At 45.3% G+C, this 50,810-nt stretch overlaps 1 protein-coding gene across 1 annotated transcript; it reads right to left on the reverse strand.

The window, feature by feature from the left end:
• Positions 1–1,050: 1,050 nt before the first annotated feature.
• LOC149353727 (nose resistant to fluoxetine protein 6-like) lies at positions 1,051–50,153 on the reverse strand. The gene is made up of 15 exons (XM_089575854.1): positions 49,850–50,153; positions 30,040–30,251; positions 28,034–28,145; positions 27,317–27,401; positions 26,303–26,388; positions 25,143–25,322; positions 21,886–21,979; positions 20,606–20,692; positions 18,668–18,833; positions 16,715–16,797; positions 15,367–15,489; positions 10,854–10,974; positions 5,413–5,602; positions 4,709–4,851; positions 1,051–1,321 (listed from the first exon to the last, which is right to left on the reverse strand). The coding sequence occupies exons 1-15, from the start codon at positions 50,151–50,153 to the stop codon at positions 1,094–1,096; spliced, it is 2,214 nt and encodes a 737-aa protein (XP_089431980.1). The 3' UTR covers positions 1,051–1,093.
• Between the last annotated feature and the right edge of the window lie 657 nt (positions 50,154–50,810).

Raw genomic sequence — 50,810 nt, forward strand, 5'->3', positions numbered from 1 at the left:
CGATGTTCACCTCCCTGCCACAGAGAGTGCTATCCAGATGCATTTCAGATAAGAGACGTGAGTGTAATATATTCGAGGTCTCAGGATCCAGGTTGCCTTAAAGGTGGGGTGCGCAGAAGGGTAGGTGTTCTGTAAGGCTGTTAGTGACTGTAAGTTTTAGTGAGGGATATTGCTAAAAGCTTGGGACTCTTTCTGCAAGCTAATGCAAAGTGGTACAGACCACAGTCTCTCGATTTAATGCGTTCTTTGTATTGTGACACTGTCTGTGGCTGCATTAATACAGGGTTGTCATTTTGCAGGTTGAGTAGAGTTTTAGTAAAAGGTATGCCGTCTGCCACCAGTGAACATGGGATTTGGCGGCTGACAGCTACTGAACTCGAAACAAACACAGGTAGTAGAGGAGGACATCCTCGAAGTTTATTTTACATACCTCTACACCGCTCGATTTAGAGCCGGTACTCTGGTGTGGGTATGAGCCGACGAGATGAATATCAACCCGCTGCACTGGTTGGACTTCACCTTCGTTTTTCAGCCGATTTCCCGGCCAAACCCTACCATAATCAAGATTTTCACATCTGTTTCTTGTACGATTTCCTGTCCGAACCATATCGTAATCAAAACGGCTGACGTCACCACATTGCATGTCGTACTGCTCACCCTAGAAACCTAGAGGCATGTCACGCGTTACATAAAAACTTAATGCTAGCCTTATGCAGAAGCGCATAGGCAGGCGGTATAGGGCCTTCGTAGTTTTTCCGTTTAACTCTGCCAGTTTTTGAGCGTCTGATCACTCCTCTTGAGAACCCCTGCGCCCCATCCATTATCACGACAAAGTTGGAGTTTCTGCAACCTCACCAGCAGTTGTTTATGGCGGACGAGCTCTCTTGAAGTTTACTATCATGTTTAAAGTTTATCTTCTGCGAAAGTCTGTTGAAGCTTCCATTAGGTAATAAAACAGGACATGTCGACGATGATCTTCGCAGTCGCCGCTTGTGAAGGGCAGTCCTAAGGCAAACCTACAATCGCACTTTGTGATGTCCACAAGCTGTGGCCGCGATCCGTGTAGCGCAACAATTATTTAGAAAGAAAGTCTTTATAGCCTGTCCGCCAAATATTGAGTAGAGCCGCTTTCGACGCTCTCTGGTATCGCTGCTCCATGTTCGCTTGGTCTGGATGGTCGGTCCAGCACTTTTGCTTTCCCTCTTCGAGTGAGCCTCTGAAAAGCAAACTTGTCCAGCGCGGCTGTGGGTGCTTCGCACATGATGAACGCCACGTATGCCAGCAAGACGCTCCATGCCAACACTCCAAAAGAGAGAGTCACCTGAGGCAAATTCAGAAGAAAAAAAGTTTCATTTTTTTCTGTGTCTATGAGCAAGGAATCAGATGTGACAATCACTTGCGCGCTACAATGTCATCAGTTACTTATGTGCCCCTGGTGCCGGACTTACTACGCCAGTCGCTGATAGGAACGAACCGTGTGCAACGCGTCCACCCTTCAAGGAACCTCTTTCCAGTGGGCACTTAGTCTATTGTGATGCGTCCTCACCCGCTAGTTGTCTTGGTATTATTTCAAAATAAGTGCAGAACGTGAACGTCATTTTAAATGAAAGCTCCTGAAACCGTTGTTGCCGCACACCAGTTTAAGCATATTCTGTGTTCAGCTAGCAAGTCAAAATGAATAAAGCCTGTCACCATGAAACTACTTAGGCTATTTTTCATTTTTGTAGATCGTTGACAGTTTTATCCTTCAAAATCTAAAGTATGCTGACCGAGACCGATGAACGAAAACCTTGGCGGCATCGAAAAGTAAAAATACCGGCATCATATCTCGGTCCTTGCGCCCCTTACTCCATCAAGAAAAAGGAGTTGGCTCCACAAACTCGCATGTGGTCCAAGCAAGTATAAGAAGAAAGCATGACGGAACCAGAGCACAAATTCACGTTATATACGGTGAAGTAACCGCAACGAACACAAGGAGGCTAAAACATGTATTCACACGCGGCTATAAACTGATGCAGTGCATCTATGCCACCCGCACAGCCTCGAAAATTTAAGCGCAATTTTATTTTGTCACCTTTCATACAAAACTATAAAGCAGGCGTAAAATATATTTCTTCGGAGTGTTTTGCGCTTCTTTTTCCCGCCGCTGACTGATTTGTCTCTTTAAATTAAAGATTACAACTTTTAGATGCAGCTTGAAAAAATTTTAGGCCCCAAAAGATGATTAAGTACAGCACGTTTTGAATCAAATAAAATTAAAGGCGTAGTTCGAGCAACAAAATGAAATGTGAGCCAACCCGAAAATCGTCATAGAGGCAGTCTGCTGTGTAACCGGGGACTTCCGCACTCTCAGTGCGGAAGTCGTGGATTCGAACCTAGTGCAGGAAATGTTTTTACAGGCTGCTACGAGTATTTCAGCTACAACAACAATAATAGCCGAAGGCGCCCTTTTTTTTTACTGAGTAAAAGAAATAAACTCCATCATATGTCGGTTAATCCCATCCACGCTCGCCTACCATCTCTCCCGTTCTTTACCTTAAGTGCGCCCAAAATAACGCTTTCAGGCATTTCAAACACAACAATTAAACCCTGCACGAAAGGCCAGTTGTCCTAACATTACCAGGAATTCTAAAGAATCACTTCTAGTTCCTTTCGATGCCACCAGGGGACGTATGCCGTAACATTAACAAATAGCGCGCTGACATAATCGAAAAAAAAAAGAAAACTGCGGGAACAGCTGAGATTCGATCTCATATCGTCGCGGTACAGAAATAACATGTTTAGACCGCTCAGCCTCAGAGTCTTTTTTTTTTAATCTTCAGCATGGTATTTATTGCAGTGATGCAAGGTGCTATGCACATAAACTATGTAAAAATCATTACAAAAACAGCGCCAAAAGACCGCAATGCATAACACGTCACACCTAAGCAACGAATACGCAACAGCGGACAGGTTTGTTTTTAATGCTACTGCGCGGGATTAGACGATCATGTCCTCAAAATGTCAGTTTTGGGCATTTTTATTGATTTTTCTGAGAACTAAATACTCAGCAGTAAAAATTTGAGTCCCTCCTCTATCTATCTCCGCTGGCAAAAGCGATCTGAGCAGTATGTTCTTGACAAATTAAGTTTTCGTCTTCCAAAACGCTTTCAAATGTTGGCCGTTCGTATATACTTCTTTTGGGCTGTGCTGTGTTGGGTTTAATGGCACATAGGCAGCTAAGGCCATCATCCGCCAAGCACTTCCATAGACTTTCATTATCAAAACATCGAAGAGCGTAGGAACAAAATCTCGATCGGACACCAGAGTGTCGCTGCCTTCAGATGTTTTGGCAGATCACCAAAAAACTAAATCATCTGGGAAAATCTAGGACAATTTCTGGGAAATTAGTGCGCAATATCTGTCACCTCCCATTGAAGCGACGCTATGCTTAGCGGCACTGCTGGATGCTGTCTCTAATTCCGGGTAATTATATTCATCTCATTAACAAAATATAAATAAGCATTTATTCACTACAATAAACAGGCATCTTTATTCTGAGGACATAAAGGAGGCGTCTTTCTCGACAACTCCATTTTGCAGTTCTCGTGGTACGCCTGTGTTCCTAGATACTTGCCTCCGAATTTTCAACTCAATTTGAGTAATTTCGCATGCAAGATGTTCACGATCGGCGTGAAAATCCTTCCTTGTATGACACAGCTGTTGTGTAAGGCCTTCAGACTGTCTATATATATATCAGAAAGTACAAGGCCACGTGTTATAAGCTTCACTCACTCTCCTATACCGTTGGCAGAAAAGACGGCATGCGAAACAGCTACGCCAGACCGCAGCGAGTTTCGCGCCGATCGTCGCCGTCGTACATGTGTAATTACACGAACTGAGTTCGAAAATTTTCAGTCGTATACCTTTGGGCATGTTCGTACTGCAAAAAATTCTTTGAATTGAACAGCCTTGCAATATGAATATCTTAAGTCTGAAGTAATTCGTGCCTGGCAGTGCAGTAGGTAGAGTTTATTAATTGATTTTATTTCATTCGGAGACCAACGATAGCAGTTATCTTGTTGTTTTATGTCGGCCTGGTTGCATGACGTGCGTCAAAAAGTGACTTCTATGATTTACTTAGCATTTTACTGCAAAAAAAATTGAAAATTCTTGCTCTGAAAACCCTGCGAGTCCAGAATTCTTGAACATCAAATTTAATTGAGCAGCTGCTGTGAAATACTGTAACGCACTGTTATGGAAATATATTTAATTTAATTTCATTTATTTTCCTTAAAGGCCCGGTGAGGGGCATTACATAAGGGGCATTACATTACATATATAAAGTAATGGTCCACTCATCCGATGCGTAGCAAAATCTTTCTTCTACAGTTTTTTCATTGCTCGCATCGAGTAGTTAAGAGTGTGATATAAAATAAATGGTGAATGTTTTTGACGACAGAAAAAAAAGTTAATAGCAAAATTGCAAGCCTGCCGACGGAGCATCTGCGGATATATTGAATGTTATAGTGGGATCATGCGGTATATGAAGGAATTTCGCTCATAAACAACTCCCCGTTGAAAAATGCGCTTTTCCAGAATTTATGAGAACTCTATATGTATATACAACTGTATAGATACCTGCCTGTTTAGACAGCGCCATTTATTACTGAGTTTTGCGATCACGTTCTTTGAAAAAAAAATAAGGAAGCCACAAAGTCATTATTACCTGAGTGAAATGGGACCAGAAAAGGCGTTCCCTGGAGGCATGTAGCATAAGCTGGATGAAAGGATAGTGAATGATGTAGATGCCGAATGAAAGCTTGCTCACGGGTACAAACCCATTCCACGACAGGAGCCTGCCGACAAGTCCTGCAAAAAGAAGAGAGAACTTCAAGTCGTGGTATTAGGAGAGATTGAAGGGGGGGGGGGGGGGGGGGGTACAGAAAAGACCACCTGGTCGATCATCAATTCAGAACATGACATGCAATTTCTCCAGGAAGCATTCAGGCGCGCAGTACTCAAGTCTACAGGGGACCGTCAATATGGTCTCCGAATGGAACCTCTACCAGCCCAACAAATGGTCTAATAGTGCAGCCAACCATTATGCACACGAAGTAAACAGCACCGGCTTCTATTGACGCATTTGCAAGCTAGCCGTAGAATAGCTACGGCTCCGAGAAAGCAGCAGGGGCACATAATCTTCTTTTAGACAAATATCAAGGTTAACGCCATTCTCTCTATTTAATTGCTTGCCGAAGATTCATCAGTTAATTCACGAGCTCAGTTTCGGAACTTAGTTTTTCATAGCCGGTAGTTTGCACAACTACAGCGGAGAGTGATGCCTGCAGCTGTGCAGACTACACTAGAAGATTACATATACGCATTCCGCTCATGAACACTAGGCAACACAACACTTCCAGTTCATCTCACCGCCTCGTCCTGTGGAGCAGGCCAATGTAATCCAAGCGAGAGATATTGACCACAAGACGCGGTCACAGAATGCTACGAGGAGTTTCGCCGCTACTGGTGCGGGATCCACACGGGTATACCAGGGTAACTTCATGAACACCACGCAGAGACCGCAGCTGGTGGACAGGCACCAGCCTGCGAATCGTACACCCTGCACAGGTTGGAAAAGGTTTTTAATGAAGCGAAAACACTTTTGTTTTACATTTTCTTTCACTATTTTTGCTGCTCTCGATGTGCTCGAGCATTTAAGAATTTAGCACCGCTGATGCGGATCCCATTAAACACGGGTCTTGAGTCCTCTGTTTAATGGTAACGCGTACACCGGTCGGAACGTCTACTGCACCGAAGTGCATGCAGCCAAAATGGCATGTGGTCGAACACCGAGTCCTTTAGCTCAGAGAACGGGTGACTATTGTATGGAGAGCGCTTTAAATTCTTGGAATGTCATTTAAATATAGCACTGCTTTTCAAATCTTGTTCTCGCTAAGCATGCATATGACTGCATTCAGTAGGGAAAGTTTCGTAGCACAGGTTCTCCAGCATGCTCATACTGTGATTTCATGAAAGCGTTATTGTGTACAGAATACTGAAGCAATAACCTTGCATATATACTGTGTCAGCATGCCTTAAGCCTGATATTCATCACCACAACTATAATTTTATGCAAACCCCTCAATGCAAAACGCAATTTGTCCGTAGGTATCTCATAAAACTGCTTTTACAAAAATATCTCCCGCCGCTGTTTTACGCACAGATCAATCACCACTCGACGGATCAAGTGTGAAAAAACTTTTCTTTTATTGTGAACTGTGCAATTATTCATTGAAGCGACTTAAGAAAAATTGTGTCCGTCAAGGCTGAAGCATGTACAAATGCTTCCAAAAACTGCCACACAACTCTATCTACTGTGAACAGACTTAAGAAAAATTGTGTCCATCAAGGCTGAAGCATGTACAAATGCTTACAAATACTGCCACACAACTCTATCTACTGTGAACCGACTTAAGAAAAATTGTGTCCGTCAAGGCTGAAGCATGTACAAATGCTTACAAATACTGCCACACAACTCTACCTACTGTGAACCGACTTAAGAAAAATTGTGTCCGTCAAGGCTGAAGCATGTACAAATGCTTACAAATACTGCCACACAACTCTATCTACTGTGAACCGACTTAAGAAAAATTGTGTCCGTCAAGGCTGAAGCATGTACAAATGCTTACAAATACTGCCACACAACTCTATCTACTGCAACTTCTGTAAAGGCGCTAAAGACAGCAGGCATTTTGGTTCCTTTGTCTTCCTGCAACCTTCCCTCTTCTCTTTTTACTTTGTACCCTTGTGCTAATTTGTGCCTAAGCTTTTATGGTCGCTTTCCTGCGCACGTAAACTAAAACTGATCAATTCGCGCTACAAGTAACATACACACGGAAACACAAACGGACGAAGCGCATGTCCGTTTGTGTTTCCGTGTGTATGTTCCTTGTAGCGCGAATTGATCAGTATGAAGCACCAACTAGCCCCCGCTCTTGCATTGTATACTAAAACTGGCCCTCATTCCTGCTTACTCCGCCTTATAGGGGCTGCATTGGTAGGGAATGATTTCTTTATTGTCACAATTGCTGCATTTTATATTGTGCTCAAACTTTTATGCGACAGTTTTTTTGTGCGCCGACTTCTGGGGGCAGCGGATGCATAGAGAACGTAGGGGGGTGTGCACGTCGAAGTAGTCGCGTCTATCGGTCTAGGTGTCTGAATAGTTGGGGCAATCAAGAACTTAGGAAGGAGTGACTAAGTTAAAGAAAGCCCTCGGAGGATTTTGGTGAGTGTTGTCGAGGTTGCTCCTTGAAACGACTGCACAGAAATTTCGTGCCCTGATGTGCACCTATCGGGCGATGGGAAGTGGGTGCCGGCCATTTGTGGGTGCTTGAAAACCTTTCCGCTGTGTGGCTCTTCCGAACGCTGCATGTAGATGCGCTGAAGCGACTTGTGGCAAACTAATGTCTTTTATCATACTTTTTGGACGTCTTTCATGTTATTTCGTCAAATCTGGTGTATTCTGCCCAATTCAAGACTTTTTATCACAATGTGTCATTATCTTTTTCAGCTGTGTGCCATGTTCCCGGGGTGCACGAATGGTTTCCATCTCGTGATTAGCGATCCTTATCGTTCCTTGACTACTGTATCTCTTTTAGCGAGGTCACCATTCACAAAAATCCACATAGGATGAGAAACGGCTTAGCGGAAGGCTTTTGAGCGCAGAGCCTGGTTTGTATGCGATCATGCCAAATCAATATAAATCTTCGTTCTGGCTAACAATTGCTACAACTTTTCTTCTACTACATACGACGGGTTTTTACTCAGACGTTGTTTAGCGCATACATAAACAAAATATTGTCACTTCTGCAAACGGAGGCTCCACCTCGCCAACCGCCCAGATGGATCTTTTAGGCTGGCCAGCCAGCATGACGAGTGGTGATCGCTGACAACGCGAAATGGTCTTCCGTAAAGGTATGGGCGGAACTTACTGATGGCCCAGACTACCGCAAGACATTCTTTCTCAGTCGTTGAATAGTTCCATTCCGAGCGCGAAAGTGTACGGCTTGCGTAAGCGATGACTCGTTCGGCGCCATCCTGCCACTGTACCAGGACCGCCCCAAGGCCTACGTTGCTAGCATCAGTGTGTATGTCGGTTGCTGCGGCGTCATTGAAATGGGCGAGTATCGGTGGACGTTGCAGGCGTTGTCGGAGCTCCACGAAAGCATCCTCTTGGTCGCTTCCCCACAAGAAGGGTGTGTCGTCTTTGGTCAGCGCTGTTAAGGGTTCAGCTATTTTGGAACAATCTTGGACGAATCGTCAATAGTAAGAGCACAGTCCCAAAAAACGTCGAAGAGTCTTTTTGTCAGTGGGACGCGGGAAACTGGAGACAGCAGCGGTCTTGTCGGGATCTGGGAGAACACCGCGCGCGCTGACAACATGGCCGAGGAAACGAAGCTCCTCAAAACCGAAATAGCATTTCACAGGCTTGATCGTAAGTTGCGCACATTGGAGCGCCCGGAGCACTGTGCGCAGCTGCTCCAAGTGTTGCTCGAAGGTGGGCGAGAAAATGACGACATCGTCCAGGTATACGAGGCACGTCTGCCACTTGAGCCCAGATAAGACAGTGTCCATCATGCGCTGGAAAGTTGCCGGCGCTGAGCACAGTCCAAACGGGAGCACCTTAAATTCGTATAGACCATCAGGCGTCACAAAAGCAGTTTTCTCGCGGTCTCGCTCGTTCACCTCTATCTGCCAGTAGCCGCTTTTGAGATCTAAAGAGGAAAAGAACCTGGCATCACGTAGTCTGTCGAGTGCATCATCAATCCTGGGGAGCGGGTAAACGTCCTTTTTGGTCACGTTGTTCAGTTTGCGGTAATCAACACAAAATCTCAAGGTGTTGTCTTTCTTTTTCACGAGGACCACCGGTGATGCCCATGGGCTTGTCGACGGTTGAATGACATCGTCGACGAGCATTTCGTCCACTTGCCTTTTAATGGCTTCGCGTTCCGTCGAAAAAACGCGGTATGGGCGCTGGCATACGGGTGGTGTAGTCTCGTCGGTGATGATGCGATGCTTTGCGACAGGCGTACGACCGACCCTGGAGCTTGTGGCAAAACAATCCGCGAAGTCGGTTATAAGCGCCGAGAGGAGAGCCTTCTGCTCAGGCGCCAAATCCGGATTGATTCTGACGGACGGAAGGACAGGACATGGTGGAGCCTGGTCTTGAGGGCTTGTCTCCAGGGCGCACACTTGAGGCACCACGGCGAAGTCATGCAGGAAGGCGACAGCCGTGCCCTTGGCGAGGTGCTGCAACTCGTTGGCAAAATTTGTAAGGAGCACACTAGCACAACCGTCTTGTAGTTGGACGAGCCCGCGAGCGACGGCTACTCCCTTCTCGAGCAGCAGAGGTACGTGGCTATCAGCGACACCTTCGTAGTCGTGGAATAAATCGTTCCTTACGAGAACTAGCACACTGGACCGGGGTGGCACCATTACGTCGTCGTCAACAAGTCGCAGAGCAGTGAAGCGTGAGTCGTCTGTGTCAGTGCGCGCCACGGCCCGTTTAGTCGAGAACGGCGTACGGAAGGCCTGCAGTTCCTCTCTGACGACAGATCGGACCAGCTCGCGTAGAAAGGCCGCGTCGATTCCGGGAGGCATGGAGATGGGATCAGGCCCGAAGGTGTTGACGTCGCGATTGTACTGGCTGGCACGCTGTTCCAGTGTCTTCTCCATAGTTGCCGCCTCGGTGAGGAACTCTGCCACAGTGCTAGGTGGGCTGCGCACGAGTCCTGCGAAGAGCTCTTGCTTGACACCCCGCATGAGGTGGCGAAGCTTCTTGTCTTCTGTCATGTTGGGATCCGCGCGCTTAAAAAGGCGAGTCATGTCCTCGCAGTACATGCGTACACTCTCGTTGTGGCGCTGGTTGCGCGAGTGTAACGCAGCTTCTGCTCGCTCTCGACGGTCTGCATTCGGAAAAGTGGCTTTAAGATTGCGGCAGAAAGCTTCCCAGGACGTAAACGAAGCTTCATGGTTTTCGAACCATGTCCGAGCCGACTCTTCAAGTGCAAAATAGACATTGTGGAGCTAACGGTTGTCACTCCAGCCGTTGTAACGGGCAACCCGTTCGAAGATCTCGAGCCAATCCTCGGCGTCCTCGAACACGTCGCCATGAAACGACGGGGGTGTTCGTGGCTGATGACAGAGGATGTGCGCCGGGAGCGTGGTCTCAGTTGCCATGGCAGCTGGTGCCTCCGAAGGCCGGGGTTGCGTCGCCCTGGTTGCAGCAGGAAGGAGTCCAAATTCAGGGGACGCTCCACGGAGGCGGCGGCCGCGGCGCTGGTGAACTGGGGTGAGATCCGTATTGGTCGGTAGCCTACGCGGGTCTGGAAGCGTACCCAGCACCTCCACCAGATTTGTCACGAATATTACACGGCACACCGTTAGATACACAAGAACTGTTCCAATATGTTATGAGAATGTACCATCTCTATAAATTTCCTTAAACCTCATAAAAATTTGGTTAATTAGCCGATGCTCTCGCCTGATCCTAAACGAAGCGGAACAACTCGAAACAGATGTGGCCAGAGGGACACCTTCTCTCCTCTGTGCTTGAGTTTGTTCGTTTCCTATGCTTGACACTGCGCTTTCAAGCAGGCTACTGAAATCAGCAAGCTGCGGTTGTGTAACCATGAAAGCGTAGTATGTCTTCTTCCGAAAAATAATTCATTGTGTCCTGTGGTACCAAACCCGGTACTGCTTGTGTTCGCTATTGCGTACCCATAGCGCACACACATAAGCATGCACAAGGAAAGTGCACGCTTGGCGTGCCGGTGCACGGAAATGCACTTTGAGAGCACAGGACTCACCTTTGAAATTTTCCGGTCCCTGAAGTCTTCCATGAGCGTGAATGTTACGCATCCACTGAAGAAGCACACGGCGTGATAGAAAGGCTTTATATAATATGAATTCAAGGTTTTCAATGTGGAGCTGCAAAATAAAGAGCGACAATATGTAAACCATCAAATTTTCTGTCTGTGTGCTACATGTGCTGGAAATATTTTGCATGATCCCCTTTTATCACTGCGTAGAACTTCCTTCGTTATGTCGCTCTTAGTGCAGCCATTGCTCGCAGACTTCTGAGTCCCTAGCGGATATCGCATACTTCCGCCATTGTTTTAGGCAAATGCGGACATCTTTTTGTGCAAGTTTTAGTTATCTTCATACCATCAGTTCAATTTACTAATGTTGATCTGTTACTTATGCTGACCTCTCAAGCGGGAGTAGATGTGTGATTAGGGAGTAATTACCCATTTGCTTCTACCCATGCGCAGCCATACGGATACAATTTAAAGCTATACACCTTTCACACACACTTCGTAGCTGAAGTCAAACTCGTCCTGGTCCGGTGTTCCGCATCTCCGGACCACCGCCTATACGGGGCAGTCGCTCAACCGACTGAGCTAATTAAATTAGTACGGCTAGCAGATCAGAAGGTAGGGCGAGAGTCAGTTGATAAAAAATTGAAGTGGAAGCTTTCTTGGCCCAATGACTTTAGAAGAATCCCTCAAAGTGAAGTAGATTTTTAACAGAGGGGTAATTAATCATTAGCTGCCATCCAAGCGAAGTCATTCCAACTTCAACAATGCTTCCACTTCGAGACGTTGATCAATTCGCTCTCGCCATACTGACCGCAGCGGTGGCCTAGTAGTTTGAGCAACCGCCACGCAAGCGGGTGTTGTGTGATTCGATACCCAGTGCCGCCGAGTACCGACCGCTTATGCGAGGTCTCTTAGAAAAGTATCCGACCTTTGGCCGTTAAAAAAAAACTTGCATAACTGGAGCGTTGCAAACCTAGTCACCTTTAAAGTAGTCTACTTGGGACTCCACACACTTCTCCCAGCGGTGCTGCCATTGTGGGAAGTATTCCGAAAAGGCCCTTTTCGGAATGGATTTAGCTCAACGTGCTGCCATTGTGGGAAGTATTCCGTAAAGGCCCTTTTCGGAATGGAGTTTAGCTCAGCTGTCGTTGCAGCCATAATTTTCTTCCTTGTCTGAAATCGCGCTCCTTTCAATGGCCTTTTGATTTTGGGAACCAGCCAGAAATCGCAGGGGCCATATCAGGACAGTAAGGAGTCTGTTGAACTACAGGAGTCTGGTTTTTCACCAAAAAATCTGATTCGAGTGCGAGGAATGTGCAGGAGCATTGGCGCGATGGGTGCGCCAATTTCCTGTTGACCTCAGCTCCGGGTTCTTGCGCCGCACAGCATCACGTAGGCAACGGAGGACATCCCTGTAGTACTCTTTGGTCATTGTTTGACCCTGTAGAGTGCGTACTCGTGGTCTGCCACACAGAGGGTGTCAAAGAAAGCAGTCAGCATCACTTTCACATTGCTGCGCAATTGGCGGGCCTTCTTAAGTCTTGGTGACGTGGAATGCTTCCACTCTGACGACTGGGATCTGGTTTCCGGGTCGTACCTGTACACCCAAGACTCGTCACTAGTGATTATGATGTTGATGAAGTCGGGGTCACTGTTTGCGAAATCCAGCATGTCCTGTGAGACTTCAACACGAAGCTGCTTTTGCTCCACCGTGAGCAGCTTCGGCACGAATTTCGCCGCAACTCTCTCCATGGCCAAATCTTCGGTGATAATGGAATGTGCGGAGAAATTGCTCATGTCCACCTCTTCCTCAATTTCTCGGATAGTCACGCGACAGTCCCGCATCACCATGGCGTTCAGTTCAGCAATGACCTGGTCATTTTGGCATGTTGATGGCCGATTGGAGCGTGGCTCGCTCTCCACCGATGTGCGGCCATCTTTAAATCAATTGTGGCACTGCTTAATCTTTGTGCTGCTCATAGCATCTTCACCGAAAGCCGTCTGAATATTTCGAATGGTTTCCACTCGGCTGTCGCCAAGTTTATGGCAAAATTTGTTGCAGTAGCGTTGCTCCTTTCACTCCGCCATTTTCCTTGCAATAAAAAATCGACAAGAGCACTGCACACTGCCTCACTCAAACGCTGCTTCCCAGCGACTGACGCTATCGGCAGGCGGGAAAAAATTCATGCATGCGCATGAAGGTTCAAGGTCGCCTGACGCAGGCGCGCTTGTCTCATATCGATCAGGTGGTCGCCAAAAAAAAAATAAAGTCGGATACTTTTCTAACAAACCTCGTACAATGGGTACAATCTTCCCCTGGCCTGGTGCTCGGCTTATTCAAGGTGAAATAATGGAAGAATGGGTCCTGAACCCACCTTGAGTAAACTCCTTGTGTCATGGCACTCTTTGGCCGCAGGCGCCCTTGCGCCATAAAAAATCATCATCCCCATCAGGAGCTCGTCCTACTGTATGATATGCTAGCCGCCGTGGTTAGGTACTGCGCCTGTCCCTGGACTGGCGGTTGTTCCGGTGAAACTCCAGACCAAGACGATTATTTTTCAACCACGAAGTTTTTGTGAAAGGTTTATAGCTTGCCTCTTTAGGCGTATCTTTGCGCTTGGGTGGATCCTGATGTAATGACTCCCTTATTTCAACTAACTAATGTCACTGTCATCAACAAGGAAGTGCCTTCCTCGAGAAAAGAAATTCGTGGATGGAGATCAGGAGAAACCACGTCAAATAACATGAAAGAAAATGGGGAGGTGTAGAACAGTTTAAAAAAAAAGGAAATTCTAATGGGTAGGACTGAGTTGCATAAAAAAAGACCGAGCATCGTTTATTACATGCCAGGCCAGTCTCTCTAATGGTACTCTTGCGGTGTGGTGAACCGGAGTGCTTCCAAAGTTATTGCTGCACTGTATTCTCGGAGTTTTAATGTTACATCTTTGTACTGTACTGCTTCTGACAAAAACATTTCTGCTTGTATTTTCGCTGCGTGGTTTAACTTTCGCGCCTCCAATTAGCTCGATTCATCACGTGGTAAAGAAAGAGAAAAGTGGAGGGTAAAGAAAGAGAAAAGTGGAGGATAAATTTGCTGTTCTCGCGCACCGATTATTCCGGGTGTTTTGTTTTTTTCCTCGCCAATCCGAGGCCTTCTCCTGACTGTATCAGCAGTTTTCTGAATGGCTATTAGGCAATATCCTATTATGGTAGCCTTCCTTCTTTATAAATGGTGTGCCTCTCGTATACCATCATCGAGTAATGAAAAATTTGCCCGGGTTTAGAGTGCTCTGTATTTCAATCAATCTTACCTCCCACTTTATGCATTTATTAAAAAGTGCTTTTTTGCGGTGGCCAGCGGTATATTCGGGCAACAGAACACATGCCAAGGAAAGGAAGGCTTAGCTACAGCAGGCAAAGAATGTCATGCAGTGATAGGAAAAGGGAATTTAATGGGACAGGTTAGCCGGGTCTGGCGCATGACAGAGATAATTAGAGACCAGTTGGACAGGACAGTGTCCCTCCATGAACACAACTTGGTTTGAAGGTACCTATAAATATCTCATGCGCAGAGCCTTGATAATCTCTCATTTATAATTAATTCTGACCCTTGGGGCTGTAACCGCTTATATTTGACTAAAGTACCTAAAAACGCCTCTTCTAAGGCCAAATTTCTTTATTTTGTGCCCTCATACTTTCCACCAAGTGCGCAATACGACAGTAATGAGCATTGTTACGCCGATGCCGACACTGCATCGAAGTTCTTGTTGGAAGCTCAGCGGAGCCAAAGATAGAGCAGTCAAACAAGTAACGAACGTAAGGAACGTAAATGTATAGGCTGCGAAAACGAAAATAAATTTAGCGTTAAAAAGTCAGTCACCAGCATTTCCTCAAGGAACCAGTATACACTGCTAGGCAAATGTGTAGGTTTCCTGTGTAGGGATCGCTACCGGGAGTATCTGGCATATTTAAGTCCCGATACACGTATTATCATTGTGAAATGTAACCAGGCAACGCGGTCTGCCACTCATCAATATGGAGGAGGCCTTAGAGCAAGCCTAAAGATGAAAAATTTCGCGAAAGATGAGGAAAAAGGTTCTGTTTACCTCACACAGATTTAGAGCATAAGTGGTTCTATTACACTACACGGCTAAGAAAGAAACCCCGTTGCTAAGTTACTTTTGTAAAAGTCGGTACGTATCATACAAACAAGACATCCGTTAGTGTGCAAAGGCTCACTGGTACAAATACCAAATTAAAAAAAAGCGAATGCTACATTTAATGCGAGTAATCGACTTTGTATAAAAAAATGGAGAAGAAAATACATCTATATTGCTGCGTTTATAAAGGCTGTTTTCTAAAAAAACCGCTGTTTCATTCTTAGGTTCATCACTGAGGAGCTGGAATGGCGTGAAATTGCGGAAGGTAAACAACTGAACAAATCTTCTGATGAACGGACAAAGTGCTATGAAAGTAAGAAACTGCCCTTCGATATACTTGCCTTTTTGTAAAGCCTGGAAATGCCATGAACGGGACAACCTCAGGACAAGTCGCAGTCCACATCGCAATGGCGCATCCCAGTAGTGACAGAATGGCGAATGTACCCAGCGAAAGCGCTTTGCGCCTGTATTGAAAACATTTTGCAAAAAAAAATATGCCATTTAATGTGAGAAACAAGAAGTGTTGCTTGCTGGATCACCATTTTAGTAATCCTTGGCGCGAAAAAGTGCGCTTCCCTTTCTCTTACACGCAGAAATGCGCAGTTGCCGTTTCGTACAACTTTAATAAATTTTCTGAATTTGTTTATGATCGGCACGTGAACATTTTATGCTTCTGTCTCTTATTCGTTTATTGCAATATCTGTTAGCGCCTACATCATCCATTTATAGTAGCGTAAATGTATAATTCAGCGTTTGTTGTAGTACATATAGGCAAGCTTCCCCCGATTAATCTGTTCTTCATGGACCTGCTATGCTTCAGTGCTGCAGATTGTGGGCTTCTCCGAATAAGGTAGTACTGGAGCGGTGGACGGCAGCATCTTCTAATGTGTCTTTTAATACGTACAGTTCGCACATGCAATCTCTGAACGTTCAAAAGTTCGCTCTTGAAGTACTTACTCTCAATGAAAAATTAACTGCCAACTGCTTTTCCTGGCAGATTCGACAAAAAAAGATTTTTTGCAGCATCCTTTGTGCTGGTGTCAGCGCACGCAGCGCTCAGAGTGTGCGGTAAACGCAAGAAATCAGTAGACTAAAAAAAAACAATTTAATTGAGAAGAATTCTACAGAACAAAAAGAAAAAGCTCAGAAAATCGCGTATGGATCTGGGATAAAGATATTCTTCGATATATTGGCTTGTCGGCTTTTATTCCGGGTGGATGTCATTTTTAAATAATTGAATCTACCTTTAGTTTTGTTCCTATCTTTATGCCAAGGGCTAGGACGCTAAAAGAGCCTTCAGGCAATGGTAGGTGTTGTACTTACAGCAGAGTGTCGTTTGCTTATTTTTGTACTCCTCAATAAGTATAAAATCTTCTGGTAAAAAATATACGTCCCAAGTCATTTAGAAATATTTATCAAAAAGGAGGAAGAAACAACGTATCAAAAAATTACTGTGAGGGTTACTGCTAAAGTATTTATATGAGTACCCTTTTCTAGGGAAGAAAAGTTATACGACAAATTAATCAATCATCAAACAACAGATTGCTAGTTGGAAGATAAAAACACTATTTGAACCTTGATTTCCGCAACATTTTTTGTTGAAAACGCCTAATATTCGCAAGTTGAATATATCTGGATATTTATGAATATATCTGGGTTAATTTTACTTAATTGAAGCCTTAGACTCACCTTTTAAGCAATAGTAGAACTATAAGGGAGACGACGAAAAGCTGGAAGTCTGCAGAAAGGTACCACAAGTGGACGAGCAGAGTCTGCCAACAGAAAGTAACACGAGCATTGAAAACTCCCGCACATTAACAGCAGACAAAACAGCAAAACAGACCAGCACCTTGGTCGTAAAGCTGCCAGCGGTTCTGCGCATATCACGCGCACACATCTCAAAATGCAATAATGCTCACTAAAATCTACACTGAGTTAAGCACCGAGAGGAACATGATCATTCTCATGTTGTGTGGGTGTGATCATGATGTCGTTTGGCTACAAAGTAATATTACTAACTTTTCATGAGCAACAAAGGTAAGGAATTAGTAAAAATAATGTGTTTAGGAGTGTATAAATGCATATATGTCATCTTGAAACAGACGCAATAAAAATGTCTTCTGCAACTACATGCATAGGCTAGTGTTCGGGGATGGAAATGCATCGCCACTTATGTCGACAGTGTGCGAATGCAATATCTTTCTTGTGAAAATCTTAAATATCTCTCAATTTCATCATTTCACATCGAAGAAGGCAAAACTTATGAGTACCTTTGTACAATGTCAACGTACTTCACCTACAGCACCGCTGCTGGAAACCGGAAGTGCACTATTGCATTCCGCAGAATTTTAAAGTGGACGACAATTAAGCTTTGAATAAGTTTAATATAACTGCGTCTCTAAGTTCATTTTCTGTTCGTAAGGCCTGAATTAAGCGGAGACTGCCAGCCAAATTTGCTGATCTTCTGAAAATCCCAGCTTTTGTCTTTTGCGCTTTTGTCTTTTGCATCGTTTTCTATTTCACATGTCTTTAGGACACATACATTCAGTTTACATGTGTAAGCAACTTAAATTGACAGAAGGATTTCATCTCCTAGTGTGCTATTTAAAATTGCACCTGAATGCTTATTCCACTCACTCTGAGTCCTCTGAATGAATGGGGGGGAGGAGGTAATTTTTTAACCGGTGTCCGTGGTCATTTAAGCTTATTGCTGCTGTTAGAAAACTTATTGTAGGTTGTTTTCTGGTTGCCGCAACCAGAGGCAGAAACTACATCCTAAGTGATGATTAAGAATTTGCAATTTTTCTCGCGAGCTTTTTGCGCCTAATAAACATCACCACAATCTGGGTTACCATCTAGCTAACTTAACTAGATGCAGCAACTATGCACTGAGCGCAGTTAGCGAGAAAACAACTTCTCATCCAATAAAGAGGCCAATTATATCAGTCGTCCAAATTTAACGTACACGCGTTTCCTTTAAGCTATGCGCACAGAATACTGCGCGTTTACGGCACGTGGCATACTGCACATGGTACACAGCACGATATACTGCGCGGTATACTGCGCTGTTTAATAAAATGATTTTCTCTCTCCAACATAGCGCCGCTAAAGTGTCAAACAACACATATAGTTTTTGCCGGATATGACTTGAGCCACAGGTTCCTCTAAAAAACAAAAACTACTTGCCGGTTGCTCGAAAGTAAATCCGTATTGTTGCCCTTTGACTAGTGCCCCCTTTGGTGTTCGCGCTTGTGCACTATGACAAAAATCTTGCACACAAGCGAACTCCTGGCACCGTGCCCGCCACCATTGCTGGGGGCCTGGGGAGTTCTATTCTCGCGAAAGTTCCCAGGCAGCCGGTTCTGGATGGCTGCGAAGCGCAAAAATGCCTGATACTGAGATTTGGGTGTGCGTGTAAAGGAACCAAAGGTGACGGAAATTAAATTATCAGTGCTTCCATCACGGTGTGCGTTATTTTCACCAGCGCTATCAAAATAAACTCGGGCTTGTTATACTCTTCCTAACTGAAAATGACGGCGCGAATCAGCGAAAACCCACGACTGTCTGGACATCGGTAGTAATTTTAGGGATTGCTATTTAAAAAAAACTTATGCAGGAGTTAAAATAGCCACAAAACCTTACCTCATCATTAAATTCTCTAAAATTTCTGATCTGAAGGAGCAGAGTCCACCAATCGGTGGCTATCTCGTCGTAAAACTTCAGGAAGAATGCCTTGACATTTGGTCCGTCGATGAAACGTGGAAGGGCGTAGAAGCACATAATGACAAAGAATAGTGGAATGCATATCCTGCAGCGAAAAGAAGAAAATAAGATTAAATGAAGCAACGTGTAATGTGCTTCAGTATGGTATAGAGCCTAAGGGATATTTTCCGCAGTGTCTGTCATTTATTCAGCCTCAAAGGTTACTTCATTTTTCACATTTCATGTATCAATTTCACCTTCCTCATATGCGGTGTTCGCAACAGTTAACGTTTTCCCTTCTTGACCCTTCTTGACTAGAAAAAGGGAAAGTGTCCTCAAACTCTTTTTTTAAATCATACTTAGGCTTTCTGTTCTCTTGACTCATCACTTCTTTTTTTTACACTCTTAACATGTCAGACATGTATGGAAGCCAAGAATGCGCCCGGCAGAAAATAGAACTGGTCCTTATCGTAACTGCCGCGTTTATTTCAGGGGTTTTGCGCTTTCAAGAACGGGCGCAAAGAATTGCAAGCCCCAGAAGCACGAGTTTTCTAAGTAGCGGTTATCAGCCTTCACGTTATTGCTCTTATGGGTTCTTGATAAGGCGGTCGCACCCTTTACTCTACACAGTGTAGTGATACGAACTTGAGAGTGATTACAGCACCAGACACATTTAAATCCACGTGAAGATTAGATTCCAAAACGGTGTTCTAATGTTAACCCGATAGCAAATATTTCTTTGCTATGGTGCTGACCGCTGGCTGCTTTTTCACATATATGTTACCTCCAGACATTGCAATGTGACCTACGCCTTTACGAAACGGCGCCTTGCCTGCATACCAGAGATCATCTCTGCAGTCAGACACATTTTGAGTTGTTTCGCTTGTAACCTGTCTGGATCCTACAGTATTCTGCTTATCTGAATTCCCACGCCCTACGCTTCTTGACAGGGAGCAAGTAGCGAAGGTGGTATCTCATGTACGCACGTGTGGCACGAAAACATTACAGCTGGGCGCTCCCCTCAGTAGCGCCCGTTCGCCTGCGCGCTAATTTCGCTCTTCTCTCTTCATAGTAAGCCCTGCACTGCCAACGCGGATAAGTGTAACGTAGAGGGCCCAAGCGAAAGAGAACATCAGTCGTAATTAATGTTAGGAGAGCCGATGATGCTATAATTTCAGCGGCGATCGACACTTGTTCTTTGTCGATTATGGCTTTAAAAATCAATGCGCGCCAGGCACAGCACATAAACCTCGATGTCTAAGTGGCGCGCAAGAAAGAACTCCTATTTCGAGCCTCCCTTTGAGTGGGTGCAGTTCTTCACGTACTCTTTCACAGAAGTTGTTAAACGTTTTCGAACAATATTGATTCCTAATAACTGTTTTGTTCTTCGCATTCACAGAGCAGGAATTCAGCCAAGGAATAACGTGTTTTTATATATGTATGAATAATCATGCTAACTCTGCTAAGCTTCAAAGGCTGCCGTATACCTTCAAGATAATGTCTACTTGTGCTTCCCTCCGCCAAGCAGAGTGAAGCGGAAAAACGGGGAGTCGCACAGACAGGCTCAAAAGACAGGCACCACCTGCGCAGCAACCATCCGGCTAACCAGCTGAGGCCCTGAGATCCAGCTCGTGTTGATGGAATGAGCGCGGTGAACATGACTCAAGGCCTCCTGGATTAAGGACGCCGTCCGCCTAATGGCTGAAGACCTTTGCCTCCTTGTTTGGGCAATAAAGTTTATTACTACTGCTAGTACAACTAATACTTGCGATTTTACACTTCTGCCTGGTGTGAATAAAGTATTTCAACTAGCCCCTCTACATGTACCGTGTTCAGCTTCTTCAACACCAAAAAAATGTTCGGCAAGCAGATTCTCACCTTATGAGCCTTCGAACCACAGCGATCAAGAACACAATGGGGCCGTTGGCCTTTTGTTTGGTGATGACCAGGCACAGGAAGAAACCGCTGAAAAGCCGGTACGAATAACAGCCTCAGACCGATTGCGAGCGAAGCGCCACACTTTTGAAATGTTAGTTAATGATTAAACACGCTATTCACTGAATAGTTGAGGAAATCCCTAAATATATATGATTACCATTTATACTTAGAAATGAAATACGCAATTCATATTACTCTACCAAAGGGCTTGATTGCCGGGTTTTTCTGCATGCGAGAATGCGAGGGTGATGTTATGTGCCCGGTGTCTTGAGGCTATTTTTAATTTTCTTCGTTGCTCTGCTTTCAAGTCATGCTTTTCAGAAAGCTTAGGCCTAGCAGACTTTACACTTTCACGGATGCACTTTCCGTTCCTTTTTTTTTAAGTACAGTAAAACTTCGTTAATTAGACCCTTGTTAGTTTGGAAAATGGGATAATATAGGAACCCCTTCTGGTCCCGTTAAACTTATGTGCTATTATATTGCGGGAAACACTCATAATTTCGGAGAAATGTGACCGCGCTGCAGTTAATTCAGACAGGCGATGGATCTTGTGTGCGCGGCGCGGCGGAATTTGGAGCATAGATGATAGTTGCGAGCGACTCAGAAGTGTGACCATTATAGCTGACGTGGCCCTGGTGTCCAACTAAAATGTAAAAGGGCCATCCTCATCCCGTTGATCGTCAGTCCGGAAGGCACGACGCTTTCTTTCTTTCTTTTCTTTTCTATAACGCCCTGCCTTTTTCCTCTTTGTTTTTGTTGTGTGCGTATGGCGGACCATGCAGTGCGCGTTCTTTGTGTCACCGTGAAGGCGGTAATCTTTTCACAATGCGGCGTGTGCCTGCACGCACGTTGTGCTTCTGTTTTTTATTTTTCATGCTGGGAGTGTAGTGGGGCGGAACGAAGGGGGGGCTGTAGATGTCCTGAGCTCCCGACAGGGCACACGTGTTACTTCATCCACAGAATGCATGCACTGCGCCATTCCGAGGAATTTCGAAAAATGGTTATTGTCATGCAAATTTCCCGCGCGAAGCAATAAATGTATCTTTTTGTGGGACACTTTGCTGTGGATTTTTCTCTCTATAATTCTCTTTCGGTTACATCAGGCACTTTCTGCGGGCCCATACAATCCGTATTAACAGGGTTTTACTGTACATGCGTTCAGCTACACTTGGTTACAACCATTTCAAACTTAGTTCTGCTGAAACAAATTGTCCACTTGCCTCAAAAAGAAGAAGGTGTCAACACTGTTAAAGGCTGCCCCTATAACCATGTTGGGCCACTTGTCGGTCGTGATGAAGATGTTTAGCCCCCGGCCTGCAAGAAATGGATGTCTCATGATGTATAGCCTAATGTGTAGGACTGAGGTGAATAGAAATCGTGGTGTGGGCTACTCTGCAAGATATCATGAAAATTTAACGGTGCGCGAAGAAACGAGGGCTATGACGAAGAAACGCAGGAGCGACAGGATAGTTCTGGTGCTGCCGTACCTGTTTCTTAGTCATGCTCGTCATTTCGCGCGACCTTTATTCTAACGCCTCAGGTAAAGCTGAGGAAGCAACTGCAGGGCTTGAGTTGAAGCCAGCGATAAGTACAAGTATGAAAAACTGCAAAAAGTTAATGCAGTTTACGCCGCATAGTTATTCGCTTATGTTAGGAAAGTGCGTCTATACATGCCTGACAATCTTCCAGTAATGATACACGCGGAGAGTACTTGAGTGGGATAGTGTTCTTCAAGTGATCCGGCCTGCTCTCGAGCCCCCCCCCCCTCCCCCCTTTGCCCCCTTTTTTTTAAATTTGATGAGGCACCATAATGTAAACTAATTGGTGGCAAAAATGAGAAACATTTCTGCGTATAAGGCTTTTCCAAGGTTCGTAGTGACAGTGAGGATTAGATTGATACGAAGTAGCCGTCGTCGTCGTGGTCTTGCGGGTGAAACCGCAATAGAGGTTGGTGGCATCATATCGTTCGAATCCAGGTCATTGAGAGAGACGCCTACTTATCATTTCCACCAGTTGTTCATAACATTTTCTTCAGATAACTGACAATGAGAACTAAGTTAGGTGTGGTCTTTGGGAATTCTGAGTCTTCTCCTTTGTAGTTATCACTATTGGCAGAACAGATATGTGCAGTCAGATGTGTGGAAGCTGCAGAATGCAACGCAGGTTGCATTTTGCAAGCTCCCCACCAGATTCTTGCTTGTGGCTTCAGAGTCCTGCTCAAGTCTTCCATCGAGAAGTGGAAGCATCAACAAGAGGCAGTGCTGGCGAAAGTTAGGCGCTTCTCATGCCATGTTCGTGCGTGACGAAGTGGCATTAGCCGTACGCGACGGCACATTTTTGAAAATTTAAGCTGATTCGAAATTTATATGGCATCGCAGGAGACAGATCCATTCGTGGAGCTCTGTCGAGTTGTGTTTTTGCCAAGGACAATGTCATGGTACCGACGAACGCTTCAGAAACACAAACAAAGAGCCCTGACTTTATATACGATACCGCCTAGTCCACTCCATACAAATTCTGAACTGATATCACGCGTAACTTCGTTGGATGAGCAGCGCGAACTGAGAGAGACACAAAAGGAAAACACACGGACGACACACGGACGAGCGCTATCCTTGTCTCAGTTTGCGCTGTTCATCTCAATGGCATACCAACTCATCAAAGCTTCTGCTGTAGCCTGTCACGTTACTTCAACGGTTTCAGGCGAAAAAGTGCAGAATTTCCAAATGAGGTTTTATGCTGTGCCACTAAATCTTTCTTGCAACACCCAAAAACTTGCGTCAAGCACTGGGCTGCGGCGGAGACGTGGTAGTGCCGTTGTCTTCTCCAGCCATCACAGACGCAAAGAAACTTAAGTAAATTCCATATCTGCAAAGTGCCTCGCTAATGGACAAGTTTTCCGTCCAGTGATGATGGAAACTGAGAAGGTTTACTATTTTTCCATTCTTCCACTAGGTGAGCAGGTCAGAAGTGCTATACGCAAGCTGGCAAACCACGTTAAAAATTGAAGACCTTTTCCTTCTATCTCTGTATGTATGTGATATTGCCAGGCATATCGGCAAGTATTGAATCTGTTGTCATCGACTGCAAGTAGCACTGACAACAAGTTAGCCCCCACCGGAGATAAATTTCACCTTCTATCTCTCGAAGACACCCGTTTTAACTTCTCAACATGGACAAGTTTCACTTCAACATGCAAACAGCTGTGACAGTAATAGACGTCAGTACTCAAGGTTGCCATAGGTAGTCAATCAACATGCTAAGTAAGATGGCTACAGTAGTCACTGTGTCGTTAAGCGTATTTTCTTTAACTATGCAAGTTCGCAATCTTCTATGACTGACGACTTAATTTCACACCTTTGCTGAGTGGCATAAGCAGCAGTTATCCCGTTATCATATGTGAGGCACAGCTTGTTAGTGTCAACTTCCAATATTTTATTGTGTTAATAAATCTAAGTCCTATCCATTTTTCCTAAAAGGGTGATGCTCTTCCGGTGATTCAGCCTTATTAAATATTAATGCTTTGCAATCCGAATGACATTCTTCATGTAGAACCCTCTCCACGGAGTGTCACTGCATAACCTTATGTCACCAGCATTTAATTTGCATTGCATGATACTGAAGAATTAAAAGTGGCGAGGGGAGAACAAAACAAGCATTGGTGCTCGTGGGCACGCTCTCACCTCATACGCTCGCTTATACACAAGCTAAAAAAATATTCCCGTCCATTTCCAACTGAACACGCGAGTTGATGCGCGCCATGCTTTAAGGTTTTAGGGATAATTGAAAAATACGTGGAGAGAAGGCATGTTCGTCTTTTCAGAGATTGATTCGAGCAAGTCCTTCTTACAATCCGGCTAACTATATGACCTTACACCGAACTGTAGCGACGAACATTCGACTTTATCCATGCACTACCGCAAAACGCCACTGCCCGAGAAACAATTTCAGAGTTGCGTATAAAAGATACACTGTACCAATGTTCTTGAAAGCGCTACCCACAAGAGAATGTATTGCACTTATATGCACATTCCAATGTTTTCTTAACTGCCGCACATTCACATCTAAGCGTATGGAATGTTTTAAAAATGCACTTCTGCAGCCGCACACTTCATTTATGCTGTGAAGAAACCTTGCTTGTACTATAGCTGCCGTCGACTCGGTGAGTGCGTACTTTGCCGATTTTTCTGATACTTTCGCTGGTATATTATACAATTCACTTCTCATGAATGGTCTTACAAATGGCGCCGGCATTTTGGCAAAGATTATTGTGGTAATTTTATGCGCATTATGACTTTCACCTTGAATACTACACTTCGCCTGCGCCGCACATCTCTTGTTTCATAACATCAGCTTCCCAAAGCCCAGATCATTGAAATTGTTCGGCCTGGACCGAATTTCTAGACCGCTGTGGGACGTGTAGGCATTCCCTTGCTCTACTTACAAGGTTTTGATGCCAAAAGTATCCCTCACTCACCCCAGGTGTCAGACACAGCCTCGTAGCAATGACCAATTACGATGTGTGCCACGCTCAAGGATCGTATGCCATGCATAAACTGCAGAGAACGGTGGTCAGGGTTTCTCTTATCATCGCCTTGAAACAATGTGCTCGAGTTGGCGACCGCTGAGAACATTGTTACAAATTTGAACGGCATACCTGAAACAAAGGAAAGTGTTTCATTAGCCCTTTCTGTTCTTCGGCTTGCATCCTCTGTCTCATTCTCAACTGCCCTTCAGTTTCAGCAAAACATCTTTTTTTTCTCATTCTCCGGCCCAATTAAGGACATGACACCTTGATGGCCATCGTCCAGTCATGCAGCTCATCTCCATTAGCTCTATCCCACATTCTAGGTATGTTTTTATTCATTCCTGATTTCGCGGTTTCTTGCTCCTGCTGTATAGCGCTGGCCGTTAGACGTTTGCAGTCACTGCTATTTTTTTCTCAAACATGGCCAAATTCGTAGGAAACAGCATTTCCATTTCTTAATTTTATCGTTCACTAGACAATGTTTTACGCTCATTTGAGAAGCGGGGAGCTGCTGCCCATATTATAAGTGTGGGATTTCAAATTACTTATGCTGGAGATTGAACAGCGCAGGGAAGACTCGGACAAATAAAAACACAGAGACGCAGCACTCGTGTCGTCAGGTTCTTTTTTTCGTCACTGTCTTTTCTGCTCAACTAGCTGAACTCTCCGTTCTATCAGTCTTTTCTGCATTGTTTCGTCTCTACGAACTGCCAGAAAGCCCGTTCATCCGTCTAAGCATACTTATGCCGCACACAGCAGGCACGATCACACTTGGTGTTGGGCTAGTTGTTTCATAACGCTTGTAACGAATGCAATGCTTGTAGCGCAGCCACAAAGACGGCAAGAGACACAGCGCCTGTCCTGTCTCGGGCGCGCTACATGCATTCGTTGCAAACAGGTACGACACTGCGCAAAAAATCAAGGAAAACGCATTCCTCAGAAACTAATCAAAACTAGCTTGTGGCGTGGTTTTTGATGCAAGGAAAAAGAAGAGCTGTTGAGCTCGTCATCTAGGTGGTGTCCAATCGGCAATCACTTCGCTGAAGCCGTTGTGAGACGATGAAGGCATTCGCAAAATTCCAAACGGCGGTTACAGAATGTGTACTCACCGCATTTAGCCTTGTGCTCTGGCTTCAAGAAATGATCAACCAACGTGGCTCCAATTACAACAGCGGCTAGAACACTGAAAAAAATCCTGCAAATTGAATCCTGATAATTAGGGTGCTCAAAACTTCTGGCAATTTATGCCCTTATGCAAAGAGCTATTGCATTCCCACCGCTAGATGTTTTCGTAACGCGGTATATCATATCATCTCCTGTCGCTTTCTCGGATACAGATCAATTTATTACAAACAAATAAACATATAAACAAAACGAAGCAATTGAAAACAGATCTTGAAAACAGAGTTTTCACGAAAGAGAACAGCTTTCATAAAACAGCATAGCGTTTTTAGTTGTACGGTGACTGAGTAGCCCTCTGCTTTAAAAAGGATGCCCAACATTTCTGGACAAAAATTTTCAATTTTGTAAAATTACAAGGTGCTGTTATGGAAATATTGAAGGTATTCCTCCGCTTTGTACCAAAATCTTTCTAGTAAATTGCTTCCATAGTTCGCATAAAGCAGTTAATGCTGCCATAGAAAACCAGGGGAGACCGCTTTTCATAATAGAAAAAACGCTAATAGCAAAAAACATTGAAGCCTACTGACGCTAGAACTGTGGATATATTGATTGTTATATTGGCATCTTGCAATATATGAAAATTGTATATAAAAATTGGTTCCCGTTCAAAAATGCTTTTCTCGAGAATTGTTGGCCATGAGAAAACAGACGCTGCGTGATCAATATTTCGTGTCAGAACAATCAGAGCGCGCAAAATAAAGGTCACACTGCGTGAAGGTCTTCCGCAAAAGCGAAGTCTCATTTGAGATCAGCTGAGACCACGCAGGAGAAGGAACACAGCAGGACAGTATTTGCGTCGTGTGCTCCTTGCCGTGCGCTCCAAATCCCGCAAAGATTACTGTTCTCATGTCAATGCTTGATTTAGAAGAATTTACACCACATCTTCTTTTGCCGCTTGCTGTCCGTCAAAGAGCGAACGTCTTACTCTTAAATGAACTTACACAATTGCTGTCTGTGTCCTGTTCCATGGCTCGGGCTCTGCCGTGACACAGTTTGACACTTCAGCTTTTATCACGGGCGGTATCACTGTAAAAAGATATTTGATTAGAGTTACATGCATCATTCCTTGACACTGACGCAGATGTGACTGAAAATTTAGCGGCAGGGCGTATAGTTTGACGACGAGTGTCCGTTACGTGGTAATGACAGCGTCACATGCAATGTACTCTAGTTGAGACGTGCTAGAAAGATGGCTGAAAACAGTTACTAAAGACAGACTGATACAGTGATTCAGGCATTGCAAACATCTACTTGTGGCGATCATGATGTCACGTTGTTCCTCAAGAACTCCTGTAGATAACCGTTCCTTGAGGCAAATGAACAGGGATAGTTTTCTTAAATGGCCCGTGGAAAGAGCGGGCAATGCGTGATTGGTCTAATAATTTATTTACCTATCCTCTGATATTCACCACAGCGATTACACACCTTCTGTTGACAGTATGTGTAGCAAGAGTACGGCATTACTCTAGTGTTACTTCTTTGTTCATGGTCTCTCTGAACTTCTGGTGCGTTTGTGCAGCCTGATAGTTGTTTAAAAGCATATATAATATTATAATGATGGACTCCGAGGCATCTGCCAACTGAAGCCGCATAAAGAAAAGCTGTCCATTGTTTAGAGAAGCTTGTTCAAGTAGAGAAATAATGCTCTTTGAACGTACCTGAATCAATTAGAGCTTGTAAATCTTCTTCGCTGCAGTCGTTTAAAAAGCAAATCCCAATGCGTATAATTGGAGCCTTCGCGCTTATCACTGTATCCTTGTACTGAAGAAACTGAAAAGGAAGGTCAGAAAAACAGTCAAGGAGCTGGCATTCCATTTACCACTGTTCACACGGGCAGTCTTTTCGTAAATGTTTTATTACGTGCAGTTGCCGGACACCAGCGACTATTGCACATTTCTTAAGTAGTTAACTTTCCGTTCGAATGAATTGCTGACTTCACTCGCTCCTTGCATCACAACCTTTCTTGCTTCCTATGCTGGGTCATTTTCGCGTTGGCAAGCTGTAGCAGCACGCACATTCTCAGTTCTACAGGCTTCATTAAAAAGACACGAAAAGTAGCTCATTTCATCGAATACACCGTAATTTCTTTGATGTAAAGTAGCTTTCTTTAGGAGCGCACCAGTTGGCCTGGCCGTCATTAATTTCATAGATACCCTGAAGTCCCTGAGATTTGACGTTCCGAAGGTGCATGGTGTGCTTTGCTTGAATTTATTAAACATTTAATTTTCAACGCAATTCCTCCCTTACGCAAAGGAACAGCCGTGCTTGCATCTAAACAGGGAAGACACGATGCCCTGCGCTTACTAACCTATGAGCGCCCCTCGAATATTGTTCTGCTTTTTCTAGGAAAGTGTTATTTGCATGGTTCGAAGAGGGGCCTTAGCCGTCTGCTGTAATTGCACACCTGAACAGCAGAAAAACCACGAAAGGTACCATAGATGAATATAATATGCCTTTTTTGTTTTAATGGACATTAGTGATTACGGCTGAGGCCACTGGCCTGAAGCTTAGCGTTCTTTAACCTTCTTACTTGACACACTCCGCTTCCCTCAAAATTTCAGCTTCTGCTACCGTTTACAAGCGCGCGAATACGATATGTAAGAAATTCGAAAACCTTATTCTTGACTCCGTCATTCTGCTCCAAGAACTTTCGATATGCCGTTACTCTGCTTACTTCCAGGCTTCCGTGAGCAAGCTGACGTGGCCAGCACCGCCCCGGGCTGCGTCTTCGAAAAAACAAGCCACCGCTGTGTACATTGCGGGCTAAGTGATACCGTCGTAGATATGCGCAAGTACGACGTCCGCACTGCTCACTTACCGACGCACAAATTGCGACACGTCTTCATAAATGGTATACTGCACGGTATGCGGGATTTGACGTCCCAGAGTTATGTGGACTGTGAGAGACACCGCAGCAGATGGTTGTGAATAATTTACTCAACTCACTGGGGTTCTTTGACGCGCGCAGACGACGCACAGCATACCGGTGGTTTTCTATTTTGGCTCCATTCAAATGCGACCATCACGGACAGGATTCAATCCTGCAACCATGGCCTGTGCACAGTTTAAATAATAGAGGGAAATACGTCCCCGCTTGTGAATGCGGGCAAGAGTTCGATGACTTTGCTTGTTTTGTTTTGTTGTACCAATTGCATAATTTCTGTCGTGCTGTTAGCCTGAGCTCCATGGCTTCCATTTTGTAGTTTTTAACAGCACCTCATTCCTTCCGCTGAAGCTGTCTAAGCAACCCTTTCTTTAATGTTTAGTAAAATAGTATCGCTTAAATGAGCACAATACGCACCGAGAATAGCATAAACTGAAAACGGGGAAGCTGAGAAAATTTCCACAATTGTGATTTGCTTTCTTTATCCTTCAATAGCACAACCTTCTGTAATCCTGCTTCTTTACTGCCATCTGCCTGATGACCACAAAATTTACTGAATTATCGCGGGAATGTTTGACTCTGCTGATTTAATGTGCCGTGCTTGTGGTGTCTTGTTGAAGATAATGGGTTAAGAGCAAGAACTTTCGGAGAGCCTCACGCTCACCCTCTCCCAAAGATACTGCAGTTAATTTCCCGCAAAAGTCCAACTGCTTCTTCCTGCTGGAAATTAGACATCATTTTAATTCATAAGGAACGCGCAGCAGGTGTTGTTCACCTCACCTTGTAATGCATCATCCCGGAGAGATGTTCTATAACCTTTTCCGTGGTGGTCCTGTTCTTCGCAGCGATTTGAAGGTTGCAGTACTGGCCGCGTGACTGCAGCTGCCCGGAGCTGTCGCGCACCTCCGTCTCGAGGCACTCGTCGAAGGCACCTATGTCCACACGGGTCGCTTGGAACACGCCCGTCGGGTACTTCCCTGTCGCGTCGAACACTGTGTGTACGTAAAGACGTTGCAGTAATCATATAAGATGCACGGTGGAAAGGTTGTTGTGCTTTCCCTCTTTTCTCCTGATCTTTTAGCTCCGAAAGTTCTATGTTCCCAGCTCTTTCCTTGCTGATCAGTTTCCGGTCAAAGTCGGCACATATTACACGTCAGAACACTGAACTGCATATGAATATTCGACTATCGTGTGTTGAGAAAGGATTCGTGAAGTGAGGCAAACTAAGCAAAGTTTAGTCGATTACCCAACAACTCAGAGCATATACCCTCTCTTATTCAGAGGAAAGATGAGCTGCAGTGCCTGGTGTTCTTGTTACTTTTATAACTAACTTGCTTTCAAGAAGTCGGGCGATCCATAAAATTCCTTTTAAGCTTGGCTTCACTTTGCTGACTGACTAATCTCCAGCTCGAAGCACAGCAGCTCCAATACGTCAATAATCAATATTTTTAGACTACTGAAGGCGTTCGCATAGTCTGTGCCTGGATGGATGAATCAAATCATCGCGGATATACAAGGAACAGCGCCTGCTCAAGAACCGGGGGCGCACTCTTCGAATTAATAAAAATTGGTTGTCATTATAAAAAATGAAAATAACACAACCAAAATGTTACATCCAGAAACAGTGCGGGGAAGAAAGGTGAGGAAGACGAGACAATATCTCGCAGTGAGAAGAAAATTGGGACTTTAAATGGATTGTCGCTGAATTACAGGGGTAAAATTCATCCTGAAAACTTACAAGTACAGAACTGAAGGGAGGGCTAGGAAATTCTTTGGACGTACACTAATTTACCTGCGTTTGTGCTTAAAAGGCGGAAATAAGGTCTGTTTTAAAGGAATTGGGCCAGGAGAGTCAAGGGGGGAGATTCTTATATCCCCTTTTTTACAGAAGCCGGCACGCCGGTTGTGGACGGGCACAAAATATTCCTCTGGTGGAACTAATGGACGTGAATACTTCGGACTACACCGATTGGAATCACGCATCTTAGGAACGCTACAAACAACGGAAAACGTAATATTCATCATACTCGCTGCTTTGTCGAATGTTATAGTGTATTCTGGCGCTCAGAGTGGCATATCATGGTGGCCACGGCCTCAAATCAGAATACAATCTAAGTGGACAAAGCGTTTAGCAAGAATTCATTAGGAAAAAAAGGAAGGGCGGCTATTAGTGGCAACTGCTGTCTGAAAAGTGACTATGTGCCAAGGCATTGACTGTTTAAATGACTGCTCACTGCCTGCAGAAGTATCCAGAAATTGTGAAGCTAGAAGTACGAATAACCTCTCAGCACCAACAGTAGATTGTTATAACGTTACTAAATTTATTCCAAAAATCGGAAAGAACCTTATCTTCGCTGAACACCTTACCCGAAACATTTACTTATACACAGATTGAGTTCAGTTTTACGGGGTTTAACGTTGCAAAGCAACTCAGGCTGTGGAGGTATGCGGATAATTTAGACCCCCCCGCAATTTTTTAACGTGCGCTGGCATCACACAGGACACTGGCTTCTAGCATCTCATCTACCTCCATCGAAATGCGACCGTCGCGGCTGGGATCAAACCCGCGTCTTATGGCTCAGCAGCCGAGCACCACAACCACTGAGCCACCGCTGCTGCTTTAACATACACGGATTGAATGCGTGGGAAGGAAACCTTATCGCTGTCCCTTGAAGAGGACTGTTGAATGCGTCAATTTTCACTAATGCATTGCTTTCATTTGCAGGCAAAATCTGAACCGTTAAGTCCCATTCGCTATTTCACAATTTCGCGTTGGTAGATCTCTCGACGCGCAGTTCGGAGGTCGTGGGCTTGGATCCCACCGGTGGCATGCGGTTGTTTTTTTCTTCGGCTTTATAATCAATTACTTGTCAGCGATGAAAAAGGAACACAATTAATTTACTAAATAAACACCACAAATAAATGAATAAAACATTGCTTTCGGCTCCTTGGTTTCAGTGACCGCTGGAGTCCTTGGTATGTATGCCGTAAGAAGCCCCTCATTATCCCTTCCCTTGTCTGCTCAACAGTTGAACGAGGGCTTTGGTTGTGGCAGTCTTGATCCCATAGGCAGCATAAGAGGGCTCTCGCACACCTTCCGTCCTCCCCGTTCGATCAAGTTCCAAGTCACACTTGCCGTAATAAATTATATATTCGTCCACTGCTCTGGATGGACGAGGGTGGCATTGGTGAACACTCTCAATGTTAAGTTGCACTCAACATAAATGCCTCCTAAAGCAGAAGATTCGACAAACGCCGCCGTAGCTCGGTTGGTAGAACACCGCACGCGAAATTCGGAGGTCGTGGGTACGGATGCCACCGGTGGCGGGTGGTTGTTTTTTCTTCAGCTTTCTAATCAGTTGCCTTTCACCGATAAAATAGATAAATTATAAATTGATCACTCATGCACATTACAATTAAAAAAAATAAAAACATTTCTTGCGCTCCTTGGTTTCGGCGACTGTTGACTTCCTTCGTTTGTATGTCGTAACGATGCATTCCCTTCCAGTCTCTGCAAAGGACATACGTACTGCAACTTTTCAGAGTGACTGACGGCTTCCAAAGAGATGTTACCGAACGCTTGGAAGATTCATGGCTCATAATGTTTTGGAACACTGTACAGCCGCTGTAAACATTATGCAATGCTGTAGGGGCATTGCACTGTATTCGTGCCTGTGAACTTTTTGAATTAATATTTTGCTTCAGCATTAAATAACAAGCATGATTACTTGAAGGCGCACTAAAGAGGGATCTGAACTCGTCTTTTTACCACGGGAACTCGATCTACACGTTCCAAGCATTCTTAGAAACGTCGAATTATTGTCCTGCGCGGCCTATTTCCTTAATTTAAATCGGATTAAACGTCCCGGCTCCCGAATTTTTTTCCACTCACCGCTAACGCGTGGAGTGCCTTCCAGGCATTCGCGTGGCGGCTTCGATTTTGCTTTTATTTTGTGTTTATTTAGTTTTCCGTGAATAAATAGATCTTGTCTCCATGGCTCCAAATTAGGCCCACGGGAAAAAAATGCATATGGACTCTGCTTTCTACGATCGCTACGTATCACTCCGCCGATGGCAAATCGACAAACCGCCAAGGGACTGGCTGAAATATTGATTGACTCCTCCTACCGTCAGCGTTGAATTGAAAAAATGTGGGAGCCGGGTCGTTTAATACGATTTAAATTAGGGAAATCGGCTGCACAGGACTATAATTCGAAGTTTCTACGAATGCTCAAAGCGTGTAGATTGAGTTCCTGCAGTAAAAAGAGGAGTTCAGATCCCTCTTTAGTGCATCTTTAATGGGAATTGCTGTTTAAATCCAGTTTATCAAAGGTTCTTCGTATTAGAGGGCTGCATGATTTCCGTCGCCTGTTAGTTGCACAAAAGAAGGTTGTAAATATCAAGGCCTGCTGCATTTGCTTTTGCAATAAATTCACATTTTACATCTGCGTGTCATTATGCGCTGCTATTACTTCGAACCTTCCTGCATGCTTCCTTGACGCATACATAATAAGCACGTCTCAGTGAAGCACCTTGACGTCTCTAGCAGCGCGCCGAGACACGCATGCTGGATCGAGTGTGCGTTCATCTTCCCTTTCAGATATTCCAAGAAAAACCAGTGAAAGCTAATGGGACCCTGCCAACGCATTAGAGACATGTCTAAGGCCGAGATTTATCTGTAACCACCAACTACAGGGACGGCGCGAGTTGCGTCAAGCTGATCGCGATGACGCATGCGAAGGAGCCCCAGTGCAAGAAGAAGAAAAAAGAACGGAATACGAAACACAGGGTGAAGTGAGTTCTGTGTTCTAAGAAGACAAAACTCATTTCATTCGCTATTTTTGCCCGTTGAGCGCAGCTTGTTTTTGTGATTTCATCGAGGCTCTCGAAAGCGTTAGATATATGCTGTCCTCTGCGAATAGTATGTAAAATAATAGCTGGTTATTGGGGTAAAGTAAAGGCGCAGCACCTGTCTCGGTTTCGGTGGACGCCTCATTGAATCCGCGGGAGAAAGAATGAAAAACGGAATGGCAAAGATCAGAGAGAACGAGAGGCCGCAGAAGCTTAGTTCAAACTTTTAGCCTCAATGCTGAAGTGTTTTAGAGCCGCAGCATAAAAAGCCCGATAAAGCCCTGTTTGCCGTCTATTGACGTGTTTGTTGGCCATTGCGCCATACGACAGCCGCGTGGTACCCCTATAGCAACAGCGTTTATGTCTAGTCAGGGCCGCCAGGTGACCATGAACAGACAGGTGTAAAGGGACGGCATGAAAGGAGGAACGACAACTGAAGATATAGAGATATGCTGAAAGCTATAAATTATTACTGCGTACGATTAAATTGTCGCATATCATCAACCAAACGTTTCTCACCAATTGCCATCACTGCGCTTTGCACTACATTCACTGGAAGTTAACTGGAAGGGTAATTATTACAACCGCATCATTTTGGACCCCGCTGGAACTGAACTGACTACACTCGGCTAGCCGCTGGTATCACCAACGTGCTGGAAAAAGTATAGCGCGCAGTTGGAATGCGCTCGTCCTCTTATCATCCTGAGGAAATGTCGCCAGTTCTGAAATGGGGAATTGTCACGCGTGGAAAATAAAAAACAAAGTGTTTTTAAAAATTATGGTATACAAAGAGGTTATCGCATGCATCAGGAGCGGGTTGCAATTATTTGTCTCTGTTTCAAGGTCGGCGAACATGCTTCTTGTTCATTCATGGGTGTAGTCGACGCAATGGTGCCCGTTGTATAAGTAATTGACAAACAAGTTACCACGCATAAGGGAAGGCGCTGTCGGAGTTTTTCCTCGACAAAGTGAAAACAAAGCCTGAAAAACACCAAATGTTAATTAATAGAAGTCTGCACGAAATAACTGCCTCTGCTAGCTAGGTAGAAGGAACAGAACATGGAAAAAGAAGTGTCAAACAAACGATGAACCCGAATGTAAGAAAAACATCTGTTTCATGTTGCGCTGTACCCTTTCGTGTTTCCTTTATTCTGATCTGTTCCTTGCAGCCTGTGCCAAGAACCACAGGTGTCAATTCTCGTGTACTTCTTGCGTGTGCTTACATCTGTAAAATACCTTTTATGGCTACGAATTACGTGTGACAACGTCTCGTTGGCCGATTATTAAGCTACCTTACGCATTAAGTCTGGCTTTCTGACTGTAAAACCGAGTATGAATGAATAACCACCTCCATTAAGAAAGCTTGATCGACAGCCGGCGCTGTAAAGTTCCGGCATTCCGTAAAGTTCGATAGTTTATTGCAGTTTCCGTTAAGATAAAGAATATCTCTGGCACTCACGGTTAGCCAGATATTCTCGTTCGACAGAAACTGCATAAAATCGGAAAATCCCTTCCATGCTCAAGATTTCTAACAATTAAAAAAATCCGAATGGGCCCCTGGCGTACTGTTTCACTGCTGTTCTTCAAAGCGGCGCCACTGAAATATTACAGTGAACCAAGCTGGCGAAAAGGAACTGCAGCTAGGAGAAAAGGTTATATGCGGAAATCTATAGGGCAGCCCGTGCTGTATCTCGCAACTATCGGAGCGCAAGTACTGTAAACGACTTTATTTTTGCGAGGACCCAGTTTTCGCGCTTTTAGTGAATCATGGTGAGGTGGCGAAAAATTGGTCCAATGAATATTTTGGACAAGATGTAGACAGAATTATGCAATAAAAATGTCTCTAAAACCAGCACAATGTACTCATTTTCTACCAGAAGTGTAAAAGAGAGGCAGTAACCTACACCATGGGCTGGTTCTCGTCAGGAAGATAATACGCTGTAGTTTTTGTTCATTCATTTCCTTTTCCTTCGTGTATTTATGTCGAGCCACCTCCTTTCCGTGAAAGGTAACGAATGCAGCAACAAGCACACAAAAGCTACCATCAGCCTTTGACGGCATTGCGAGTCTGTATTCGCCAGGGGACGTCTAAGAACAAAAGGGGATGCATGATATTGTTCCTGGTTGAGTACGCGCAATTGTTCAAGCTTACGAATTAATGGCCGCTTTTAATGCAACAATGAGAAACGTGCCGTCGTGGGTCATTTACAGATCACGGCGCGGCAAAAACACCCTATCCCTTGCTCGAAACTTTTCAACAAGGCAGATAAAAACGACGCCAAGCAGCAGACCAGTAAACGCAGCGAAATTTGTTACCTTCTTCATTCCGTTACTAGAATGCAGAACTTGAGGTGCTAGAACGTTGCCACTTATTGTCACACAGATGCACACCAAAAAAATGGCAGTGGCTTAGCTCTCCTATACCAAGATATACGTAGCGTGAGGTGAGGGCGAGGTGTCCACATCTCGGTGGACACCTGAACCAGAGGGAAGGCGCATAACTGCCCACTTGGAATAGTGGACACCTCAACCGTGCTTTAAGCTAAGTGGCGGTAGTGACAGGTGTTCGCTGCATGTGTTGGCATTGACAACGTTGGGTCAGAAACGCGGCGCTGAAGCCATAGGCCGTCGGCGTTCGTTGTGTTCATTGGCGGTGGCATTGACAACGTTTTGCACTCCGAGCATTTGAAGGAAAGGAAGTGCGTATAATGGCTCCCTGGGTCGGTGGACGCCAGGCACGCCAGCTATGAGTAGTGACGTCACTTGCTCCTCGCGCATGCCCAGCACGGCTCTCCAGCAGCCACGCGAAACTGCTCAACCTCGGCCAGTGTAGCTACCGCTACAAAGAGTCGCAGACGTGGCGGGCTAAACGAGCAGGGGTTCTGGCGAACAAGATAAAAATGCCCAAAACAACGTGGTCAAAAAAGGCAGAAAAGACGGACATCAAAAATTTTTAAATTCGTGCTGTTCAGCTTCCTAATTAACATTTAATTAGCAGATAGCATTGCATTATACCAACGGAGTGTTTGTAGCCGCGGTGATGATAGGATCGACTATATATGTTTGCAAAAAAAAACGTTTTATAAAGCTGTGCAGCGCGGGAAAGGGGGGCGCTTTTTTCCGTACAAAACCGAAACAAAGCGCATTAAATGCAAAGGAAGCTTTGTACCTACACTCCATTTCCATTAGTGACGTGTTCCAATGGCTACGACGCACAATTCGAACTGTTTGCGTTATATTCCCGTGCATGCACTTCCTTATGTTCCGTTGCTGGGCACAAGAAAAATGATAGTCATTTTACCGCGGCATCCACTTCCTTATGCTCCGTCACTAGTCGCAAGAAAGATGGCCATCGCCAACTACGGTGCCGCCATTCTTAAGAGCTAGCATGCTTGTCTTTGAAAGCTTGCTTGCCTGCCTTGGTTCCTAGTTTTGTTGTGGTTCATTGTGGCGACGCTCCTCCACTGGCTGCTTTTTCAACCGCCTTTGCTCTTTATTTCTCCAAGTTCTGTCTCATGATTTTTTTTTTGGCCCCCTCCTTGGATAGGACTGCATCCATAGTCGCGTCGTTTCCGGGACGGCGCGCCTTGCCGTAGGCAACGTTCATACCCTCACCTTTCCGCCTGGCCCAACGTTTTTAAATAGGGGCACTTCGAAAACTTGCTCCAGAGTGACGAAGACACGCGCGCGCCATCTCTCGGGTTGTGAAAGTACTGCTTTAATTTTCTTGGCTTTCTCCGCGGGTTTTTCTGCGCCACCGCGACGCCCATTGGCTCCACTTGGTCACGCGGGCAGTTTGCTGCATAAAAATAGGCTACGCTGGCTATCGTTTCGCATTGTACGCGCCTGCTGCGCGTCGCCGTTGGTGTCTACTGCTTGGATTTCGTCTGCGTATTGTAAAGTTCGCGTGCGCTCTACGCCTTGGGCAGGGTGCTCGAGGTTCAGAGTATGTGTGTCGATATTGGCCGATGAAAGCCTGTCAGGCGTAGTGACAAAACCTCTCTGCTGCTATTCAGTTGATGTTTACAAGAACTATTATAGGGACTGGATTGGCAAGAGCTACAGGCAACCATTGTTGGAGAACATCTTAGCAGCCTAAGATTTGCTGATGGTAGTTTCAAAATAAATCAAGAGCAGAACTGCAGCGCATGGCAGAGAATATAAACAGGCACAGCACAACGCGAGGAGTCAAAATTAGTGTGAATACAGCTAAAATAAACAGCACTTTATTACAGTCAAGGAGCTATTACAAATCGGTAAGCGGTACATACAAATAGTCCGTTCTTTCCATGGTTCCGCATGGTAAATCTAAGATATACGACGTGCCGCTTCCCGCTCAGAGTTTGACTTGATAAAATGCTTCACGTGGGTATTATGCGGCTGTACAAAGTTCTTTACAGGTCCGCAATGTGCAGGCCACATCTGTGTTGACCGTTAAAGCTGGCCTTTCTTGTCTTACTGGTTATGTGAAGCACAATAACTCTTATACTTCGCTTCGAACATTTCTAAAGGTGCGGTTGAACTCACAGGAACAGTACTAAATTTCGCGAAGAGTGAGGCTCTTTGTTCTCACATTGTAGCACCGACTGCAGCAGAATGGCACCGTATTGAGAAGATTTTCGATTGTCTTCTTTTAACAGTTGCGTTAAGGAGTAAAAGATTGACTGATTGACATTCTCAGAAGTAATTCAAACATGCACCTACTGAATTTCGCAGCCTTGGCCTGGATACAAACTCACATTCAATTCATAAAATCACGTCGTTAAATGCGAAATCTGACGTTTAGAAGCCGCCAAAACCAGCTTCTAGGAGGCTAAGGAGACTTACTTACTGTGGGAGACTTACTGTAGGAGAGCACGTCCGAAATTAGGAAATCGGGAGGGAAGGTTAAGTTCGTCTATGACAGAATTAAAGTTGATAATGAGTTCTCTGCATTGAACGACACTACAAATAAGAGGATTCTCGCAGGTGAACGCCCTCAGCCAAGCAAACAAGCCAAGAAAGAGCAACGATGAATCGATACAAGTGCGCACGAACCTTTTCAGTGATTACACCGAAGTGCAAAGAGTATACTGAAAAATCGGAGGATATTGAGAGTATTTTATTAGCACACTGACCTCATGCATTGATTATAACCGAAACATGGTTACACGCTGAAATCGGCGACATCGACGTAACACCACCCGGCTACTGAATCTATCAACAGGACAGAAGTTCTAGAGGCGGAGGAGTTGCCACAATGTTAAGAAAAAAACTGCATGCAGTTAGGCTGCCTGACAGAGCTGGTATTGAGTCTGTAGTTCTTAAAATCTGCTTGAATGAGCTTAATTCATTTATAGGGGCATTTTATTGGCCTCATAGCACTGACGCCAGTTTCTTTGATAAAATGGATTGCTTTTCATGTGAGCGCACAAAATATTCCAAGAACCTACTCTTAGGGGGCAGTTTTAATATGCCATCAGTCGTGTGGACTAAAGATTTTCATGAAGCGTTGTCAAGTTTTTCAGAACCGTTTATTTATGTCGTTCTTTTCCACGACTTAACCCAGCTAGTCACGCAGCCTACACCGTTCAAAATGCTACCGCCTCTATTTTAGATTTATTTTTCGTATCGGGTGAATTTCTTCGTCATGAACCAAAACTGTAAGTCATGGATGGCATATCGGATCACAAAATCTCACCGCCGTTACAAAATGCAGGAAGCAAAAGCGTGTATTTCAGAACTGGAGTTATGGATACGCTAGATAGCTCCTTTTCCAATTTCACGTATTCTTATCAATCTAATTCATGCTCTGTGAACAATCTATGGTTGATCTTCTCAAAATCTTGTCCTGAAATGTATGAATGAATATCTGCCACGTAGTTGCAAATTTGTACACAACACTAACCCCTGGATCACCAAAGAAATTGTCCGTCTAAAACGGAAAACGAAAAAGATAAGAAAACAAATCCACCAGTGTCCATCTGCGGCTAACGTTCTGAAAATTACTGGCATGCGTCAACAGCTCAAGAGATCCACAAAGACAGCAAAATATAACTACCACAACTACCACGATTAAAAGCTCTTCTTTCATCAACTGCTAAGTTTTGCAGACATTCTTCATCTAGAAAAGTCCCATTCCCCACTATGTGCATTGCAGATGTAACTGTCACTGACTAATCTCAATTAGCTGAATCTTTCAATCAGTTTTCCTGTTCCATATATACAGATGACGCTGGCAAGAGCCCAAAGTTTTGCAGTGAGTGACACCAACCCTTTGATTAATAATATACGCACATCTGAAGAAGGCGTTCTGTTGCTCTTACTTGATATCGGCACTAAAAAATCGCAAAGACTTGATGGAAGATACCAAATACCTTTTTTTTTTTCAGGCATTCAGAACGGTGCACCAGGTACCTATCCCTGATATTTAGAAAATCTTGGTCTGAAGCAGCACTTCCAAACGATTGGGAGGATGCTAAAATCAGACCGATACCCACAGCAGCAAACAAACCACTTCTTACGTCTTACAGACCAGTTTCACTTCTGTGCACAAGAGGAAAAATTATGGAACGTATCACCTTTGTTCCAAGTCAGCAGCGCTTGTCTCTTGTCCCGGTGTTTTGCGCTGTTCCGTCACAAATGAATAACCAACATGCCCAAGCAGCTGTCCTGGCTGGTATCACCTTTAAACACATATCCACTTTTCTTGAAAAGCACAATTTGATAGATTCTTGGCAGCACGGTTTCCGCAGGGGCAATCAAAGGTGACACAACTAGATGAGGCAGTACATGACTTTGCATAAGCTATAGACGGACAGAGCCAAATAATTTTAGATTTCGAAAAGCCACTGACTGTGTTTTCCACCAAAAATTATTGCTAAAATTGCAACCAATACTTAGAAATGGCGCGTTGCTTTCGTGTATAGCGGCGTATCTTTCCTCGCAGCGCCAGTGTGTGTCGATTGAAGGTGTGTGTTGTAGTTATGGGTCGGTCCGGTCGGGCTGTCCGCAAAACTCTGATCTCGGGCCTCTTTTCTTTTAGTGTTAATTAACGATATTGTCACCGATGTGTCCGCAAATATAAAACTTTTTGCAGATGACTGCATTATTTACCAAGAAATTAAAAATTCAAGGTACCAGATTAATAAATTTATTGCTAGCTAAAATAAAAAGTTGGTGCACAGCATGGCAAACAAAAATAAAGTAGAAAATACAGTAGAAATGAAAAAAACACACGCAAAAAGAAACGCCTGACTTTTCCCTACTCCATTTATGGTCACCTCCTAACATCCGCTAAAAGTTATAAATATTTAGGTGTAATCCTAACCTCTGATCTAAGGTGGAATGAACATGTCTGCTACACTGAAAAAAGGCGGCGCAAAAACTTGGTTACTTGCAAAGAACCTTACGACAGTCCACTCAAGAAATAAAACTTCTAGCTTAGAAAACATTTACCAGGCCACTTCCTGAATACGTTTCGGTTGTATGGGATCCTTATACTACTCGAAAACATAAAAAATTGAGCTAGATCCGTTTATAGTTCATACAGTTGGCACACTTCACTTGCTGCTCTCGTACAAAACGCTAAGTTAGGTCATTTACAGTTGCGTCACTTTAATGAACGACTCAAGTATATGCATCTTCTATGCCATAGTAAACTAGGAACAAACCAGAACCTATATATCGAACCTGTTAATCGGCGGACTACGCACGCAAATCATTCCAAGAAATTGAAAGGATACAGCTGCAATACACATTCAAGAATGATCAGCGAGTGTAACGCACTTCCTGCTGATACTGCCGAATGCCCCACTGTCGAGTGTCTGCTATCAAAATTGAAACGTGTGTTGTTTTTATTATGTTCGCGTGTGGTGCTCCTCTATTACTCTCGGCGTTTCTCGTGAATGCGGTGAATGCGTGAATGCGCATGTATACCAGAGGACTCTTTCGCATTTAAGTAGCTTTTTTTTTCAACAGAACGCGTAGCTGTCAAACCTAAAGATCAAGCGCCGTGCGCTCACTTACGTGTTATTGCCCATGGATCTAAATTTCCGAAGGCACACATTGCCGAAGCAGATCGAGACTTTACTCAGGCCGCATCTCGGCCCGAGCACCTTGCGCGCCCGTGAAGTGGTATTCTGGCGAAGCTGTTCTCTATGATGACTTGGAACATTCGCACAGTATCAGTGTCATAATTTGCTATAGTAGTCACCCCTGTCATCAACATCGGCATCAGATAATCGGTCTCGGCGGCACCTGTTGCATCCTGTACGCGTTAATTCTTCAGCCGGCGGTCTTCTTGCTGAGTGAACTCCCAATCGCTGTATTGATTTCCTCCTAAGGGACGAATCTATCTCCAGCATTTGCTTTAATCCACTTCGACTCCATAATCCATTTCTCAACTAACGCTGAAGTGTAACATTGATGAAGATCGATTGGCCGTATTCTGCACAACATACATCTTACCTTGTGTTGTGGCCTTCCGTAACCAGCTTGAATTGCTATTCTAGCTCTTTGTAGTAGTCCAGATAGAAGTCTCTCTTTCGGGAAGTAGCGACTCCGTCTCAACGTCGACGCGGAGCGGGTTTGTTTACTCTCTCGTCGGTAAAATGGCGACGAACATGGGAGTACGATAGCTGAGAAGAAACTGTCGAACACAACACGCTCGGGAAGGAGCAGTAGCATGCCTAAAGTGCATGTATGCCCAGCGGGCGTGTGGCTGGTTCATCATGCGAGCGGTTTTCGGGCTAGGTAAGATCGGCGCTTTGTCTGCTGCGACCAAGCAAGCGTGCCTGATCATCCAGTCACCAAGCGAAAAGGCAATCGCCATTAAATGGTCTCAGCAACGCCTTAACTCATAATGCCAAACTTTGTCAAGCGCTAAGTAGGTCATAAAGTGCAACCTTCAATATACTCTTCACTGACGTGCGCATTTGATTTTCAGCCGGGAAGTCGACAAAATACGAAGCCCACATGACTTTTGATAGACTGATCTGCTTCATTGTCTTCAGTTAAGAGCGAGTTCGCAATTCGGCTTTCTTGGTGCTGCGACTATACTTTCTCGTCGTGCGACGGCGACAAAATTTAAGGAAACAGCACTTGGAAGAAGAATATGAAGTAGCATCGGTGGACTCTATGTCCAGCGAGGGACGATACGATTTTCACTTTCCGTTAATTTTCTACCGTTCGAAATCAGCATCTTTATTGAAAATCAGATATTTTTAAACCAAAAGTAAACGTACACAGCCTGTCAGCTAAAAGCAAGGAAGGTTTTTGAAAAAGACGGAGCGTCCTAATACTGGAGGAAAACCTACTGAATGTTGTCGCGAATCACTTGGCGTAATTACTTTTATTTGTCCTCTTTAAATATTTTGAGAACATTTTGATCACTGTGAAGGTTTTGTCACCAGGAACAACGGCTCAATAAAATAGCTGTAGATAAGATTGAGAAACCTAAGAGTTTATTGAACAACTTCCTCTTTACGTATCTCTTGTCAGCTTTAGAGGAAATTGCGTGAAGTACAAAAACATTGCTTCACATCTAGGGAAACAGGAAAAGCAGAAGTTCGCCGTCCCCTTTATCGCCACGTTCTTTCTCACAACCTTATGAGGCATTTGAAGCTGGCCGATTCAAAATTTACTTTTTTTGGCGCCGGAAACATGGGTAGTATTTGAAAAAGTGTTAGGGCCGATAATACACTCATTAACCATTTCTCGAAGAGCAGATAAATTATTTCGTCGACTGGGTAAAAAGTTAACCTTGTTGCACTCATTTCCTATACCTGTATCTTGGGAGGGATCACATGCGTTTTTCGTGAAAAAATCACGAAGTACGCCGGCAACATAAAAAAAAAATGGTGCTCGAAAATCACTCAGTGCGTATTGCTGGGCTTGTGAGTGCACATGTCGACTACAAGACTGTGCGTTCGGTATCAAGGATTTAGTGCGTTCGAACTGATTTCAGAAGATGAGCACATTGAGTTCCATTTTCTACCCAATTGACGAACTCATTATAGTGCGTATTCGATAATAGCTTAAAAACTGTATTCACGGCCCGAGTGCTTTAACAAATACTCCGCACGTTTTCCGGCGCAAAAAAAAAAGCTAACTTTAAATCGGCCAGCCTCAAATACCTGTTTCGGTTGTGAGTAAGAATTAGGAGATGAGGGGGACGATAAACTTGTCTTTTGACTGTTTCCCTGCATGTGAAGGAAGTTCTTCGGCTAATGTCATTTTTCCCGAAGCACTTCCTTCAGCGGACGCCAGAGTATGTGTCGCTCATACAGTATTCGACAGCCGTGCGCATTGCTTAAAGTTTTAAGTTACTTTCCGAGGCCGCAATTTCTTCAGAGAATTCACTGATGAAGCGTTTATAATTCTTTTCGCGATTTTTATAGATCACAGTGGTCACAAGGTCTTGTTCAGCTTATGCAGACAGCGTGCTTGGTGTGAATGTAGAATGACAATGACGTCAAGAAACCAGATTGCCCCCTCATATTTGCATTTAAATTTGTAATTCAGAAGAAGTGCCACCTTACTGCTCGTGATGCGTGTTCTAAGTGCATCATTGCGAAAGACCTCAAAATTGTCATCAAGAGGACTAAAAAATCTCTTAAACGAGCCTGAAAAACGTTAACGTTACTTACACTGTTGAGAAACCGGTAAAGCTGATGTGCACCCTCGCTAAAATGAAGTCACAGAAGATGGGGCATATTTCGAGTTTCCCGTCGTATTGTGGGGGATTTCTATTGGTTCCACCATCGTCTCCATTCTAGAATACCATCTGAGGTGAGCCGCCTTCGATTTCCGATTGTCCGGTCAGGAAATCGGCGTCAAGAAGGACAAGGCCGGTGCGGCAGGGGGGTTCTCAAAAATGTTCTTCGCAACAAAAAGTGTGTTTCCAAGTAATACTCCCAACCATCCTTTACGTCTTGCTATAAGTTTTGAATCACGGGCAACAATGATACAGTGTTTAAAGGAACTCTTAGTAGTAGTAGTAGTAGCAGACGTTTATTCGGCCAAAATTTACAGGCTGAGCATGTCGACCGCCTGGGCGACCAGAAGTCGCTGTTCTTCCTCCCCTTGAGCGCCAAGCCAGTCGAGCCAGGTGGTGATGGATAAAGAAGGTGCGGGGTAGGAACCCGACTGCTGAGCAGCCGGGCAATAAAGAGGCAATGGGCAAGGTCCGCATAGGTACAGGGGCAGTTGGGACAGGAAAGGTCCGATCGATAGCGATAGAGAAAGAGGCGAGACGGGGTGATGATTGCATTCATTTGAACGTGCCGAAGAAGGCGAGCCTCCGGCACTGTGAGTGATGGATGAGGGGGAGGGTAAAGGCGTTTGTCGAGGCGGAGCTCGAGGTAGACCTCTTTTATGGTGCGGCGAAGGGTGAGTCTCCCACCGTCCTCCGAGGGCTTGGGCCAGGGGATCAACGGTGCCCGGAAAAGTGTGTCACGGGCGAGCTGATGAGCCAGCTCATTGCTGTCAATCCCTGAATGCCCAGGGACCCAGCGGAGGAAAACGATGGAAGGCTGCAATGCGGAGACCGCTCGTTCGACCTCCTGTTGAAGAGAAGGGGTTAGGGTGCGTTTCTGTATGTGGTGTATAGCGGCTTGTCAGTCTGAATAAACTGTGTACTCTTGAAGAGAGGGAAGGAGGGCAAATGAATGGAGCGCATGCGCAATGGCGAGGACCTCGAGGGACAATGCATCCGGAGGGTATAGAAACGGCCCGCTGGTGTGAGTTTCAGGAGCGGGGAGGTGGGGGTGGTACAGGGCGTAGCCGCAGGAACCTCGAGGAGCCACGAAGGAGGCATCCGTGTAAGCTACACCCTGGGTATCAAAGAGAGGGGAATGGTGCTGTGCGGCCGCATGACGACGCCCGGCGTGCAGAACGGGGGACATGTTGGACGGAAGGGGGAGGATCCGAAGATTGGGAGCCGGGGTGGGAATAGGAGAGGTAAACGGGGCGCAGGGAATGGGCGAGATACCCGCTTGAGTCAGTAACCACTGACCCTGACGGGTAAGGGAAAGCCGGGCAATCTGCGAGTCATGATGGAGAGAGAGCAGAGAACGGAGAGGATGAAAGAGGCCTGTTGCAAAGCTCTTTGCAGTAGAGGTAGTGATAGGGAGGTTGAGAGCTGCCTTGTAGAGGCCAACAAGGGCAGTCTCAAGAGCGTTAAGTTGAGTCTGATTGAAGGAAATGTAGGGTGCAAAGTACAAGACCTTGTTGTGGACCAGCGCGTGGGCAACTCGGCACGCATGAGCCTCGTGGAGACCTGAGCGCCGAGTGACCACGCGCCGCAGGAGGTGAGTTACAGAGTGGCAGGTGGTGACAGCACGGTGGAGGGCTTGCACATTCTTGGCCGCATGCAAAGGAAAGCCAAGAACTTTGCACTGCGTGACGACAGGAATGGGAGAGCCAGAAAGGTGGAGAGAGACGAATTGGTTATGTGAGCGCTGGTATGAAGAATGGTTGAGGAGAAGGAGCTCGGATTTTTCAGGAGCAGGAGAGAGGCCAGCAGTGGTGAGAAAGGAGTCGATGAGATCTAGGCCACGTTGCAGGGTGTCCTGTACGTGACCGGGAGAGCCAGACGAACACCAGAGAGTGATGTCATCGGCGTAAAATATATGATGCAGGTCGGGAATTTCAGCTAGCTGGGAGGCGAGAGGGGCCATAGCAAGATTGAAAAGGGTAGGAGAGAGAACAGCACCTTGAGGAGTGCCTCGGGTGAGGTTGTGGGGGTCGGACAGATAGGTGTCGACTCGAAAGCGAGCGACACGTTTAGAGAGGAATGAGCGGATATAACAGTACATGCGGGAGCCACAGTCTAGGGAGGCGAGTTGGGAAAGGATGTGGTCGTGGCAAACACCGTCGAAGGCCTTGCCAACATCGACGGTCACAAGTGCGTGAATTTGAGTGGGGGTAGGTGACAGAAACGTGTGCTGGAGAACCAGAAACATGTCCTGCGCACAGACGTGGCGTCGGAAGCCGATGAGAGAATGAGGGAAGAACTCCCTCGTCTCGACAAAATTAGAGAGGCGAGTCAGGGCCATTCGCTCAAGGGTCTTACCAACACATGATGTCAGGGAGATTGGGCGGAGGTTAGAGAGAGAGGGAGGCTTTCCCGGCTTTGGAATCATAGAAATGAGGGAGGAGGTCCAGGAGCTGGGCAGGCAGCCGCTGTCCCATGCATCATTGTAGGTTTTAAGGAGGAATTCTTTGGCGCAGTCAGGAAGGTTGCGAAGTGTGGTGTATGTAATGGCATCCTCACCGGGAGCCGAGCGTGTAGCATTAGCAGCCAGAGCCGATTCGAGCTCCCGGACAGTGAAGGATTGGTCCAGATCGTGGTTAGGTCCACCTCAGTACACCGGGTAGGAGGGTGCCAGAGGGGGCGGGAGATAGAGAGAGGCGAGCTGATCAAAAACATCGGAGGGAGTTCCTTGAGTGAGGGCTTTAGCTAGAGTGGGAGCAAGGGCAGGCTTAGTGCCAAGGAGGGATTTGAAGAGAGACCATGTGGATCGCGAGTGCAATGCAGAGTCAAGACGGTCACAAAGAGCACTCCAACGAGAGTGCTCGAGTGAGGCGCAGTGGGCGATGATCTCGGCCCGCAGAGCAGTGATCCGGGAAGAAAGTTGGGCATTGTGAGGTTGGCAGCGGAAGGAGCGTTGAAGACGTTTACGGCGACGCCATAAACGGAGTAGGTGAGGATCTGGGTCTGGGACTGGGTGACAAGAGCGAACACGACGGCTACTGGACGTGAGCGCTGCAGTGATGCGCGACGTCCAGTCGTCGTAGGATTGAAAGGAGTCAGAGGCGAGATTAGCGCGGAAGGCGTGCCAGTCATTATGAGTGACCGGATGACATCGAGGGATGTGGGAAAGAGAGGTGGAAATGTGGACAAGATAGTGGTCACTGAGAAGAGTTTCGGCTGTCACTTGCCAGTGAAATGAAAGTGAACCCCGAGAGAAAGTGAGATCGGGTGTCGTGGGGCGCTGTGAGGCATTGCCCGCTCGAGTAGGGGAGCCAGGAGTATTGAGAAGGGTGAGGTGGCGTTCTTGGGCCAGACAGTGGAGGAGGCGGCCGGGTTTGAGGGTTTGAGGGTAGCCCCAGAGTGTGTGAGGAACTCTTATCATACAAATTTAGAAGTGCGGGTGAAATGAGGCGAAATACCAGAGACTTGAATTCCAGTAGAAGAGATACCGAAATTGTAGTGCAAAAGCACTACTTCACAAGGTCTAACCGGCTCACCGAGTTTGTGTGAATCTTTTACCTTGAGGGTGACCTTGTCCAAACCATAAATAGATATTGCCGTGACTGGGATTCGAACCCGCGGCGGAGTGAACAGATCAGCTTCGCTGGCCACTGCACTAGAGCACTATGCTATCGCCGCAGCCGATCACGTCTCGCGGTGAACTGCAACACACTCTCGGGCTGTGCATTGCACATCGTCGTCTTCATAAACTACTACTACTGTAAAACTAAGGTCGCCAGACGTGCCGGCGGCCCATCATGTCAATACCATTAGCCAATCAGGCTGAACACATGCTTTCGCACGTATACTCGGTTTAATTACATTAAAGCCGTGCCACTTTTTTCGTTTTCACTGACCACAACACACCCATCATCATAACGGGGTCATAGGGGCCCAGCGGACTGAACTTCCCTTTTCTCTCTTTGTTCCTTCACTTCCTTTTACCTCGTTAAGAACGTGTAAGGTAAGGTGTACAGAATAGGCAACCAGGTATCGGGCATGATAAACTTGTCTTTCTTTTCTTTTCCTGCCTCGCTCTCTTATTTTGCTGGCAGGAGAGAAAGCGAACCGACAGAGACGAATTCATCATGAAGTAATTGCTGCCCATCACGAAAATGGCAGACTGGAAACGGCTAGCTACAAATCTCACACTGTTCCGTCATTTTACCAGCTAAGTAAACTGAACCCATGAGTAAAATTCCTTCAGGAAGCGAGCGCTATGGGTTCGGCTCTAGCGTTCAGTGTACTAGCACCATTCTCTTTATTAGTATCGTTCTCACCACCACCCCTCTATTATAGCGCCGTTCATTACCAAGTTCAGCAAAAGCTTTGTCTCTCTGATCTTGTGTCCCCAAAGGCACTTTATCTTTGCGCCCTTTAATTGTCTTATCGTGCACTTGAATATACATACTCTTCAATTCCTCGCAAAAAAAAATTGAGGGGCAAAAATAAAAACTTATAATCACTTAATCACAAATTATCACAAATTATATCACAAATTATCACAAATAATCACAAATTATCCCGCGGGGCTGAATCAGTTTACCAGAATAAGACGGCGCGAGCCTCACGGACGTGATAAGACTTAGTGACAAAAAGTAATATACAAAAATGCTGAGTCTTTTTGTCCTCTGCACAAGACGCTGAAATATACGTCTGCCGCAGACCTGGGTAAAAGGTCGATTAAAGGAAATCATAAAGGAGAGGAAAGGATAAAAAAAAACTTTACCATGGATGGCTCTAGCGTCAGTTTCTTACCAATAAGATACAAGCACGATGAAATAAAATGCGAACAGCGGAGCGTGTAGATGCTGCGCTGTTTGCATTTATTTTTATCGCGACTCAATGAGGTATGTAGTGAAATGGACTTAAAGCTAAAATATAATCAGCATTTAATTAGTTTATTTTTACCGCCCTATGTCACGCACTTCGAAACTAATTTATTTAGGTTGGGAATGTGTGACACATCCCAGCACAAAGGTTACGAAAAACCTGCTCACTCACGTCTCAGCGCCCACGGATCCAAGTTTTTGAAGGCGCGCATTGTCCGGAGAAGGGCGATGCTGCACTCAGGTCGCACATCTGCCCCGAGCAGCTGGCGGGTAAAAGAAGCGGGGATGTTGGCGAATCCCTTGGCTACGATGTCTCTCAGCATCTGCCCGTAGTCAGTGTCATCGGTTGCTATCGCATTCTCCCCTGTCGTCGACACCTGCGCCGCATTATCTGCACTGGTGCTTCCTGTCGCATCCTGTGCTCGCGAACTTCCGATGAAAAACATTATCAGCAGCCACGTTGTCAGTGCAATCATCCCCGGAAATGAGCAGATGTTCCAACTTCTACTCTTCATTGATCGGGAAGGCATATTACCCAAGCGTCCGGAAAAAAACACGAAACTTGGAATCTACCCTGCACTCTGTTCCGCCAGTGCGCACGATCGTTTTAGGGCCCAAAACTCGGAGGGAGCTTCGTCTCCTCGTAAGGGTGACTGTGGCAATCCGATGCAACAGTCAGGGCGAGTGTCTTCAATGCTGGCACCGGGTCTTCCTGGCTCCGGTTGTCATGACGGACAAGCCGCCTTCAAGCAGTCGCTACAGTTGCGTTCGCAGCACTTTGTTCAGAGCACTGACCGCTCCAACGCGCTGCTGAGCCCAGGAAAATCGACTTGCCGAATGAAGAAAAAAGTATGCTTGTGGCTGACTATAACGGAGTCAGAGCAGAAAGGACTGACTTGACGACTTTCGAGACAAGAGCGCGAAGTCGATGAAGAAATTAATTAGTCCGAGAAAAGCTCGCTACTCTTTAGAAAAGCTCACGAGGATGTGGGCTCCCTGAAAATCACTGACCGAGGCAACGGAACGACTACGATTCAGTTAGTCCGAGCAGGCTCGGTTGGTAGTACTGTGCCCCTTCTTGTCATGCAGCGCAGGCTCTTTAGACAGGAGCGGCGAGGGGGAGCTCTTGCTAC

This window comes from Amblyomma mixtum, chromosome 3 (genome assembly GCF_055824585.1).
Source record: "Amblyomma mixtum isolate Tamu chromosome 3, ASM5582458v1, whole genome shotgun sequence".
Lineage (NCBI taxonomy): Eukaryota > Metazoa > Arthropoda > Arachnida > Ixodida > Ixodidae > Amblyomma > Amblyomma mixtum.

Coding starts and splice junctions, on each gene's coding strand:
- LOC149353727 (XM_089575854.1), bottom strand. CDS start 50,153: ATGATTGCACTGACAACGTGGCTGCTGATAATGTTTTTCATCGGAAGT. Junction 26,389..27,316: donor AGGACACAGACAGCAATTGT/GTAAGTTCATTT, acceptor TTCAATTTGCAG/GATTTTTTTCAGTGTTCTAG. Junction 18,834..20,605: donor GTGGTTCGAAGGCTCATAAG/GTGAGAATCTGC, acceptor TTTTCGCTGCAG/GATATGCATTCCACTATTCT.